General features: G+C 45.1%; 2 protein-coding genes across 2 annotated transcripts; one reads left to right on the top strand and one right to left on the bottom strand.

Moving 5' to 3' along the window:
- The first annotated feature begins 1,443 nt into the window (after positions 1-1,443).
- On the top strand, positions 1,444-9,110 carry LOC149275468 (DNA repair protein RAD52 homolog). The gene is made up of 11 exons (XM_089504686.1): positions 1,444-1,524; positions 4,031-4,195; positions 4,558-4,651; positions 4,728-4,795; positions 5,318-5,436; positions 6,152-6,227; positions 6,861-7,036; positions 7,372-7,502; positions 7,813-7,902; positions 8,465-8,692; positions 9,040-9,110. Exons 1-11 carry the CDS (start codon positions 1,444-1,446, stop codon positions 9,108-9,110), a joined length of 1,299 nt encoding a protein of 432 aa, XP_089360812.1.
- Positions 9,111-12,917: 3,807 nt separating this feature from the next.
- Positions 12,918-55,797, bottom strand: LOC149275467 (serine/threonine-protein kinase WNK1-like). Its single transcript, XM_089504685.1, has 30 exons — positions 55,526-55,797; positions 53,631-53,851; positions 51,916-52,073; positions 41,377-41,465; positions 40,699-40,918; positions 39,454-39,793; positions 39,142-39,326; positions 37,041-37,301; positions 35,026-36,138; positions 34,145-34,219; positions 33,343-33,486; positions 31,160-31,441; positions 29,850-30,098; positions 28,607-28,680; positions 28,157-28,319; positions 23,798-23,914; positions 23,086-23,259; positions 22,778-22,835; positions 22,302-22,430; positions 19,781-21,207; positions 19,200-19,265; positions 18,827-18,910; positions 18,629-18,695; positions 18,333-18,397; positions 17,657-18,243; positions 16,982-17,184; positions 16,485-16,667; positions 14,694-14,735; positions 13,759-13,934; positions 12,918-13,238 (listed from the first exon to the last, which is right to left on the bottom strand). The coding sequence occupies exons 1-30, from the start codon at positions 55,795-55,797 to the stop codon at positions 12,918-12,920; spliced, it is 7,545 nt and encodes a 2,514-aa protein (XP_089360811.1).
- Positions 55,798-60,948: the final 5,151 nt, after the last annotated feature.

Genomic DNA, 60,948 nt, shown 5'->3' with positions numbered 1-60,948 from the left:
TTTGAAGCCGGGAGCACAGAAGACCTTCCTCCCGGCATGCATCGCGCAGCTACCAGCTGATTGGCTAATGCTGGAGGCGGCAAGTACGGGAAGAACATAGGATCCGGCGTGACGTATTCCAGAGAACGCAGAACCGGCGGTGACAACGGGAGAGGCGAGGGTGGGGAACGCGTTATAAACCGAGACCGGAATATTACATATATTTAACGGCTATGAAACGCAATACATATAAATTAATAATATAGAATTCATACGCAACGTAATTCACTGTGTGATATAATATATGGCGCCGGGTAGCAGCACTTAACGTGTATACTTGCACCAGAATGCCTCATTTAATATATATATATATATATATATATATATATATATATATTTAATTGCAAGCACACGTGTGAATATTGTGTGAATATTTCACCACAAGTCCATTGCATTACACTAAAGTTTAAAAACAAATATATCCAAAGAGCCGTTCTGGTGCATAATGCTAAATATGGAGTGTTGGTGCTTTTTATACACATGGCCAGGAATCCTGGCGCTTTGTGTACATTTACATGTCTATTACATGTATGTTATGTGTGGAACGGTTTCCATAAAGCTTTACAAGAGGCGTCTGTGTGCAAATAGTTTTATTTGGAATGCTCCTGGCTTGTGTGTGTGTGTGTATATGTATATGTATGTATGTATGTATGTATGTATATATATATACACACACGCACATTTCCCTCACATACAGGCCTCTGACAGGTATATTAGTGCAGCAATGTATACTGGACCTGAAAAACCCTCCTTACTCTCTATGAACATAGGTAGGTGTGTGTATGTATGTATGTGTGTGTATATATATATACTAATGACAATGTATGTAAACCGACATTCCTTAAGTCCTAATACTGTCGCTAGACACACGGTAGGGTTTGCGGTGGTGTAACAGGGTCAAAACCTGCTAAAAGAAAAATAAAAACTGCATTTGCAGAAACGTAGCAACAATTTTGTGTCACAATTTTAAGGCCGTCACTTCAAAACTAGAGATATAAGCATTTATTTAGTAAGACTATGTTCACAACGTTCGCAATTCATTGTGTTGCTTGAGGCGTTTAAAGGGAAAGTATCACTAAAAAAGTAATAAACTTCCTTTTAACGGGAATGGATATATGCTTCAGCGACCAGAGCTGCCGAGTTCCCTGTTGTCACTGTTTAATGACGAGATATTTCCTCCCCAGGTGCGAGAGAATGTATCTTACCTGCAGCTGGTTCCATTTCTTAAAAGGACAACCCAACTTTACAATGAATCTCAAAATTTCCATTTACCAGTCTCAAATTATATTAATAATATTATATAATAATATAATAAATATATATATATATTATTGTAGCAGGGAGTTGGCTCACTAATTTATTTTCTTTCTATTGTATCATTTTTAGGATAAAAACAACGACACGATGTCTGTGAGTCGGGGGAAAGACCAGATCAAGTCTGTGCAGCCAAGTTCTGGCACGAATGGAGCTGTAACTTTTGGCCAGGTGAGCGAAAAAGATTGCAGTGAACACTTAATATATTTTGCTGTTTATTAGTACGCAGGACAGTGGTAGCACCAGGAAAGTTGGCGACGTCTTTTGACTGTTCAATGTAGCCGGTATGGGGAGTGTATATACCGTATTTGCTCGATTATAAGACGAGGTTTTCTTCATAGCAAATACTCTGAAAAATACCCCTCCTCTTATAATCGTGGTCGTCTTATAATCAGACCTCAAATAGGTCTGACTATGAGACTAAGATCCAGATCCCCCGCAGCGCTGCAGGGGACCTGGATCCTCCTGTCTCCCCGGTGCAGGGAGTTCTCACTGACAGCCGGGGAAGGTCTGCGCGATGGACGCAGACAACCCCCGCTGCAAACCGCACCTCCTTCCGGCTGCAGCGGAAGTTGTCTACATGAATAGCGTAGACGTCTTCCTACTGCCCGGACAACACACCGGGCGTCATAAGCAGCGGTAAGTTTGGGGGAGGGGTGTTAAATGGGGGGCATAAGGCATTTCTGTAGGCAGAGTGCTCTATGAAATGCCTTTTAACCCCCTTAATGCAAACCTGCCTCCAAAAATGTCCTTTAACCCTCTATACGCCACTCTGCCTCCTGAAATGCTTTCTGCCTCCATATATACCACTCTGCCCCATAATATGCCTTTTAACCCCCTAAATGCCAGAGTGGCATATAGGGGTATAAGGCATTTCTGGAGGCAGAGTGGCACATAGGGGGTCAAAAGGCATATAGAGGGTCAAAAGGCATATCATGGGGCACAGTGGCATTTAGAGGGTTAAAAGGCATATCATGGGGCACAGTGGCATATAAGGGGGTATAAGGCATTTCTGGGGCAGAGTGGCAAGCCTGGGGCAGATGTGCATAACTGGGGGGCAGGTTGGAAAACAGAATATTTTTCTCAATCATAGCTTTATTAAAAAAAAATTGTTTACATAGTTTACATGAATTAACATTTACTGGTAAAACTTTTTCCTATAGGGTCGTCTTATATTCAGGCTTTTTCTTCTTTTCCTGAATTAATATTCAGATTTTGGGGGGTCGTCTTATAATCAGGGTCATCTTATAATCGAGCAAATACGGTATTCAGCAATGATATCGGGCACTGAGATTGTCCCTGCGGTTCTTGAGCAGAGGTGATCGCAGAAGGATTGTAGTTAGGCTATAGCGTTGAGAACAAATACAAGTGTTAGGGATGTGATATACCATATTTGTTCGATTATAAGACACTTTTTTTTTTATAGAGCAAATGCTCAGGAAAAATACCCCTCGTCTTATATTCGATGTCGTCTTCTAATCAGACCTCAAATAGAGGGCTGACTACAAAACTAAGATCCAGATCCCCTGCAGCGCTGCAGGGGACCTGGATCCTTCTCTCCGGCAACCGGTGGAGGTCTGTGCGATAAGCACAGGCAACCTCTGCTGCTGCCGGCACTTCTCCCGGGGGTTCTATGACGGACCTCTGGCGTCCTATGACCTATGCTCATTCATAGAAGCCCTAGAAGCGCCAGCAGCAGCGGAGGTTGTCTGCGCGCATTGCGCAGACCTTCACCGGCTGCCACCACTACACACCAAGGAATCTGAAGCGTGGGGAGAAGTCTAGGGAAGCACTGGTTAGTCGGGGGAGGGTAAGAGTGGCGTATGGGGGGTTAAAAAGAATATCAAGGATGCAGAGTGGCATATAGGGGGATAAAAGGAATATCATGGAGGCAGAGTGGCATATAGGGGGTTAAAAAGGAATATCATGGAGGCAGAGTGGCATATAGGGGGTTAAAAGGAATATCAGGGAGGCAGAGTGGCATATAGGGGGTTAAAGGATTATCAGGGAGGCAGAGTGGCATATAGGGGGTTAAAAGGAATATCAGGGAGGTAGAGTGGCATATAGGGGGTTAAAAAGAATATCAGGGAGGAAGAGTGGCATATAGGGGGTTAAAATGAATATCAGGGAGGTAGTGGCATATAGGGGGTTAAAAGGAACATCAGGGAGGTAGTGTGTCATATAGGGGGTTAAAAGGAATATCAGGGAGGCAGAGTGGCATATAGGGGGTTAAAGGAACATCAGGGAGGCAGAGTGGCATATAAGGGGTTAAAAGGAATATCAGGGAGGCAGAGTGGCATATAGGGGGTTAAAAGGAATATCAGAGTGGCATATAGAGGTTAAAAGGATATCAGGGAGGCAGAATGGCATATAAGGGGTTAAAAGGAATATCAGGGAGGCAGGGCAGCATATAGGGGGTATAAGGCAAAACTGGGGGGCAGATGTGCTTAACTGGGGACAGGTTGGCAAATCAAAGGGGAAAAAAATGCATTCTTCTCAATCATAGTTTTTATTAAATAAAAAAAATAGCTTACATGAATTAATATTTACTGGTAAAACTTTTTTCTTATAGGGTTGTCTTATATTCAGGCTTTTTCTTTTTTTTCCTAAATTAATATTACACTTTTGGGGGGTCGTCTTATAATGAAGCAAGCATGGTTTTGGTTGTATGAACCAGCTTAGGGCTGCGGTCCACGTACTGGAGATGCTTCACGGTGATCCGCGTCTCTTCTCTTTGCAGCACCAGTACACTGCCGAGGAGTACCAAGCGGTGCAGAACGCTCTGCGGCAGAAGCTTGGTCCGGAGTACATCAGCAGCAGACAAGCCGGAGGAGGGCAGAAGGTAGGCCATTGAAACGTGTTTTCGTCAGGCAGTCTCGCTGAACAATTATTTAGTGATTCTTCTTGAAAATGACCGCTATGTGATAAAATACCGCGCACTCCCAGCCAGCGTCTGGAATATTTCTTTTTTTCTGTCCAGGAATAAAATGTCCTTTTAACTTAAGTCTTCCCCTATGTGTGTAGGCAGCCACGAGCAAGTAAGTAAATACATTCAAGAACATAATTAGTTTGATATGTAACCCTCGCTCATGTCTTTATTTTGAGACATCGTCTCCTTGTGCTGGTGGCTGGACCCTGGACTCATAGCGTTCGGGAAAGTCCTGCTGCCCGATCCAAGTGCTCATTTTCTCTCTTCTCTTGCAGGTTTGTTACATAGAAGGACACAGGGTCATCAGTCTGGCCAACGAAATGTTTGGATACAACGGCTGGTCCCATTCCGTCACTCAGCAGAATGTAGGTGAGTCTTGACACATAAAAGCTGAGAAGCACGAGATCATCGCCGGCTCATCATGATGTGCGTGACTTTCGTGCAGATTTCGTGGACCTGAGCAATGGGAAGTTCTACGTGGGGGTATGCGCGTTCGTCAAAGTCCAGCTGAAGGTGAGACTCGTTACCCCTTCTCTGTCTTCCAACGAGACATATAGTTGCTTCAGCTGCAACCAGAGTGACCACATGCCAGAGAACAGAAAATGTGTGATTATTAAGGCCTTTTGTGTTAAAATCACCATGAATCAACCCAGATTTCTTTTTTTATATATGATTTTATTTCACTTTTTACATATATGTGCCATGCGTAGAGAAACACATTAGAGGGGTGCTAGGCCCACCCGCTTTGCATGCATCGGCTCCATAGCTTGTCAACACTCTCAATCTAAAGGCATTTACCCCGGGACCATCTGCATGATGATACGGATCCAGGTCCAGGGGTAAATGCATTGAGTTCAAGAGCAAATATTATGAGTTTGGACTTTCTTTAATCCTTCTGTGTCTGAGCTTTTGGTAAAGATTAAAAGAGGGACATGAGGGACCTGGAACTAGGAGTGATGATTTATAAGACCTTTTAGTTTAATGTAACAAGCCACCACATGTCATCTTAATGCATTATCTACCCGTCCCATCTAGGACGGCTCATACCACGAGGACGTAGGTTATGGCGTCAGCGAAGGCCTGAAGTCTAAAGCGCTTTCCCTGGAGAAGGCTCGGAAGGAGGCAGTCACCGATGGCTTGAAGAGATCACTGAAGTAAGAGGACGAGGGTTTGAGTTAGTTGTGTGCGTTAGTGGAAGGTGCCCATGGGAGAGAGACATTTCCATACGAGATTAGTGGTACTGCAATTCCTATCAATCTTGGCCAGCGTTTTCTTCTAGAATACTAGCTGAGCAACATTGAGTGTAGTACCTCTATGGCAGGGGAGTCCAACCTGCGGGCCTGCAGCTGCTGCAGGACTACATCTCCCATACTCCTCAGCCAGCCCCTTAGCTGAAAGAGCATTATGGGAAATGTAGTCCTGTAGCAGCCGCAGGTTGGACACGTGTGCTCTATGGGCTTCCCACCCATCGACCATTGCCCTGTGTGTGTTGCAGCAAGCGTGACACAAAGAATGGGATTATTTACTACTTGATATGTACCCACAAGTTTGTTTTCTGCAGCTAAGGGGTGATGGTGCATGAGGGGACAGTCATTTCTGTCATGCTGCAAAGCCGAATTACCCTTTTTCTTGTGTTTAAGGTTTGTGTGCATCGTACTTATCAGTTATTGCTACATCAACTTATTTATCTCATGATGCATTAACTTTATTAGTTCAGGGTATCAGAGCTAAAGGAGAATACAACGTATTTGGAGATTTTAAAGGGACGAGGTTCAGGCAAAGTGTTTTCTTGTTGAGAAGGTTATATGTGCGTTTTACGTTGTCTGTTTCACAGAGGAGACGAACAGCGCATTTATTCTTTCTCTACAGGTGCTTTGGTAATGCTCTCGGGAACTGCATTTTGGATAAAGATTACCTTCGCGCCGTGAACAAACTCCCAAAACTTGTGAGTGACATTGTTAACCCTTTCACTGCCTGCAATGTACAGAATTAATCTCTTAACCCCTCCGGGATGCCTTCTGTTCTGTTGCGAAGGAGAGATCATGCGTTCTTGAAATCTACAACCAGTAAAAAAAAAAATATCCACGTAGTAAGCAGTCACTTTCCATACAGCAATGAAGGGTTTGTTATTTCTGTCCGTGTAGCGGGATCTGACGTGATGGTTGAGCTGTATTTCGGTATCATGTGAGCCATAGGTGCTTCCTGGAAGCCCATGATGTAAAAATACACGCGGCAGCTTCATTTAGAGCAGTTGTACGCTGTGTTCCCCAGAGATATGTTATGTAATAGTGTCCTTGTAGGTAGAGGAGGGTCTGTACTATACATTATTGATCTATACAGTTGATCTATACATTTTGCATAAATTTCATAAATGTCTTTTCTAAAAGAAAATGTTTTTATTTTATTTTTTTAAGAAAAGAAATGCGTTAAATTAAGATGGTAACTCGGCCGTCTCTCTCAAATTAATTTAACCTAATCCCTTTTGATTGTAAGCCACTGCACATCGCTACTGAATCTGTTGGTGCTATTTGAATAATCGTGTACTCTTTATTTCACTGAGCTATATGTTTCTCTTAAGGCGCAACCAGAGCTGGACCCGGCACAGACGAAACGGCAGGACTTTGATGCTTTGTTGGAAAAGGCCCGGTATAGCAGCTTCCAGAAAGACCAGAAAGCAGCCGACAGGCTCCCTCCAGAGTCATCGGAGAAGCGGCCGCCAGCTGCTGCCAAACAGCCCCAAGGGGACAGCTCCAGCCACAACATGGAGCACAACACAACAAGCACAAGGTATGATTGTATGAGGGATGTGGCATGACTATCGTTCCAGGGAGAACCCGCGTTAAAATGCTTATAATTCAGATTTATGAGTAATATAGAGAATGCCTGATTCAAATATTCAAGAAAGAGGCATTATTGCAACTCAAAGTGAACGTCTGTGGAGGTCTATTTCGCTCTCATGTCTGGAACATAATGTTTGGTTTGATCTGTTTGTGGTTTTTTTTTTGGTTTTTTTTTTGTTTTTAACACTTCTGACAATATATCACTAATGTTAGTACTAAACCTCCCTCCAGCTCTGGACCTGGGCCCGCAGCAACCTCTCTTCACTCTGAGGAAGATGCCACCTATCAACGCAAACTGCGCCAGAAACAGCTCCAGCAACAGTTCCGAGAGCAGATGGAGCGCAAGCAGCAGAGCGTCTCCCCCTGCGGAGACCACAGAGGTGACACGAGGGGCAGGGGGCTGGTGGGGACCCTCGCGGAGGCGGCGGTCTCTGTTTGCATGAACTTCCGGCCAATGTAAACCTAGAAAAGGATCTGAGGGAATCCTGCACGCCTTTGATCATCTTGTTGGGAGATGTAGTTTACAGCAGCTGCAGGCCACTAGTTTTGTGTTTGTTTCATTCTGCCCTGTGTTTTTGCTCTGTATTTGATCTTTTTACTTTAAAGTCCAGCAAATCGTGTTAAATAACTAGCCCCTTTTTTTTCCTCAATGTGTAATATTTTTTAATATCCTATGTCTGTCTCTCTCAGGAGCCACCTATGCTCAGAGGGTGCCTCCTCTCGGTCATAGCACCCCAGCTACTGCCCAAGCCGCACCTGCGCTGGAGGAGTTCCTGGCAGGTGAGACCTTACGTGGACCTCTTCCGGATCGAATCTGATCGCGTTCGAGATCCTTATCATATGATGCAGCTGTTTGCAAAATCTGTGAATCTGTGTGTTATCGGGGGGGGGGGGGGCAGCCAATTGGGGGTCTCTGTTCTCTACTTTTATTGAAGACTTTGGTTTTTAGGTTATTAAATGTTGCTGTTTGATTATACATTTTTAAGTCTTATGTGGTCTTTTAACCTGAAGAGGGACATTCTGTACTTTATGTTACACTGACACAGAGCTTTATTTATCATCGATAATTCTCTAGAGGTCAGAAATTGAGTGCAGGACACTTAACATTAAGATAACTTTATTTAATATTCAGTAAGGTTTACATAATTGTTACTGTAAAAGTTTGAATTAATTTTTTTTAAAAAGCTTCACTTGCCACTGCCGATCAGTCCGTGTCCCCGCACTCTCTCGTACCCTGTATCGGTATAGAGGGGCGCCGGCAGTGTACACAGCGCTCGATTGGATCCCCGCTGTGATATGGATGACATTTCTAAGGCTAAGAGAACATATATTGTGGTTCTAGATGATCCCGAGCTCTGGGACATCCCGTTAGACGTAGAAGTGGATCATTTCTCAAACGGCAACGTTCAAGCTGCTCCTAACTCTGTGATCGCCCCTGTTACCCCAGTCGGGCAGCACCAGATGCTGACACGAAGCAAGACCCCTCAGCGGGCAAATAACCCGCAGATTCCGCTCCGATCGGGCTCGTGGATCCAGAGCCACGGAAACACAGTCGGCCCTCAGAGAACAGGTAACTCTTTCGGTTCTGCTCCAGGTAATGTGTTATTAAACAGCGGAGGGAGAACTGAGGGCACATTGAGATCTCAGGAAAATACCCGTCATGCTGCCCGGTAATTAGTATCGTTAGACGTTTTGTTTCTAGCACTACGGCAGGATTGTTAGTTGAGGGGGCCACGCATCGGCCTGTCCCGTGGATGGACTGGAATTAAGTGTTTTTTCTCTTTTTCAAGTCACTGCAATGTAATTTTATAGCAAAATATTCATAACGTCTGTTGGATTCACATAATGAGATTTTTGGGGGGTTGGATGGAATTTATCCTTCTGTACATCGGACTCGCCATTGAAATATCTGTTTTCTTCCTCCAGATCGAAGTCCGTTTAGGCCAAACCAGGGGCAGATGAAGAAGAGGCGGCTGGAGCCTTCCTAACAGTGGACTCTGACGCAGTCCACTGCGCATGTACAAGATGGGAATGCAGTCCATGTGCGCTTCACTCGTCTGGAGATCGGGGGCTACGCAGTGCTTACTTTTTATGATAAGGCTTTCATAATTCTCTAATTCCTTAAGAATCTTTCAACGCAACTCAAGGATATAACACGTGAGTTTCCAGACACTATTCTTATGGTTTAGGTTAAATGGATGGTTCTGGATTACTAAGTGATGATTGGTTGGCAGAAACTTGTGTTTTACACCATAAAGCCTGTGTTGTTTAACCTCCTCCTTGCTGGATATAGGAGCCATACACTGATTTGTCCTCTTTGATGGACGGGGAAATGTTATTCCTATCATGTTCCGAACCAGCAGTGATTTTATAGGTTTTATGTTTGTCTTTTATATGAAATAAAATAGTCTATTTATACCAAAGTGGTTTGTAATTAGCAGCATTTTAATTTAATGACTATGCTTTAAGGATGGCTCTGGGTGATGGGGGTCTGCTCCTTAAATTAAAAGGGGAGAGCCTCTTGCTGAGCATCTGTGGCCTTCAGTGAGGATGTGAAGCTCAGGCTGGAGGAATCTCATGAGACCCCCATGCGATAAGCTTTCTTGTCCATGTCTGACATGGTGGGCTTAGCTCTGAAATGGGCCACAACCAAGGAGGTCTGGCTTATGTAGCCTTAGAAAAGTTTGTGATGGTACACATAGATTTTAAAATATCAGTGAATGCGAGGAGGACGCAGTAGAACGCTATATTCTTACACATTTTGGGGAGTGTTACCTCTATCTTTGATGTGATCGTTCTGGAACGAATGTCGCTGGAGTCGCTGCCGCTAATATTAATGGTAATGGCCTCGCCATGAGGCACCTACACAGTAGTGATTTCATTGAAGCAGAATTATTTCCCATATTTTTGGTGTTTTTGCAATTACCGTAGTTTGAATGTTGTAATTTGTTGCTTTTAGATGATTTTGAGCCCAGATTTGTCTTCAGCGGTGTAAGTCTGTAAATATCACGAGCTGCAGGCCTGTTCAGGGTACGATCATATGTCCTCTTGACTATATTGAAGGTGGTGGTCTGCTTAGGCAAAGCATTCATTTCTTTTTTTGTTTGCAAGTAAATTGTGTTTTTGTCATTATTCCTCTTTCAATCGCAACAACCAATCGGTACCTGCTTTTTTGTCACATGATATAAGCATAAGTCATTTAAGGAAAGGGCATTTGCAGATTTTCTTCCTCCTTTTTATTTTCTAGTTAGCCCAGTGACCCGTCGGTTATATCATGTATTGTAGTTTTGTATCAGGAGGCTGCTGGCGCTGCCCATATGCCCAGAAAGATTGCAGCCGGCACCTTTGGGAAGTCTGCCACCTAGTGGTGGGCTCACAGCCACACAGCGTTGGGGTAAACCGGTTTCCGCAGTCAAAGAAGCTTAACACCAGGATAAAATAAGGCTTCCTTTATTAGGTTTTTAATAGTCTACATAGGCGATAAAAAGAGAAAAGTGCAAATTTGTACAGAAAGATGCAGAACAGTGCAAACCGGAAATTCACAGCTCCAGGGAATCCCATATTCTTTTTTTATTTCAGGGTTTTTGTTTTATATATATATATATATATATATATATATATATATATATATATATATATATATATATATATAAAAAAAAAATCTTTAATACAGTGTTAAATATTACCGGGAAAACATTTAATAAAAATTCAGAATATTTAGGGAAAGACTAAGATATGCAAAAGTGTAATTATTTTATCAAACAGCTCAGTAGCATTTTTTTTTTTTTTTTTATTATCGTGTCCACAGGAAGAAAAAAAAATAAATCAGTGAAAAATAACAGGCACAGTTTAAATGAGGAAAAAAAATGTCAAAGTGAATAATTGTATAAAATAAGTATGCAAAATAAATATCCACTTCCGCCTCCCGTTAGATCTCCCCTTCTAAGTCATCCGATCCCAGACACCAGCGCTATTCTCACCCCCGCCAACCGTTACTCTTATACAGAGCGGGGTTAAGGTGCCGCCGGCCGCAGGGCGGTAACGGCGCAGCCGACAATCACGTATTCCTCGTCAGACGAGCGTTGGCGAGCTGCCCAGAACGTGAGCAAAAAAGTGACAATAACAGCCGTGAAAAAAATATATCAGTGTTGATTGTGTTACGTGCTCTCTGATGGATATATAGATATATAGATATATAACATTCTAGGGGGAATACACTAAATGGTTCATATCCGCAACTGCATTAAGGTATTAGCTAAGCGGGTTAAAGCGGGGGGGGGGGGGGCGCATTCATAATAAGAACAGAGTTATGCCCAAAAGATAAGGATTTGTGCCGCCTTTCAAGAGCCAAAGGATATTTGGGTGAAAAAAAGGTAAACAGATCGCTTTGCAGATATCTGTGCAATGTGCCAGCGTTAATACTGCCAGTGGGTTATCTGCAGTGACAGAAGTAGGGGACAGAAGATGCCCCCCCTGTGTCCTGCCACTAAAACATAAAAAGGTTTGTCAGAAATATCTCTAACAAACGGGGGGGGGGGGACTGCTCCTAGAACTTTCTGCAATGACCCCGTCTGCTTTTACCTCAATTTATCAACTTCACAGCTTCACTTTATTTAAACTTTAACATTAAAAAGAACTATCCAAAACAAATCCTTAAAGGAGCAGCAGCGCCTTCCTCTACACGTTTAACCCTTTCCTTTCCACATCCTGTCTGAACTTGTACATCTAATACACGTAAAGGCGGATTTCTTTCGCCGTTACGTCTGAAGATAACGGGAAATTTATCGGCCACCCCAACTACTGGTGTCCGCCTGCAGTGAATTTTTTTTTAGCACTTTCTATTGTCCCACGAATATCCGAGAGCAGACTAAAGACATAACAGTTAAATACCCATAAAACAGCCAGTTGCCTTCACCATGCGTCAGTGATGCCAGAGCAAAAAAAAGTAACAAAAAAAAAAAACACCCCAAAAAAGCTCACACTCACCGGCCGGTGTCCCGGCAGCGGAGGAGCAGAATGATTTTACCGTCAAGCGAGGCGCTTGCTATACGTTATACCGGGATGAGCCCCCGCTGGCTGCAAACGGTTAAAGTACTCGGGCTGTAGCTTTAAAGGCACTAAAATGCATATCAGGCATACAGGGGGAAGAGTCGCGTTCAAGTCCAGTTTACACAATCGTACATTCACATTTATCTAATAGGACAAAACAACATCTTTAAAGTGTCTGACGAGGAGATTAGAGCCTTGTGCTCGCTCAATTATAACCCTCTAACATTCTGCTATGGATTCATAATAACTACTGTTGCCCAACAACATATATATATATTTATATCACAGTGTATCCACATCATAACTGATGGCTGAGAAATGTCCTCACAGAACTTTAATTTTTTTTATATATTTATATATATTTATATATTTACTTTTTTAATTCATACAATTGCAATGCTGCAGTCAAAGCTGTTAATAATTCTTTATTTTAAAGCATTAATGACCTATACATTGGAGCAAAGATCCCTGGGTAGGTTTCCCTGCTGCCGGCTAAATTATGCGCCCTGAAAGTCTTACAGGGTCAGAAACTCTCTTGTTGCCCAACTGCCTACAACCCCAAAAGTACAGCAGATGATCGCACTGCTGGGGGGGAGGAGGGGAAACAGACGCTGTGCCTTTTCGTGTAAATCATTCCAAGACAGGAGTTTTGATTCTGGGGGGGGCTTGTGGTGCCATCACTTGCCCCACCACCTTGTGCACCCATCATTCACGCAGTATTCATCAGGGAGCCCACCACCCTGTCGCTAGGTAGTCCGTAAGTTGGATCCTTGTGGGTTACTGATGGACTTCTGAAGGGTGCCAATGCTAAAGTTCTGTAAGGAAGATGTCACTGTTGGGGGAAACGAAGGCAGCGGCTGTGATGATGGTGGACCTCCAGGGCCACTCCAGGCCGTTTGGAACGGGGCCCCGGCGAAGCCAAACTGCTGCGGTGGGCAGATACCTTTGGGGAAGTGGGCCAGAGAGGTAGCCGAGGCCGCTGGGAGAGAGCCTGGTACCCCAAGGGACGGAGTCATGGGAACACAAAGCTGTCCAGGAGCAGAAAACTTCCGAGCCATCCCGGGACCCTGTGGAAAGATACAAATGATCAGAGCCGCAGACTAACAGCAATACAAAGTTAATGGCTAGTGGCGCTGGAGCCAATATTGCAGCCATATAAACAGCCAGCAACACCCAACTCACTGACTGCACAATTTGGTGAGGGTGCAGTCCCATGATCGAGCAATTATAGGGCTCTGCGTAAGATTCCCCTGACTACTGTAAACGGAAAATCCACAGGGGGACCCCCCTGATTGTAGTGCTGGGGTATTGTAACAAGTAATGTCACCAGTGGCATCACAGGGGGGTAACCCTATGCTAAGAGATCCCTGGGGACATAAAAATTACCCAAAGCATCTCTATACATTGAGCAGTACTATTCTACACATTAATAAAACATTTGAAAATTGTGAATATACATTTAAAAAAAAAAAAAAAAAATCACATTGCTAAGATTTTGGGTCATTTTGTTGCGTCCCATTTTCTTTAAACTGGAATTTAAACGAACTTTTGGGTTTTCTATTTATTTTACAACCCTCGTTCTCTCACCTCATAGCTGGGATGCCCCGTTTTGCTCTTTTTCCCGGTCAGATCCCGCGCCCAGTTGTCTACCAGTTTATGGAGGTCATCAGTAAAGGTCCCCTTTCGGCTTGAGGACGCAGGGGCCACGCTGGACTGGGGGGCTGGAGCATTGGAAGGGGCAACTGTGTTCGTACTGCTGGTCCCTGAAACCAAAGAAAAAAAAAAAAATCAGGCAGAGTAAGATCCGAGGTGGATATTTCTCCTCTAACGGTAACAGACGCTCTGAAACACGACCGGTAACGTTATTGCCTCTTAATATTCCTAAGAAAAAAGGATTTTTTGGGAACCAACCGCTTGGAAAACAAAAACACAAAACAAAGAATGGGAAGCTCTGCGACCCGTCATTAAAAGCTATCGAGAAAAAATCCTGAAGCAGGGAGAGTCGACTGATTTCTACACTCCATTTAGAACTTTGCCCCAGAATAGATATTTATAAATACTCTGGAATTATAAAGGGAATTACAAACCCAAAAATACCCTTCTAACAGGATTTCTGGGAAGTAGTAGGATTTCCATCACTCTAGTGCATCCCGGCATGAATTTCACTTTTTTCACCATGTTTCTCATCATTTATTCGGCAGCAGTAAGAAGAAACATGGTGGGAAAAAAGTGAAGCTTCCAATGTACATTCCGTCACGTTCTATGAAGACCACCAGTGACGGTGGATCGAGGGCACAGAATACCCAGACGCTCAAAGAACCAAATAATTCCACATTGGTTTTACTCCTTTTACAGTCAACGCACGACTTCTCATTGACCTAACTGTGCCACCCTTGCCAGGTGTTCCCGCAGGATGCATAGTTAGGTCTCAGAGTGCTTGAATTTCTCCCCACTGCTTTAACTCGGTTACTCGGGACCATTTACATGCGCGGAAGACAAAGTGATATAGAAAAGATAGTTACTACAGAGCTGGTTGCAAGGGCAGACTTTTTTCACCATCTTCCCTGAGGCAGAGAGAGAGAGAAACGCGTTAGCACAGAGTCTGCTTTCACAGGACAGTCAGGGGACGGGAGGAGAAACCGAACATGGAAGTTGCAGGAAAGAAGCTGAAGTAGTTGTGAGATCCCCACTCAGCAGGGCAGCAAGTGCAAGCAGCTCTGTGAGTATTTGCTTAGGGTGCGTATGGATCAAATGAGTAATGGAAGCGGTGCTGCCCACGGCGTCCAGCCCAGCGCCATGCGCAGAGATCTACGGGGGCCGACGGGGAAGCGGAGGGAGGGGGGAAAAAAAGTGTTCACTATTACACCAGGAACACGACTCGCTATTTGGAACTAGGGGCATCTTAGCCAAATAAGTTGAAACACACGAATTTCACTTTTTTCACCATGTTTCTCATCTATTATTCGGCAGCAATAAGAAGAAGTTACCATCCGGAGAGTGACCCCACAAGGCGACTTCTGGTTATTCAGGAAGCTATTCGGGGAAATATTGCGATTCCTTAAGACTTTACCCTAAAAAAACATCTATAAGATGCCACGATAGCAACTGAATTCTCCAGCCCCCGACGGGCTCACCACATATACCCCCAAAGCACCGCCAACGCATGGACAGATACTCTCAACATTATTCCCTCCCAATTAAAGCAGATAAACGCAAGTTTGGCGATTAAATCCCACTATGACTGGAGTCCACGTAGCAAACGTAACGGCTGCAGGCAGGGACAGAAGAGGAAAGGACCTGAGACCACAGTGGCTTACACTCCGGGATCTGGGTATTACCAGGACCCGCTGGGTATCTACTGTAAAAATAATTCTCCTACTCTAATTTTATTTAAAATCAGGAGAGCTGGGTGTACAAATTGAAGCGTTTAGCCCGTTAACTTTTGCAGAGTTACACTCGAGTGAGGGGGGGGGCGGGAATTATACTGGACCATCGGAACCAGTAAAGGATTGGTTGTTCTGATTGGTATCGCGCTGGATCTTGGCACAGTTATTCCTCCCATACGACCATCGCAGCCCAGGGTTCCTTACGGTACCCGAGAGCCGAGAACCCGACACGCAATTAATATCAGAACTCCCAGGAAAAAAAATACCCGGCTCTTCAGATACTCGAGAAGCATAAAGCATGGACACGAAGGGTGAGGGAGCGTTACATGCAGGGAGAGAAAAGGAGAGACAGATGAGGAAGGAGAAAAGATTTACACACAAAGAGCCAAGCAGGGCGTACTCAGAAATCGGGTCCTCCTGCTGGTAACTTTGAAGGACACTCGCTCGGACGCGCAGCTAAACTTGGCCCAGCCTGTGGTGGAAACGGCAAAAACAGGACAGAGACAGACAAGGAAGAGACATCACAAACCACAAGACGCCATGTAGAGAGGATGCCCCTCCATAAACTACAAATATTAAAGAGCGCATGTGCAGCTCACTGCATACCGAAAAGCATGGATCTCGGCCCAAATCAATACATATAATAAAAAGATGGATATAGGAGTGGATTCTGATGAAGGGGAAAACAAAAGTACATTTTGGCTCATAGTTCTGGGACAGGTCGGCTGATCACAGAACCAAGGAACAGACAACCAAGAAGCCACAATGAGAACCAGATCCAGGGTCTAACTGCTATTGCTCGTTGCCTTGGTGGTTCTCCAGGTGGCGACGTGTTGGATACAGAGACGAGATGACCCCCGCATTCAGTACTCGAGCCACTGAACTATTATGAATATTCACAGACAGACTTTCTTCGGCAGCGCTTACCTTGCCCTTGCGCGGACAGGCTGGGTACGGAGAGGGCCGCGTCGCTGGTGAAGGCAGAGCAGAGGATGTCGCTGGAAGGCGAGGGTTTGAGAAGCGGCCCCGCGTCCGGAGCGCCGCTGGGCGGCTGGAGGAGGTTCTGCTGGGTGGGAACGACACACGGAGCGCTCTGCGCGGACAGGTCACCTGCGCAAGGAGGACATTGTTACATTGATATTGTTGTAATTGTATACCAGTATATAGATAACAATTTACGCAGCACTTTACAGTCCATACATTTAAAGGGTCTACCAAAACTAGAATTGACAAAAACGAACCTATACATTAGGTAGATAGGGCCCGGCTCACAAGTTTACAGTATAGCTTGTGGACTGTATACAGAGCAAGACCACCGATTACTCCCACCCTACACTGCATGTGTTTGTCAGTACTGCCGCAGAGCAGAATGCGTGGGGTGCGATCCGCCTGTCCGGTCTCGTCTCCGGGGTTTTGCCTCTTACCCGATAGCTGTGGGCTTCGGTTCCCATGAGAGCCGGCCCTGCTGGACTTGCTGCCTTTGCCCTTGGTCGGTCTCCTGCGCCGGTTTGAAAGCGGTGCCGCCGGGGGGATAATGACAGCCGGGGGTACCTTCCCCAGAGTGGTGTACAGCATCTCAATCTCCTGCTTCTGGCGGCCGTGCAGGTCCTGAATCTCCTTTAGATGCCTGGAGAGAGCAGAGAAAGTCAGCTGGTAACCTGCATTCATCAATAACGCTCTCTCGCACCTAAACATACGCCCCGCCACTCAACAACCCTGCGTGTTTTGTTGTATACCAGAATGCAATTTTTGTATGTAAGGACTACAGAAATTAAAGTACTTCAGGAAATTCCCGTTTACTGTCACATTGAATAAGAAAACTTTAGTTTGAAATAAAACATACAAAGTTAACATTAACATATACACATTCCTAGATTTTTTTCTGAGCTGGTGGGAACACAAGGAGTAGAACCTAAAACCCAGCCTTTGCCAAATCTCACACTACATCCATACACCGAATAATTTCAATTTGTATTTATGGATCCAGCGGTTGTATTATAATAGAGAGGGGAGAGAGCGGTCACTGGGGGGGGGGGGGGGTAATGGCGAATGCCGCTCACAGGCAGATCAGAAAGAGTATAATGAGATCAGGCACTCACTTGTCGCGTAGCCTTCTCAGTTCCTTCTTCAGGTCCTCGTCTTCAATGTCTGACTCGTTGTCGCTACTCATGTAGGACGAGTTGAATGAGTTGCTGAGGCTTTGTAAGCTGACCTTGGATCCGAGTTGATGAAGCGAAACGGGGCTCCCCAAACTGTCATCCTGGCCGGCTCTGGCAGGATCGCTCAAGGGGGCAGACGAGTCGGGTTGGGAGGAAGGTCCGTTGAGGTGCGGCTCTGTCTTTGGGGAAGAGGCCCGTTGAGGGCTTGCCTCCATCAATCCAGCAGACAGCTCGTCTTGTGCCCTGGACACAGAAAAGCGTCCTACTTTGTCCGTGGTAGATGGCGTCACCTGAAAACGTCCCACGGTTACAGACGGTTTAGGGTTGTGTGTAGGACCATGTGGGAGACCCGCACCATCTACTATATCTAAAGAGGCTGCACTAGAGCGTTTGACCAGCGTGCTCTCCGGACTGCTGCCCGACATGGAAGACGACGTGGTGGTAGATGAGGAGCTGGATGAAGTCTCTAACCGAGACAGCTTGGACTCCTCGTTCTGCTTTAAAACCTCCTCTTTCGCGACGGACACCTGTAGATGCAACGCAGCGCGATCAGAAAAGACTTCTAAGTCTAGATGGACAGTAGAAGCTCCTCGTGGAGAGAAGTTGTCTTACGTACCTGGAAGCGCCCCATCTTGAGGACACCAGCACCGCTTTCTGCACACGCTGTGGTCTTTGCAACCTCTGAAAAATAAACATTGGCGCATTTATTTGTGCCCTCAAGAAGTGCCTAAAACCAAAGTCTCCTTCCTGCGTAGGAAAACGTATTAAAAACCCGGATTTGGTCTTAAAACAACCGCTTCTTGGAAGGTTATACTCAGTTAACGCTGCTACAAATTTTCTAAAAATTGTTATAAAAAACAGGTATAATTTTAAAGTTTGTATGAATATATAATATAAAGTTCAGGGTCCTACCTTGCCCTGAAGGCTGTGCAGGACTCAACTGTTCACCCGCCGTCACAGCTTGGGGTCCTGGAGTGGGCTATAGGAAGAGTAAAGATACAGTAAAAATACTAACAAGTATAGCACAGCCTTTTACCTACTTCACGGACGCTTAAACACTTGCATGTAATAACCGTGTCGTTTCACAGAAATATCTAACATGCCACCTACTATCTGAGTGATGGGCGCAGAGACCGTGTCGGGGCTCAGGGTCCTTCTCAGTTGGAAATCCAGGTCTTCCAGGGGCTGCTGAGACTGAAATGAAAAGGTCCCCAAGTCAACCCCCAGCAGAGATAGTCTTACACGGCATGTCCTATGTTGGACTTGGGGGGGGGGGGGTGTCATATCAAACTCTCCTGGGAGTTGACTGGCTCTAGCATGTTGTCATGGTTACAGTTAGAAAAAGAGCATTCTTGTCAAACCCAGAACACGTTTGTTCCGAAAGGTAAGAACATTCAAGGAAAATGGCAGAAAGAGAAGACATGCACAAAAGGGTCATTCCTCAGGGGTTACGTGGAAGAGGAAGATGAGGTTCATGCTGCACCTGAGTTAGTGAAGGTCCTGGGAGAGGAGGGAGCTGTTCGCCAGTCTCTGAGCCAGCTGGGAGCACCTACGGACAGGGAGAGGCAGCGCCGTCAGACACCCGAACAATCTGTCAGCACCTCAAACACTCTACGGGTACACGGAACTCAATAAGCGCGCAAGATCTGTATCGTGGTTTGCTTCCTTTCAGCATTTCCGTATATCTAATCGTTATATTTATGCTGACAGGTCAGCTCAGAATCCCTATAAACCGTTTAGACTGTTGCTCATTATTGTATCAGTTAACCCACCTCGCTGACAGGCGACCCACCCCAAAGAAGGTTAGTAAAGAGGCCTTGTGGGCCGTAAGAAAGAAGACATTTACGTTGAACGTTAGTTCAATGAAACATACAAAGAATTGCGTTTTTCGATTAAGCGCTTGAAGGTGAGATTAGCCCAACATTAATAAAACTACTCTCATGGGAATAGCAGACATCGTATTTGCGTGAGTTTATGTATAAACACCAGAGAGCCCCCCGGTACTGCAGAAGGACGTTTGTGAGAATGTGTTTTTGTATTAGGTAGAACGGCGAGGTTTCTTACCGGTACCCTACTAAGCGGCGGCTTAGATGGTGGCGTCCCTGCTTTCCCAGCGGCTGCTCCACCGGCCGCTGCAGGCACGTAGGTTACTGGTGTAACAGCTTGTCCGGGAGTCAGGGTCTGGGTCATGATAGGCAACCCATTTGGGCCAAGGGGTAAGCTGGTTGGCGGTGCAGAGGTACTGGACGCGGTGGTAGTTGTGAGTGGCCCAGGCAGAGGAACGCCGTCCTGGCCTACAGAAGCTTCTGATGGGGTGAGTCCGTGAGGTGCACCCGTGCCGCTATGCTCGCTGAACAGAGACCTTAGCTTTTCCTCCAAGGTTTTGATATCATCTATGCCAGGTTTGGTTAGACTGTCTGTATCGCTGTCCACAGAATGAGAGTGAGGCAGGTTGGGGAGAGTGCTAGGTTGCGGCTGGCCGTGGGCCACCGTGTGCTGTACAGCAGGCTGGCTAGATACCGGTGGGCCGAGGGGGAGACCTCCAGGCAATGGGATGTGGGATAAGGGTGTAGATGCTGCTCCTACAACAGGAGTTGTTGCAAAACCCTGTGGAAGATGGGATGGATGAGCCAGAGGCTGGTTTCCGTTCACACCTATACCTGAGGCAGCCACCCCTGCGTAGGTAAGAGGGCCAACGACGGGCAGAGACATGCCACTCGTGCTGATGGCCAATGGCGCCTCTGCCGGCATTTTACCGACCTCCATTGGCGGGGTGCTTAGAGCAACATTCTCCACAAAGCCGGGAGCAGAACTGCTGCTGCTCAATGGTGCCTGACCCGCTGCCACGCTGCTTGAAATGAGGGGAACAGAGACAGACGTGTGCGGCACACTCGCCAACACTCCAGGGATGGGTTGCTGCATTGGAGGAGAAGCCGCAGTCTGGCTTCCAGCACTAGCGGCACTAGCAGAGGGCACTAACTGCTCAGGTGGAGAGGTCTGGGATCCAGCAACTGGAACGCCAGGTATCAAGGGCAACGTAGCAAGGGAAGTCCCAGGAAGCGATGCAGACGTAGAGACACCAGAAACTGCCCCTGCAGGCAGTTGATGAGTGGGCACAGTGGTGAGGGACAAGGGCACTGAACTTGGCACGCTGGCACTAGGAGCCACTCCTGTAAGGGGCCTTTCTGCTGCCTCACTTCTCAAGGTCTCCGCCAGCGTCTGAGGAACGTTAGAATGGATGCCGCTCAGAAGCGTTGTAGCACTCGGAGGAAAAGCTGCTGAAACTGTAGCCAAAGTTCCTGCTAGGCTCGTTACGGATGGTGGAAATGGCGGCCCAGTTTGGTTAAATATTGGGGGAGCCGTGCTGGGACCTTCTGCCATTTGGGACTGCCGTAATTCCGCAAAGGCCTGGTGCAAGCTCACCGAGGAAGCAGAATGTGAAAGATTCATACCAGGACCATGAGCGGAAGCTGGCGCATGGGTTATGGGAACTGAAAAGAAATGTAGAGGAGAGAGGAGTGAGTATAACAGGACAGCTCTTCAAACACGGTCTGCATCTGAAAGTAAAAACGTCCCTAGATCCTCTACGCAAAAGTGACTGTTTAGGTTTATAGCAGCATAAAACAATCTTACAGAAAGAATGATCTATAAGATACCAGCTGGGGATCTGGGAAGGAATGCCAAGGCAACGGGCCGCCATCTTTACTATGGCATGGCACAGTCACCATATGCTGCACCTTTCTCATGCCAAGTAAAGCAAGCTGAATCGTGCAGTAATGGCTATATGGCCCTGTTAATAAGTGATTGTAGGAGAAATACTACTCGGTTTTACTATATAGATGCCAGTGGGCATCTTGGTAAAAGTTAAAATTAAAGGCTAATGAAAGGACTGCATAACTCAGATATGAAAGGGCCTGTCCTACGGTGTGGGCCATGAAACAGCCGTGCGTCACACAGGTTGGTTGAGCGTCTCATATTTGTTTTGCATGATATTTTACCCTTTCGGGATCACGCCAAGTGGAAAGGTGGATCCAGGTGCGGACCTCCCTGCTCTCTTGTGCCTAGGGGGGATACCAACAGTGCCCCCCACTGATGAGGTCAATGAAGGCCAAATCTTACGTCTGGGGTTTGTTGGTTCCCTTGTACAGGGAAACCTGCCTCACATTCGGTTGTGGACTGCTATTTGGGCAGGATCGGACTGATGGGAGATTTTTCCCCTAATGGTACGAGAGAGCCAAGACTTGAGATGCTCCCAAGTGGGGACTCACCGCAGGACAGGCTATGAAGCGGCTGTCCCTACTTGGTTGAGCAGCTCATTTGTTTTGCATGTCTTTTGAAAGGTATATGAGTGGAATTAAATTAGTTTGTTGAGAATTGAGGATTAACTGAACACTGTATGCATAATTATTATTTTATAGTTTTATAAAGCATATTCCGCAGCGCTGTACTATAAAAAAAAAAACCTGCCTTTTCACATATTATACACAATATTATCCATTACCAAATCTATAAATCTTTTCAAATCTGGAAGTAAAGAAAGCCAAATAGTCAAACCAGAGATCAGAAGATGCTGGCGGGGTCTCACCGTTTAAAGGAGCTTCTTGAGAGGTGCTGAAGAACTTGGGCTCTCGAAGACGGCTTTCAGGGACCGGACTGACGATAAAGCGTCTCCCAGCAGAATGAACGACCTGAGTGTTGGAGTTGGGTGGGAGATCTGGGGCAGAGGCAGGCAAAGTTAAAAGACTAGAGGAATCTGCGGTGTTGCATAATGAAAAGTCCAACAAAGTTAACGGCTGAAACCGAACACCGAAAAGTAGACGAGGGGGAGGAATAAAGCAGAAACGGGTAAAGGCTTCAAAACTTGTACTCGAGAACTCCATCACTTAATCACATAACAAATGTAACGGCAATAAATCATATCACAATTGGAATATAAAAGTTTAAAGTCACCAATTCTTAGGACACGTTAAGAGTTTTCTGGAAGGTCTGTTCTTCAGATGAAGCTAAAAATCAGGCAACTCTACACAGTGTGCAATAAAAGCAAATAAACGGCATACATACATGTTCTCTGCGGCAAGTAGTACACAGGATCTGGCTGCCTGAATTCCCCCTCCAGTTTCTGCAAATGACATAAGACAGCAGTTAGGCCGTGAAAAGCATCTACATGCATCTCCATTCCCTGTTCTTTTTTGGGAGCCTAGCTGGCTGCAGTCGCTCTGCCCACCGGCTTGAGTGTCACTAACTTGTGCACACGGCCTTCACAATCCAGTTGAATCAACTGGGTCTTTATGACTAGCTGATATTAATTGGAGGCGCTAAACCCACCCTGTAGAGACAGGCAAAGTATCTCAGACTCATCCCGCCGGTACCTGGGACTCCGGATAATACGAGTCGTCCTTCATTTGCAAGTTATCTCCTCCTTGCTCGCCCTCCGGCTCCACGCTTACGTCTTCACTCAGCATCTCATCCGCCTTCTCAATGATGTCTCTCACTTGCTCGACAAAGGACTCTCTCTCGGTGGCCAAGATAAAAACATTTTGGACCTGAAGAAGTGTAGGATGCACAATTAAATACCAAACGCAATTGTCAAGACGGGGAGGGAATATACAAGTCCAGCTGCAAATGAGAACCAGCAGATACATAGATGCTACGTCTACTATTCCATATAAACGACAGCGTCGCAGTAACGTCACCCAAAAGGAAGCTTCCTTATGGCTGGGAACCAATACCTTCTCCAAACCCAAACACGGGCTTGAGGATACAATATTACAATATGAAACCTAATGATAGTGGAAAGATTAATGGAACAGACCATCGTGTAGTCAGTGGTACAGTAAATAAGCGATTTAAGACATCAAAAAAAGTCCAATAAAGGCTCTCTCGTAAAGCTTTTTGTTTTGTTGGAACCGTAAAAGTTAGCATTTAGGTTGTAAAAACATGTAACTACTCCCTCCATAAACATAAGCGCTCAGCAAAATATGCCCTTAGGAGCACCGAGCGCAGCATTAAACCGAATAAAATCTCTAACAAGCAGCACAAAGAGAAAAGGACGCGGTCCTCCATTTCACCCGACGCACACACCATTATTGTTGCAATTTCTTCCGGATTGTCTCCATCCAAGTCAAATTTGAAGGTGACCATTTTTCGGTTGTGTGTCTCCAGCTGGCACTCCACCACTCGGTCACCCTTGTTGGACACCTGCAAAAAAACAGAAGAGGTTTACACCTTTCACACAGGCGATGTGCTTGTTAATGCCGACATTTGGCAGACAGAGTAATGCCGAGAAGCAACTTTTTTTTTTTACTTTAAGGAAACTTAAATCAGAGTATAAAACCTCACACCAAAATCTAAGTTTCTCCGATCCAAGAAAGAACACAAATGCAAGTTGAAGAAACTTCTTGCAATTTATTCTTTAACCCCTTAAGGACCGGGCTCATTTTTCATTTTGTACCCTGTGGGACCGAGGCTGTTTTGACACTTTTGTGGTGCTTGTGTTCAGCTGTAATTTTCTCATCACCCATTTAGTGTACCCACATAAGTTATATATGGGCTTTCTTCAGATACCATTTTGATCGTATCATCTTATTTACTATAAAAAAAATAAAAAAAACATGGTGAAAAATTGAAAAAAAACACACATTTTATGACTTTTATTTGAAAAATCTTTTACTAACCTAAAAAAGCAAGTAAAAAAACTAGCTAAATAGATTCTACTACTTGTCCTGAGTTTAGAAATACCCAATGTTTTTATGTTTTTTTGCTGTTTTTTGTAAGTTATAGGGCAATAAGTACAAGCAGCGTTTTATGATTTCCAAATCTTTTTTAACAAATCTGGTCAGTCTGCCTCCATCTCCTCTTTGGAACATCTTTGAAGCCGGTTAACTCAATTTAACCCATTCAAACCATATATTTTTGAAAACTAGACACCCCAGGGTATTCCAAATGCTGTTATTTTAACCCTTTCCATGCACCAATTATAGAACTACACTTTGTCAAACTTTGTAATAGTAATTTTTTTTTTCACACAAATTGTACTTTAGTTATAGATATACAGGTCCTGGTATATGTCACTGTCAAACAACCCCCCAATGTGTGTTCAGGAACATCTCCTGAGTGCAGTGATACCCGACATGCATGGGTTTGTCGGGTTGTTTCAGATTTAAAATGCCACATTTGGGAAGTACGCTTTTTTTCTCCATTTTGGAAAGTCTGTACCTATGCCCTATCTTTGAGCTCGGCCACTCCAATTTACCCCATCAGCCATTTTTTTTATATATTAGACACCCCTTGGGTATTTGAAGTGCTTTTATTTTAACTCTTTGTTGAGATTTTTGCATAATAATTTTTAAATGTTAGCACATTTTTTTTTTATTTTTTTTTTTCCATTTTTTTTTTTTTTTATTTTTTTTTTGAATATTTTACTAATCACATAGTGATTAGAAAGCTGGATTCCATTGACTTGCTTGGTTGAATGCAGTACCTGTATTCAACCTGCAAGTGGAGCCAGAGTTCTCTAGAGGGTCAGGAGACCGTCTAGGGAACTCTTCTTTATTATTTTTTTTCCCGGGCCGCCGCCATCTTGTTGATGGCGAAGATCACCGGCAGCTGCGGCTGTGACCGCTCTCCGGAGCGGTCACAGCCCATCCAAAGGTAAGTGTTTGGTGTCGCTGGATGCCTCCTGATCGAGGCATTCCAGCGACACCATTTAAGTTTAGGAGGCGACCGTTGATCGCCTCCTAAACGCTTTTAAAACGGGCGTCCGCCGCCATACAATGTATGGCGGCTGTTGACGCCCCGGGGAGGGGCCAGACATGGCCCCCGATGCCGATCTCGGCGTTACTGAATGCCTCGACATCGAGGCATTACAGTAACGCCGTTTAAGCGAAGAAAGTGATCGTTGATCACTTTCTAAGCTTATTTAATTTTTTGACGGTTCAGGACCGTCAAAGGTCATTTAGTGACCTTCCTGTCATGACGGTCCTGAACCGGCAAAGGTCGCGAAGGGGTTAAAAAAGCAATAAAAGTGTGTGTGGGGGGGCTCACAAATAAAATTTCTTTTTGCTATTGACATGTTTACATAAAACGTCAATTTTAACCCCTTAATGACAATTGCCGGTCCTGGCACGGCACGGAAAAGCATGTGCTTTACGACAATTGACGTGCCAGGACCGGCACGTCTTTAAACGGGTGCAGAAAGCGATCTACTATCGCTTTCTGCACCCAAAAAGCGTTGCTGAATGCCTCGACCTCGAGGCATTCAGCAACGCCGCGATCGGCACGAAGGGGCCATCTCTGGCCCCTCCACGGGGCGTCAACATCCGCCATACTTTGTATGGCGGCGGACGCCCGTTTTAAAAGCGTTTAGGAGGCGATCGCCGATCGCCTCCTAAACTTAAATGGTGTCGCTGGAATGCCTCGATCAGGAGGCATCCAGCGACACCAAACACTAACCTTTTGATGGGCTGTGACCGCTCCGGAGAGCGGTCACAGCCGCAGCTGCCAGCAATCTTCGCCATCAAGGAAGATGGCCGCCGTCCTGTAACAGGAACCACAAATTTTAAAAGTTCGCTAGATAGTCCAGACCATCTAGAGAACTTTGGCTCCACTTGCAGGTTGAATACAGGTACTGCATTCACCATGCAAGTCAATGGAGCCCAGCTTTCTAATCACAGTGTGATTAGTAAAAATAAATTAAAAAATAAAATAAAATTAATAATAATTAGAAAAAAATAGTAAAAAAAACAGTAAAATGTAAAAATCATTTCCCACTGATGTCACTATCAGGGGAACCTCCAAGTTGAAAAAAAATGTTAAATTTTTTTTAAAAAAAAATAATAATATATATATATATATATATATATATATATATAAAAAATATATTTTTGTGAGCAAGTCCTAAAATTAGCATATTAGCTTAAAACAATTCTCGCATGGAAAGAGTTAAAATACTGGCATATTAAATGCCCGTGGGGTGTCTACTTTTAAAAAATGTATGATTTGATGGGGTAAATTGAATGGGCCAGGTTCAACAACGTCCCAATTAACACGGGGGGGAAGGATGGCCACACATCTAATTTCCAATTAGAAAAATGCACACGTACCAAATGCGGCCTTTTAGTTCCCCCAAAAAATGACACACCCATGCATGTGGGGTATCACTGCACTCAGGAGATGTTGCTGAACACATTATGGGGTGTCGTGTGACAGCGGCATATACCAGGAGCTGTAAATTCATACATAAAGTAGGTGTGTGTGGGAAAAATACACACACAAAAATATTACTGCAAACTTTGAAAAAATGCTGGTGGTAAAATATGTGCATGCAAAGAGTTAAAATACCAGCATTTAAAATACCCTGTGGTGTCTAGTTTTGAAAAATCTATGGTTTTGTTGGGCACACTGAAATGGCCCGGCTCAAAGATGTACCAAATAGGGCATGGGCAGTGGATCCCAAATGCCAAAGTTCAACATTGAAAAAAGCGCATGCCCCAAATGTGGCCCTTTTGCCCCAAAACAGCCAGGCAAAATCATTCATGTGGGGTATCGCTGCGCTCAGGAGATGTTGCTGAACACATATTGGGGTGTTTTGTGATAGTGACATAAACTAGAACATTTTAATTCATACCTGAAGTAAAATGTGTATGACAAAACAAATGCAAAAAAATGACTACCATAAAGTTTGACAAAGACTGGTGGTAGATATGGTGCATGGAAAGAGTTAAAATACTAGCATTTGGAATACCCTGGGCTGTCTAGTTTTCAAAAATATATGACTTGATGGGGTAAATTGCATTGGCCGGGTTCAAAGATACCCGAAATGGCACATGGGGGGAAGAATTACCAGATTTGGAAAAAATGGCTTTGAAATAGCAAAACGCTACCTGTACTTATTGCCCCATAATGGGTAGAAAAAAGCAAAAAAACATAAAAACATTGGGTATTTCTAAACTCAGGACAAATAGTAGAATCTATTTAGCAGGTTTTTTCATTACCTTTTATAGATGAGTAAAAGATTTTTCAACTAAAAGTTAGAAACAGTCATTTTTTTCTAAATTTTTCACCATATTTTATAATTTTTTTAATAGTAAATAATATGATACAATCAAAACAATGTCATCTAAAGAAAGCCCTTCTTGTCCTGAAAAAAACAATATCTAATGTGTGTGGGTTCAGTAAACGGGAAAGAAGAAAATTACAGCTAAACACAAGCAGCGCAGAAATTTTAAAAAGGCCATTGTCACAAAGGGTACAAAAAGTAAAATCAGCCTTTGTCTCGAAGGGGTTAAAAGGCTATTTTGGACAGTGTGCAGGTTACTGTACTGGATTTGCGTGACTTGCTGGCAGTGTCCACCCTGCGCACCCAGAATATTAGTTTTAAGCAGCCTACGCAAACATTACCATGTTTAGCTGTACTAAGAGGTGACGAGCGCCTGAACTCACATTAAGTATCCGAAGCTTGGGGCGAGCAGTCTTTTCGTGGCGAGAGCGGCTGCGCACAGATTTCCGATAGTGCCGTTTAGCGGTCCGTCCTTCGTGTATCCCACTGGAACCAGTAGCTCCCTCGTTTCCATCGCTCAGCCCTGACGCGACATCAGAGTGGGCACTGCTTAACCATAAAGAGCAAGTCTGTTAGTCTACAAAGTATACATCCCCAAAAACATGTGACCATGCCATTTCTTACGCTGGTCTAAGCCTTTTAGTGGCTTCCTATGTGTGGTACAGCTTAACATCCAGCAAAGAAATCTTGCAATAAATTATGTTAAATTAAGAGTGGAATTTGGAATGTCAAAAGCCTTCCTTTTCTTATTTACATCCAGCGTGCTGCCAGAACACTTCAGTTTATCATATTACTGCTCCTACCACGCGTCTAATAGGATCGCCGCCGCTTACCTGTCCATTGAAGAGACGGCCTGAGAAGCCGGCTGTGTCTCTGGAGGGGCAGCTTGGGCGCCGCTTTGGGCTGCCTGGAAAGAAAAAGGGACAATTAGGAAATTCGTCCATACTCCCCAGCGGCGAATATCACTAGAAGTGGCAGCATAAGGAAAGCGAATGACATCACTGCCAGGGCTCTACGCTTCCTAGCCGGAAACATGCAAGGCAGACGTGCCCCTTCGGACCTTGCCATGCAGTCTACGTCCGTGCCGCTGAAATGGAAGGCGAGGGTGGCAGTGAGCAGGAGAACACTCAGCGCTCTGCGTGTTAGTCTAAGTCACTGGCTCCTTGGGCACACGCTGCCCGTGCCATGCTGGTGGAGAGGCTGGCACCAAGAGGGCAGACTCACGTCCCAGCAGAAGAGCCAGTGGCAGCATGATCCCCAATCTAGAACGTTACAATGCTGCAAGAGAAAGTCACCGGTGAGCAAGGACCTCATTGCACTCCCATTATACAGCGATTCACTTCGTACAGCCCCACTAACGGGCATTTACTCGTCACCCCTAAATCGTCATTCTGTTTGCTACTCGTATATACAAAAGAACAAATCCATCCAGTCAGAGCAGCGAGAGAAAAGGAGCAATAACCCAAAAAGCTGCCCCTAAAGAAGAAACCTGCATTTACAGATCTATGCTTCCTATAGGTGAATGTTCCATAGAGCTGCCTTATTCGCATACAGAACCCTGCACAGTTTTTATGTCGCAGGTACCCATGTATCTGGGATTTATTTAGCCGGTCTGTACATGGAGAAAAAGGAAAGGTAAGTAATGCCAGGACTATAGGAGGTTCATACTTAACGCACATTAGCACCGCATTGCTTCGGTACGGTTAGTTATTGACTTATACACAGACTTCATTTAAATCTTTAATCTTCATGTATATTGTAAAGGTCACATTCTTTTCCACAAATAGCAAAGTTTAACTTTAACTCTCCTTTGACCAAAGTTAGGTGTTTAAGCGTTCAGACGTAAGGGCAGGGTGTACTTAGTAGAGATTTCCAAGGGGGGAAAAATATTCTTTAAACTATGAGATGGACCAATTCAACTTGCCAGTTATTAGAGGCTACCCCATGTATAAGGCATTAGAGAACCTCAAGAAGCCTCAGTGACTTCACCATGCATATGTGGCTAGTAGAACCCGTATCTTCACGTTTGGAATCAATTCTCGGTTTACGGTTCAGGCATTTAATCAGGCGACTCACCTCCAGGCCAGGCTGGGCATGCGCGGCTGACACAGGCTGGGGTAGAGGAGCTGCGGGCTGTGAAGCGGGCCCTCCCTGAGCAAGCAAACCGTTGCTGTCCACGTACGGCGGCGGCAGGCCAGAGTGGTATCCCGGCTGGGTCATGCTTTCCGTGCGCACAGGAGGGGGTCCGGCCGCTGTCGGGAGGACAGTAGACGGAGGTAGGACCGAGTCGCCGGGGAAGGGAGAGGAGTAAGGGGGTTGGAAGTTCTGCAGCGAAAGAGAGGAAACAATTATTACAGAGCAGAATGTGGGCACAAAGTTCCCCCAAGATGACCAGATATGACCTTCTGGTCTCCCTCTTCCTGAACAATCTAAAACCAGCTCGATCAGATATTCTAGGAGATTATCTGCAAGCAATCCAGAGCGAGAGCCGCGAGAAGATAAAAGGTCGAGCAATTCTGGTTATTTAAAAAAAAAAACAAAGAAAAACCCACAAGACCCGCAGTCTGGCAGAGAAATCGCCGTTTCATTTAATTTAAATTCAATTTACAGATGCCTGTGAATTAAAGCTATGGCGGCCTCCATGCCCGTACATGAAACACAACGCCAACCCCAACTAGAAGGTCGGAGGAGTGAGGAGGAAAAAGTACGTCAGACTAGACGGGCCAAACAAGTCTTAACTGCCATCAGATTCTAGGTTTATTTTCTTAGGAGAGATGCGTTCAGAAGCTGTAGTCGTTAAAATAAGCGGTAATGGATAGCTGGATATGTCATGTTTTGCCGACGTCATAAACTTTGTTTACCAACAGCTCCAAAAACCTAAGATAAGACACAACGGGCGAGGACACAACGGGCGAGGACATTCTAACGCTGGAACAATGCGGTTTCACTTATGTGTATTTCTGCATAAGATCATATAACTCGCATAGTCTCAAGTCATTGAGGTTTACGCATTAAAGGTGACTCCGGCGTAACGTTTGGTTACACTTTTTGTATGTAACCATCAAATGACTGCATTCACACTTTGAGATAAGTAAAAATCACCTAATCTGGGTAAGGCCAGAGGGTACGGGTGCCACCGGTAAACGCCGTCGGGCCCTGCACTAATCCTAGATTGGTTTTATATGAAACATCTGAGCACCGGGTTACTAGCCTATTGAAAAATGTTTATGCATCCCTCGGGGCTGTCATGGACCCTTTGCCCATTACTGGGGTCAGAAACACAATTAGCCTTTTCGTGTACAGTACGGAGGGCCCGTGTCTCACCGAGGAGCAGCGATGGGGGTGCGGGGGGTATGTTTCCAGCAGGACCGGGGGGCTGGAAGTACCTGGTATGTTGGGTCTCCTGGAGGAAGCTGGGGTTCAGCAGCGTTGCCGAGGATGGCCGGTAATCCAACAAGTTGGGTCGTTGGGAACAGTGGCTGTGGGGGGGCCTGGGCTAGTGGATGGAGAGCAACGGCAGGAACGTGGCCGGGGAGTATCACTGCTGGCCCCGGTGGGAGAAACGCGGGCCCTAAAGAGCGGGGTATGACTGGCACAGCCTGCCCAAAGCCAGGGGATAATGGCGCAGGAACGGTAGGGAAGGCTGTCTGCACCAGGGCCGGAGGGAGCTGCGGGGCGGCAAACGGGGGAATCAGGGGAACTGCCAATGGAAGGAACTGAGGGGGCAAAGAGGATGGCACTGTGGGGGCAACCGAAGGCATGGGGACTGAAGCTGCCGGAACAGGAATCTGAGCCTCTCCTTGGACAGCTGGCAAAGGCTGAGAGACTGGGAGCTGGCAATGTGAGAATGGGTAAAAGAAAAGTACAGGTGATTTTAGCAAGCAAGATTTGTAAATTGTTAAATAAAAATTTATATAAAACAAAAGTCAGCTGATTTATAAGACATGCAATATTCAAGCAATGAACGAGAATGCGGCCCACGAGAACGCCATACGGTATTCTATACCAAGCGCCACACAGACGTTTGCCACGCATACCCAGCGCTTAAACAGGATAGAAGAAGGATCTGTACATTATGAATGAAAGAATGTGTCGGAATGCAGTGTTTATAAATAAATACAAATTTAAAAAAGGAGGTTCTATAATTCTTTGCCTCACCCCTGAGGTGCCACCACATACCATCTGGCACAGAGGATGGGCAAACCACTAAAACAGCTCTATCCATTATAGGTCTGTATCTATTAAAACCTGCGGCGATGAACTACCCGGGCATCTAATATTGAAATGTGCCAATGGTACAGCACCAGGTAACGCGCTGACATTTATAACTAGTATGTTATGAGATAATCCTTACATTATCTTATACCACGGCTGCACATTTCGGGTGTTCGGGGGCATACGCCGGCCAGGAACTCTGTAATAACGAATATATGTAGTGTTTTTTAATACTAGGACCAGATCGCCCTCTCTAACTTGGACCGCTAACAAAGTATTCAGACCAGCAGTGGTTTTAATTCATTCCCCGCTGTATATAAGTTCAGAAAACTGACCCAAGTTAAAAAACCATACTGTCCAGCAACACAAACAAACACTCACACTCTCTGAATACCACTTCACATCGTTCAGCAAAAGCATTAATCGCGTCAGGCGTATATAAACGATGTTTAAAGGTAAGACATGAAACAGGAGAGACATCCATGCAACTTGATATTTCGCAAGGCTCAGGGGCGGAAGGAATGCATTGCAAATAAAAAGCAAGACAGGGTGGAAGTATTGCGCAGATTATTATTGGGTATACAGGCTTTTCCAGATCTTTAGTCGGTTACTGGTAGTCGGATTAACGGAGTCGGAAGCAGTGCACGGGACAACCGTGGGGGTCTGTGTCATCTATGCAGTGCACAGGGCAAAACCGTTGTGTGGAGGGGCTGTTGTCTGACGGGGGGTCAGCAGTAGTGTGAAGGACAATTGTGGGAGTCCGGGTCTCTGCCCGTGCGATCGAGCAGATAAAGCACTTGTGGGGGCTTCTGCCCGCATGTGAGCAACAGAAGTTGGGTGAAAGCAGACGTTGTGGTTAAGCGATCATCCTGCTGAAGCGCACCATGTTTCGGCACACGTCTCGGGTCACTTTTTTCCTTGTGCTGGGCATTTATTACTACAAAAACATTTACAGTAACCCTCATATACATGCATTACTACCGTATTACCCAACTATAGATCTATAAGTCACACCGGTGTGTTATCGGGGTCAAACCCATTCTGAGCCAACAAATTCACTCTATTTGGCATTGTTTTGGAATCTTTTGGCTAATAATTTGAAGATGTACATTTAACCCTTTCGGTGAGATAGAAAACGCTTTCTAATTGGCTGGTCATCCTTCACAAAAAAGGGTTAATGCCTCCTGTGACATGACCCATAATGTTACGCTTTTACTATATACCGAAGCAGAAAATGCTAAAATATACGCACGGGTAAGATGAAATTCTAATATAGAATAAAGACAATTTAAATAAATAGGGCTAGGTTCCAAAATCTGTTTAATGTCCCCCAACATGAAAAAAAGTGTCGTACCTGGGGGCCTTGCGGAGCCGCTTGGGTCTGGGAGGTGACTGGCTGCGGCGGGGCGGCCATGCCAGAGACGGTGGTCGGCAGTGGCTGCGGTACCTGGTACCGGGTTCCCTGGGGAAGGGGGGAAGGCTGATGCTGTTGTGATGTCTAGAAGAAGAAGGCGACAAAGAATGGAAAGAGATTAGCTGCAAGAATCACACATTCATTCCGCAGATTTTTGAGATTACAGGAAGGGGTGGACCTCTTCCCCCCGTCTATTACCGATTCTACACTAATAGCGAGGGGTCTCAGATTGCCACGTCTGTCCTCGAGGATAGGACAGGGCTGTTTTCTCAGAAATTAAAAGACTTGTGGCTTTTGCATACTGTAGAATATTACAAGCACAGCCAGGTATTCTACCGATTCTATCGTGGGAGGAAACGTTTCCAGGAGAGGTGGATTCCACCGAAGCAGCACTGGCCTTCCATCATCGCCCTTTAACACGTGCTAACTACCGCCGAATCCCCAGATGTGTCTATGTTGTACGTTTCAATAAAGCTGCACAACTCTTTGTAGGAACCTTTAAATCAAACCGTGCCAGAATCTGTAAACACGGGTCTAAACGTATCCACCAAAAACACCTGCGTTCAAGATCTCTTCAACCGGAGTATACGGCTTAACCAGCATCTGACTTTCAGAGCCACCTTGTGCTTACGTGGAGACATTAACCTGAATAACCTGCGCTCCTGACAAACCTCGAGTACCAGAGGATGATCGTTTTGGTTTAAATTCTCTTAAAGTCCCCTTTTGAAGGTTACGATCTTACCTGCGTATGTTGAGCAGGCTGAGTGTTGACACCCACGGGGACAGCGGCGCCACCTGTCGGTCCTGAAATTGGGACCTGAAGAAAAACAAGAGCGCCAAGTTACCCCAGTATAATAAATCACTGACTACACGATTAAATGTTACCAAAGATATTTTAGTTGTCGCTTGATATAATTATACGCCCGTAACTTTGGCTTTACTATGAATTACAGAATAGGGAATATTACACAAAAAAAGTTTACAGTAATTCCAAAGTGCCAGGCTTCTTGATATTCAGAAACTGTATTGAAGACAAAAATTAGATTAAAAAAAAATATTGCTGAATAATAACCGTATTCTGTGTATCAAACTACAGAATGTTTTAAAAGAAATTGTATATTTTACACATTGAAGTAAATCTGTGTGTTCTTGGGTCTTTTTTTTGCCCTAAGGGCAGATGAAGGTAGGCCAAACTAAGGACGGATTCAGAAAGGTCATTAGGTTCAGCTCTCGAGCGGTTTACTGCTAAACCTAAGAAAGACTTCAAAAGAGCATAAGGTTAGGGAACGATCTGCTAAGTACATAGGAAATCTAGTTAACGAAATAAAAAACGTGCACTAAATATTAGCCTTCGGAGTACTTACTCGATCAAGCAAGAACGCCTAGAAGGGAAATACTCGAGGATAATAATACTTTCCAGTGGTTACGATTCAATGTTATATCATTAAACTAAAAGGGGAGGATTTCATTTGTAACTAAAGGCTGCAAACATGGAATCTTTCACCCGACAGAACTTGAAAAGTGAAATCAGTACCCCTGCACATGATTAGGGGTAATAACCCGCGATCGAACCCAAACGACCACGCAGCCGGCATAACATAGAAAGCGTTCCTCTTTAATAACCTGCTGGTTGTACGCAGCATGCGGTGCAGTGAAAGCTACTGCTCCGGTTTGCGGGAAGCAAAAGAACAGGTGAGGATCCGGAAATATATTCTGCGTGTACGGCAACGGCGTGTCTGGGCCAACAGCACCGGCAGGAGGGGACATGTAATCTCCCGGGTCTGACGAATTCCTCTGTGACGAGTCGCTGGAATACTCCGGACTACTTTCCGGCTTGCTGCACCTGAAGACCCCCAACAGCGGAGTCACGGGCTCCGGGCAAACGTGATTGCACTGCTCCTCGGTGACTGTCTGGAGACGGCCCTGCAGCAGGGACCCATGAGCCGGCTCCTCCGAGCTGAGGTCCATAGAGCCACAGCGTGCGCGGTAGACACGATGGGGTAAGTAGACGGCGCCATCGCCAGAAGCAGGGTGCACGTGAAACTCAAAGACACAACTCGTGTGGCCTTCACCGCCCTGGGTGAGCACCGGAGGAGCAGACTGTGGAACGAACAGCTGATGCACCCTTATGTGGGAGTCGGACGCAGCGGGGGCCGAGATGCTGCCCATCGGAGAAGGTTGCTTTACACTGGTTTCCAGCCTTAAGCCCTGGACGGGGTGGGCGATATACGTTTGCCCGGACGGATACTCATAAGATGAGCCAATCTGTGCCACCTTCTGCTCGTTGATGTTCCCCGTCCCTGCGAAGCTGCTGAAAGTTTCTGGCTGGGAGCCGTAAGGAAGGCTGGTTAAATAAATGGCCTCTAGAGGCCTTAAGTGGCTTTCGTTAAGCGTTGCCATGCCTAACCTCCCGTCGGAAAACACCGGACTCTCGTGGTTTAGGCCTCTATGACCAGTCTCCGCAGATGCCCGTGCCGACGCTTTACCCAACGCGGGCTCTGGCTTCCAGTTTTGGGTTTCGCCAGAAGGCACCAGGGGACTTGGCGTCGCCGTCCTCATCTGGGACTGCCTGTGGCGGCCCTGGGACTCCAGGAAAGAGGTGCTCTTGCGACGTTGTGTGGCGGGAGCCTTTGGGGATGAAGAAGCAGGTGGTGGAGAGAAGGACATGGGGCGTTCATGAATGGTTTGGAAAAAATGCGCAGCGTCTGGGAGCGTTGGATGAACCGCAGAATAAGGCTGTATTAATGTGGGCGAGATAAGGAAGCGACACGTTTAGACAGCAGGAAAACAGACGCACATTTCTACACAATGAGTTACAGAATGTGTGTGGGGGTTCATGGGGGGGGGACAAATTGTCATTAAACACACGCTTTCAAGGCATAAAGAGGTTGCATTGATGGAGGCATCGTTTTCAAGTGAAACCTGGATTTTTGTTTTCTCCCCAGTGACTTCCGGAACCTTTTACAGGACAACAAATCCTAACACCGCAAACAGTTTGTTTCCCGACAATATTCTTCTAATCTGCAAGATGCCAACAGCACAAGGCTGACAGAAGGAAACCATAATGCAACCTCTCGCTGTAACACAAAATAATCCAGCCCGGGTTGGAAGGAAGCCGATACACAACGGACCTACTCGCCTACCCATGACTTTGGAGAGCAACCGGCCACAATAATGTCGGAGTTCATGATAGACGGGGGGGGGGGGGGGGACCTGGTTATAATATTTATATATATATATTTATTTAAGTACCCGTGCACTTACTTTCTAGAAGCACTCTTTTGGGCTGCATCAACCTCCGATCTGCGCTGTTCCGACTGATAAAACGCTCACATTTAAGCAGATTCCGCAAAGGTTATATTCATGGACTCCTAGGTAAACGGGTAAACTAAAATACAGAGGGACATGGCCGCCAAGGGTCTGTGTATTAGCTAAAGTCACTTACTATGTGGATATCATGATCACTAATTGTTTAATAATGTCTGGCAATATTACAATCTGTTTTCGTATCTGTCTCTTCTATGGACGTAAGTCGGCTTCCTCCAAACCCAGCGGTTTTCCCCGGCAGTTTAGGCATGCCCTGAAGCGCATGTATTTAATGGTAACTTATCTGACCGGCCACGAGGTGTAACACATACAGGGCTGGTATAGAGAGTGGGCAGGCTGCAGCGGCGATGGTGCTTGCGAGGGCTGGCGGCGTGCATTGGAAGGACGCTTTCCAGAGCCTTGGAAAGCTTTTCGGCAAAAGACTCCTCGGGGGTGGTCCGGAGAGGGGAGGCGGGGGGAGACCAAATCGGGGGAGGGGTGCAAGGAGCACTGGGTACGACAGAGGCTGGAAATGGGGTAGCATACGAGGATATGATGGGAACACAGACTGACATGCTACGACCTCTGCGAGGCTAAAGGAGAGAAATAAAACAAACAAAAGACATAACTGAGCACGTAAGAAAAAAAAAAAAAGAAAAAGAAAAGTCAGATGTAACCTGCAATAACCGTACGGACAGAATCCTGGGGTTGTGGGAAACCAACTGATGAAAGATCAGAGTGTTGACAGCCGGGAAGTGGCTGGGGTGGAGATGTGCCGTTTGGTAAATTTCTGCACAATACAGGTTTTAGTCGATGTTAGGATAATGCGGTTAATTTAAACAGTGAAAGGAAAGAGAAACCTACTGGGAAGCGTGGATGTCATCTGCAACGGGCCTATAGGCTCTTTTAGCCAAGAAAGGGTTTTTTTAAGCTCCGTCCACGCAGAGCAAACTCAGCATGATCCTATAGGCTCTACTGCCCTGCAAGCCAGGGGCATCTTCACCAAGACGGGGCACATTCAGCTTAGAGAAACGTCTCCTGCAATCTGGATTCTAGAATGGATTTTGGACAAACTATACATCAAGATCCTCTCAGCAGAACGTGGGGCCATATCTCCGCTGCAGGTTACTGCATAACATCATAGGTATTTTTTAAATGTATCCATTTTGTAATAAAACATCACAGAAGGGTAACATAGTAACCTATTTCCAGGACAAGACGGGGAAAATCAGACAAATTAAACTGGGTTTGTTGACTGACCCTGAGAAAGATCAGTGGTTGAAAGGTCATCAGTATTAGGTAGAGTGAGTTTTAGTTTAGTTACTATCACACACTTGATCCCAGAAATAAATAAAAATAAATAAAAAAACAAAAAGTGAACGGAGTCTATCTAGATCATGGCACCCAACCGCGCATGTTTTATATAAACTCCTGTGTGTCCAGGTGGCTGTGCTTTTTGTCTTCTACAGATTCACCTTTGCTAAAAAAAAAAAAATCAAAAAAAAAATCGAGTTGTGCTCATATGAAAAGATCATGATCCCACAATCTTGTACATGTATTTTATGGCACAAAGGCACTTTAACATTCTTCTAGATTAATCAAAGTATCCATATTGGGCCAGGACTAAAAAGAAAATTAATTGCTAACCTACAGACCCGGCCATGACGGAGTCTAAAATCTTTTAGATCGTAAGCTCAGGGCAGGTTCCTTCTGTATGTGTAAATTACACGACTGGAGTGTGTTGGGAAGTCGTATCCATTGACTTTATTAAAGTCCATTTACCTACTGATTGTCGAGAACTAAAGAAGTGTTATAAAAGCACAAACATTTGTAAAAATATAGACCAAGAATAGAGATTAATATTTTCACGCAGGGCTGAAGATCGCCCTTGTTAGTGAAACGCAGTTCTCCACCCCTGTTTTTTTTCTATTACAACAAAAACAGAAAACAAAAAAAAAATTGTCCCATGAGGACCAAAAAATTTACAAAAAAAATCAACGTAAATAAAAGGGTACATTGTAAGGATGCAAGGCATACAGGCCACCAACAGTAACACGTATACATGATATAGGCTCAGGATAGAGAGGCATCGCCACAATAACCATGCATCATTCTGTAACAAGATTTCACCATATAAATCCACGGTACATTCAAGTCACATTATTCTACTCCTGCTTTCTCTCATCCCGTTTGTGAAACGCTGAATTTTTCCTACCCTGACTGGCACACATTATTTCTAGACTTTGGTGCTGCAGTTTATACAGACTATGGATTTTTATATATATTTTTTTTATACGGAAGCTTCTCGACTGCTGGGTTACCATTACCTCTAACCCAGTTCTGTGCCAACTCATGCATAGCTACAAATAAAGCTGTGGCCCCCCTAGCGTGGTTAAACGGTGAGCTCGGAAGCCCTGATGAGGGTTTTCTTACCCCAATGGTAGCAGGGACTCCACCAAGCTGGGTAGAAGGCTGGGCATTCGGAGTGCTGTACCCCGATAACATGCTGGGGGTAAGGCTGGCGTCTTGCTGGGAGCTGTAAGAAGTCGTCTGTTGGTTCGCTGCATGAGAATCCGAGTACACTGAGGACCCCTGACCGCTGTCAACGGTGCCGTCAGCTGAGAAGGAGACAGGAAAATGACAGTGAGAACAAGAAGTCGGACAGGTGAAAAGGGAGAGACGTCCAACAAAAAAAGAACAAATCAGATACCGAAGTTAGGAATCCCTGGTGCCCGATTTACTCACATGTGACGGATACGCTTGGCTGCTGGTACTGCAGATGCTGATCAGCCTCCGGCTCCTCTGGCTCCACTTGGGCGGCAGATCCAGATGGCATGGCTGCAGCTGCCGGAGATGGTCCAGCGCTACCTTGGGCAACGGTGGGCTTTCCTGCGGCCTGCGGGGGGCTGTGGGGCTGATTGTCGCCCTGCTGCAGGTTCTGGCTGCTCTCCTCCTGCTTCCTTTTCTCCTGCTCCTCCCGCACCTGCTGGCGCTGCTCGCGCTTCCGTTTGATCAGCGACACTCTGTCTTTGATCGCCTTGGCCATGGTTTTGTGGTCTCCCTCACAGACGTAGCCGGATTCCACCTGTTCAGTGAACACCGCAAAATAAGAATTCATTTTCAGATAGTTTTGAAGTCGCCTAATCATTCCAAGCATCTGATTTTTATCTGAATTCTCAAAGTTAAAAAGGATTACAGTTTTCAAGCTTTGTGAGCAAGATCTATTATAAATCAAATTATACAGTTTGTATCCAAAAGATCAGCATGGGATCTCTTATATAAAATGACCAAACTAATTTAAAAAAAAAATTAAAAAAAAAAAAAAAAAGAAGAAGAAGGGCATAACAGTGAGAAAACTTTCCCAATAAAGAGTCTGTCTAAACCCTCGTATTTACTCCCAATTCTAACAATTGTCTGCTTCTATGCCAGTGAAACCAGGAGTGCCGGATTAGGCAACATTGTATCTCCTGTAGCTGCTAAATCTCCACTTTTAATATCCGCGTAGAAACAGTAAAACCATTCAGACCCGAGTCACGTGACCAGCTGCACAAAAACGAAACTTTTTCAAGCCACGTAGAGCATATCCCGTTACAAAGTGCCAACAAATCCAACGCTGTGGCCATCACACCTTTTAGCATACCCCAATTCATTAATTCAAACTACCTATAGTTTGTGCTCCTTTGTCAACAGAACTAGGGGGATTATAAACCCTATCGGGGTGGCAATCTGAGAAGTGTTGCATTAATCTAATCAATTACCCTAAAATGAACTTCCTTCTCCACCCAAAACCATTTTAAAAGGTTGCTTGGACCAATCAACAACCAGAAACTCAAGGAAGATAACTCTATGGTGAAAAATAATCATATAGAAACATAATTGTAAAAAAACAACATGTTCTGAAGTTGAGGTTTGGCCCAGACAGAGCGGGGCGTAGGTGCGGTGGCCCTGGATATGCCGAGCCCGTCATGGAACCGCGCCAAGTCCACTCACCATTTCCAGCGCCACGTCGTCAGGAACATCCCTCTCGAGATCAAAGGAGAACTCGATGGCTTCATTGTCCTTGTATTTGCCTTTAAGCTTCTTGATGTCCTCAATACGTAGCCACAGCTTGATGGCAATCTTCTCCCCGTCATCTTCTTCCGCCAGCTCCACACGCACCCCTGTCTCCTCTTGAAAGAAGGCATGGTTCAGCAGGTCCTTGATGGCATATCTATCAACATGAGAGAACACATTAGCCTGGTCAGGCCATACACAGATGAATCCTAAAAGTATCCAGTTCTCTTTAAAAAAAATTTTTTTTTTGCCAAAAACAAAAACGTCAATAACTGAATAACTGGCTACGACTTTGCTACATTAGTGATGACTCTGTGTGTCCAATTACAGATTGCTGACCCAGGGATAGAACAATTTAAAGGCATGGTGCAGAAAGTCATTCAGAATATAAATGAGTACATCTGCCAGGTAGTAATCCGGCGCATGCTAGCAAACACAAGAAATTAGTAGAAAATGTTAATGTTTCCTAATATTGAATATTTCTTTCATATGAATGAATTGTTCTGTTTTGTAGATGAATGCTCCTCTAGTCACACAACTCAAAACAAAAAAAATATATCTATAATATTTTTTTCTCAATTTTTTATTTTTTATTTTTTTTAATGTAAGCATCACCTTTCATCCTTGTTCTGGCGAATACAACCCTCGATAATCTCTTTCACTTCCGGAATGGCAACTTTATCAAAACTGGCTGGCTTCACGCCCTGCAAAAGAACGAAACAAATTTCAATCAGGACCAAGCGCTAGAAGAAAACAAGCGTTCATTCACAGCAGTAAAAATGTATTAAATAAATAAATAAATAAATAAAAATAAAAAAAATCACTGATTGGACCTCGTGCACTCCGACGAAGCGGCTCCTCGGGCAAACGCATTACACGGGAGAGGGTGTCATTTCTGTCGCGTTTCATGTACGCGCAGCACAAGGACAATCTCAAAGACAAGCCGAGAAAGTCCAGAGAAGATAATTAACCAGACGACATTCCAGAGTTAGCTACGGTAACAATCGGAACACATTAGTTACGTGACGGTATGTTTACACGCTTATATTACATACAAAGCCATTCTCTACCCAGCTGTCTCACGTTCTAGATGCAAAAACAGAAATGTGATCTGTGATTGGCTACCAAATTTTTTGTCAATAGCCAAACTTTAGTACAGCTCTGTTATACAGGCTGCCCCCCACCTTTCATCAAACCGAAACAAAGCTCTTCTTTTCTCCAATCTGAACAATTTTAGTGCAATTATACAAGTTAATGTCATCAAGATCAATATAATCTAACGATGCAGCGCTATAAAAATAAAGGCAGCGATGGTCAATACACCAGGACCCCACACTGAGCACTGAAAGACCACCTTAGACGGACCGGATATTATACGTCTGCTGGAAAGGTCACCGAGGGATGACTTTGTGACCCGATTCAGTGAGGTGTAAACTTTCATAGACTGCCATAAACGTATCCATAAACCCATAATCACCATTACCGGTGAAAAACATCTCTGTAAATATATATGTATATATAGATATATAAAAGTTTTGCCCTTGGCGTGATGTGGAATTACCCTCCGTTCAATTATTTACCGAAGAGGAGACTTTACGGCGATACAGGCTGCGCCCTTGAAAAAGCACAAAAAAAGTGGATTAAAAACAAGATTTAAGAACAGTGTTTATGCTGAGATGAACTCCACATTGGGGTTTTTTTTGTTTTTTTTTAGATTTTAAAGGAAAATGCCTCTGGATCTTCTGCCAAAGCTGACCTCTTTGTGGTAGATCCTAGAAGATAAGGATCTTACGGCGCAGTTTACGTGGCAGCCGCTGAACGGAGCAGGAAAGTAGCGTTTCTCAGCGAAACGTATCTCCTGGTATTTTTGATATTCCGAAGAAAATTCCATCCACATTGTGCAGCGATGATCGAGTAACCTATACATCGAGTAACCTATACATCGAGTAACCGATACATCGAGTAACCTATACATCGAGTAACCGATACATCGAGTAACCGATACATCGAGTAACCGATACATGGCATGGATTTCTCCTCTCTCACTGGGTTTAAGAGCTGACCCGTTCTCCCGCTTCTCTGTAACCCCATGACTGACGACATCACTATTTTGCTTTGCTTTTCTTCGCCGTGTTCTTGCCTAACATGTAAATTATTTCACGCGCCGGGCTTTCCACTGCCTCCTTGAAACGTTTCGTGAATCCGTATCGCTGGAAAGCGCGCTTCTGATCCATGATATTTATGGCTCGATGTTCTGGGTTAACGGGAAAGATTCATTCCTCTCTTCCTTCGTCCAAAGATATTGATAGAGAAGCTTTGCTTGTAGCCCCAATTTGTAAAAAAAGGAAAGGAAAGGCAACAACTAGTTTGTGGCCAAACAATGAGACGCTCAGAGGGACACAAAGCCAGAGAGATAACCGGGTTGTGTTATTGTCGGGATAATCAGATTCGCGAGCAGATAGGGATTCAGAGATCGCCAAAAAAATAAAGGCTGCAAATGCAGACAACCGCGCCATATAATAAGAGATTGTTTTAAGATTACATGAGATTGGGAAAATTACTATTTAAAAAAAAATAAAAAAAAAATTCACACAACTGATATGAAGCGGTCCGGTGCTCGAGACGGGACCCCGGTCTTTGTGATAAAGAGCTTATATATTTCTGTTCACATTGAGCTCTTCAGTAATATACTTCAAAGGCCAAGTCAAAATGTATGTCTCCAATGAGAGGGTAGTGGATAAGTGGAAGTGCCTTCCAGCAGCAAAGGGTAGAGCAGTGCAGGGAGCTTATCATACATAGTCAAGGCTTGAGAAGTTCTTATTCATTTTATTCGGGCACGCGTGAAATCTGCGAACAGTATCGTTCCAGGAGGGGAAAACTTCCTAGAGCTGCCCTTCCATAACCCGCAGCGACTCAAATGTCTCAAACGCTAACCTAAATCTGACTTCACGGAGATAAAGTGGAATTAGGGGAATAACCCTCAAGAGTCGCACGCGTCCAAAAGCTTTAAGTATAAGGTCAACAACGAGAATACAATCAGACAGATAACATTCTTTCAACATAGATAATGCCACCTCTCTGGGGTGTCATTTAGTAACTACGTCTAAGTATAGTGTCTGTCCCCTTAAATCCTGCCCCCCCCATACCTCACTAATCAAATATATATCCAATCACTAATCCCAAAATCCAGCAGAATACGGTAACCTCCATATTATCAGTTATTGGGGGGGAATCATCGGAGGCTCATTGTTTGGATACAATGTAAACCTGGGTATTGTGTCGGCCCGGGGAGATAAGAGCCCTCAGCCCATTGAAAAGGTTAACGTCGGGTGCGACACAAACATGCCCTAAAATGAGACAAAGAACCCCAGAACAGGCAAGTCTACAATTCCGGTTTGATACTTTACAAGATTTTAACGATAAGTTATCACACGCGCTGGCAGAAACAGCATATGCGATAAATACCTCTGAGGTTACCGAATACAACAGCTACACTAGCCTTATAGGGTTAATAAGTGGTCTATAAAAAAAAAATATATATATATTAATAATAAATAAAAAAAACATTTATCAAGGGGACCAACATGATTTTCTGACCTGGTGTCAAGAAGAGACAAATAATCAACCCAGTGCCAAGTCTCCTATAGGATTTTTGGAAAGGTCCTATATAAATACACATCCAAAGCGCAAGCCACAGCAGGCTCTTTAAAGCCAATGCAAACCAACACATATAGTTAACATTCCGCATTATGATAGAGTATCCTTACACTACCAACAGGTACCGGTAACAGCCTCCACGATCCCGAATCACACCTATTAATCTGAGCAAAAGCGATACCGCGAAACCAGAAAACCAAGCCGTGTTCACACAACACGGGCCGAGCGTTTCACGTGTACCCGGGAGGAGGTTATAGATTCATGTTACCCACCGTCGGGCTGGGAGCATCATACCTGGGAGCAGTCGCGGGAGCAGCAGCAGCAGTGGGAATTGACTATGATCACCACCGGGCAGAAATCATTCCAGGGGTAATCCATCGGGACGGCGGAGCGCGGGAAGCGGCCGGAGAGACGCGCAGGACTTGTGGGTCAGCGCACCGCAGAGGGCAGACGGCGGCCACAAAAAGGGGATGACATTTTTCGCAATGGGAAGAGAGGACGAATGCCCCAGGAGAAGCCTTCCGTGTCTCAAGTCCAATGAAACTAAGAGGCTGCGCAGGTAACCTTCACCGGACTCCTCCTAGCCCATCATACCAATCACTTCCAGAAAGCCGGCCTCCGCACACACGCTTAACCCTTTCCCGTAAGACGAGTCTGAAGGCATCACACGGCGCCTCCTACTGGGCTGTTAAATGCAGAGCCGCCTCTGCCCAGCACCACCTGCCTTACTACCCCACAGACGAAGAGAACACGTCTATAATTATAATAATAATAAGTATAAGATTACTAACTACAGGTAAACAGACCTGGGGCACCAACACCATGCGCCTTACAAACCAGCCGCAAAATGTACATCGCCCTTATTACACAGCTGTGTATTCATTTAATACCAAGGAGTTTATTATACAATTTTTGTGGATATCTGTATAAATTGGAGTCTTTGCCATGCATTTAATAAATAAATATATATATATAAAAATATATAAGATTACGGACTGCCAGCAATTCCCACAGCGGTAATCACTGGAGTTACATTGTTTCCGCCGTGAACAAATATCAGTAAATTTACAAATATGATTTTTTATGCAGATACATCACATTCCCCGAAACCTACATTCGGTACACTTAGTGTGTATATATATATATATATATATATATATTAAAATAAGTGATATATTAGAACCCTTCCTAATGTCTGCTATAGATAAGACATTTTAACGTTCTTTTACTAGGATCCGAGTTATTCCTCTTCACCGATTTCGCTCTCCTTTATCGTTAAGCTGCTGATTGGTGGTTCAGGCAGTCCCGTGAACTTCAGGACAAGACGGAGGTACGATTATGCTAGTTGAGCCACATTTAGACAGATGCCCATTTCTTTAAAAGTTAACTTTTAAACTGAAGTAAATCGAGAACCATTACACCGAGACAGCGCACGCCATAGACGTTACATAAAGGATCCTAAATTAAAAACAAGGTGTATTATTGTCACGGCGCAGGGTCAGCCGTCTCTCTCAGTAAAACATTTCCTTGGCCGGGGAAATTCTTAGATCGCGAGACGGATAAGAACCGGTTTCCTTATTAAAGCAGCCCATCGGAAACTTTGTCCTTATGTCGCTTGCTGCTGATTAACAAAAGTGCCGTGAGTGCCCGCAAAAAATATCCCGGACCCCCTCAGGCTTATTTTAACCCAACGAATGCTAGAGCTGGCGGCAGAGGACGGCAAGCACTTTACGATACACATGTTTTAAAACAAGAAAACACGGAGAACACTTATTTCTGCGACGGTCACCGTGTCGGAAGTGCCCAGATTTTAGACTATCAGAAGAATATCAAACGGTCCTCCTGATGCGTGCGCTCAGATCCACACAAAGTTTGCCAATTTCTGAATTCGTACAAATTTCCGACACAGAGGCGAGATCCCCGATGGAAGAAATTCTTGCTTTGTCTCGTTACTTGCTTCTTCTGCGTTGGTTCGCTTCTCCCCGTTAACTTTACCCTCAGCGCACGCAGCCTTTCCTGCGTTCCCTGTCGGAACCGATATGGGAGGCCGGGATAGAACAGCTGATGGCTGGGAGTAGCAGACAGAAGCGGCAGAACAAGAAGGGGCAACAAAAGGAGATGGGGACACGGAAGCGGTTGGCGGAGAAGGTAGAGAGGCATTGAGAGAGCAAAAGAGCGATCGGGTGAGATTGAGAGCGAAACTTTGTTTACCAACGGAAAAAGCCCTCGGAACTCCCTCCAAACCAGAAAAAGCAGGAAATTAAATTTATTGTCCAAAAATTAAACCAAAAACTATTAAAATGTGTTCAAATCACTTAGTCCAACAGCTGTTTGTGGCACATCTTTCCCCCCCTAAACTTCATCACCCAGATTTAGCCCCCTAGATATCATATTGACCTGATCTCTTCCATTCTCGCCGTATAAAAGGTTACTCTAAAGCATTCTTCCACGTACCTGCGCGGAATATACTCACCGCAAACCAGCTTCAGGGCTGTCTGTATCACATCAACTCACCTACATGTCATTGATTAGTGAATAAAGCCCACTTGCGGTTGTCAAACACGTCGGTGAACGTAGAACATGTTTGACGCCGCTTAATTATAGCGAAATCGTCCTGCGCTCCTCTAATTGGGAGATCATGTGAAACGCTTCTCCCACGGGAAAGTAATCGCTGAAAATGTTATTTCAACGCAGCAGCTTAAGAATATCTCTAACATGTCACTAATCCGAGATGAGAGAAGAAGTGGAGATAATGACAGACGTGTGACTCCACGGGGGCCGACTTACTGCGGGTGGGCTCCCGCCGCCTACCAAAGATGGCGTGTTAAAAGTGGCTAGAAACACATAATTCACCTTTTTATTATCTAGACTAATAATAATACGTTATTGCGTAAGCGATAAACCATTTCGGCACCGCAAGTGTTTTGTCGACAATACCAATGATTCTCTCTGCTTTCCGCATGAAAGTCTCCAGAGGTCGGTCGTTAAGAATCCCCAAAAGTTGGGGAACCCCGGTGATTCTTCAGTAGGGAGGCGGCGGGTCGATGAATTAGATCTTTGGAGAGGATATGTTCTAAAGGAGATATCCTACAACGCTAAGGATAGTCGACAAGATACTCTGTGCTCCTCATGCTTAACACAGGCTAAAGGAAACATTACATTTGTAGTTTTTCCAACAAATCTGAGGCTTAATGAGAATGGTAAAGCATATACGGCTTCTGCAAAGAGATGTTCTTTCGCTAATCCGTCTCGTGCTCTTTGCTTTGCCAACGTGATTAGGATGTTCTGAACTTGAATCTAATAGTCAGTTTTTTTAAGCGTAGACATTTTATTTATTTATTTAATTATTTTTTAAACACTTTCGTGCTCCTAAAGTCTCTTAAATTAACAGTCGAGGCTTCAAAACGTTAAAATTTACTCCGGGGGGGAGGGGGTGTTAAACATTATCCAGAATATGAATTTAGGATTCAAACTTTGCCAATTGTCCTTGAAATCCAATGGAAAGTAACAGTCTTGTGTTTTTGATACAAAATGGATAAAAAAAACCAAACAAAAAAAACACAACGGACAGCTTGTCCCGGGACCTCAAACCTCCCACTTTATGGTTTGCGAGTCCCGGTACAGATTATGCTTACAGCTGTTCACAGGTAACATTCCCAGTTATTCCGCAGGGTATAAAAACAATATCAAACATTAGCTTAACGCAGCAGCGATTATACGCGGCTTGTGCATGGTAACCGAATGTTACTCTACGATTCAGCCCAAACGACAGAAGCACGGCACGCATGAAACGTTTTACATCGCCAATTCCCCAAATCGTAACGCTACTCCCGTGAGTTGTAAAAGGGGTGTAAATAGGTCATGGAGTCCTGAGTACGCGGAGATAAGAATCGGCAAAACAACCAAAGTTACATTGAATTGTTTACAAAACCCGGGTAATAAACTGCAAATTTAGGTCACACAATGGGTACCGATACACAGAGGCTCACGGGGGAGAGCTGGCAAGGGGGCAGCGGGGCAATTCTCCCTTGGCTGCTCTGATTTAATGATCTGCCTGAAGCGTTGTGCTTTTACATAGACAGCCACCAAGAGCTCTAGGATAAAAAGGGCTCCAGGAAGAGATATATATTATATATATATATATATATATATATATATATATATATATATATATATATATATATATATATATATATATATATATATATAATATTCCCTTTCTGATAAAGCTTTCCACACAAGGGTTTCAAAAGACCCCCCCCGTCCACAGCGTTCCCTGATCCTGCTGACTTGATGTTATGCAACAGGCCAGCTTTTTGCAAGTAGCGGACATCAGGGAAGTTTAGATCTGTGGCAAAAGGTGGCAGAACTTGCATTAGCCAATCCCTGTCATCAAGTTTTCTGCCTTCTCTTGTATCAACCTTACGAAGTCTGCTTGAACAAGCCGCAAACTGATAAAGGACACAGAATTACGTGGGTGTTGAGAACAGAAGTAAATATAGTTGTTCCCATGGAATAAAAAAAGTTTCCAATAAAGATTATATGTTTATTTTGGATACTTAACAGTAAAATGTAGGATTTGGGAAAGTAGCAGATTGGCTTTAACCCTATAACCGCTATATACAGCCCGTTGTGACCCACGTTGCCACTGATGATGCGCACGGGAGACGCAGGGCGGCTGCCGACTACAGAGCAGGTTGTTGTATGACTAACAAGGTCGCCGTGCCCTTCGCCGTCTGACCCTCGGGGCGTTCAGCCAGCCGGCAGCAGCATTCCACTCCGAGCAGAGCCGCTGCCCAACCGCACGGGGTCCGGTATAACCGACACAAACAGGGCCGGCTTCGCTGAGCACTTTAATGTTAAAAATGAATCCCAATATCGAGTGAAAACACGCATGTATTCTCAACGGTTGCTCGGGAACACACATGATCTCAAAATACATACAGCTCCCTCGCTTATTCAACTTCCGCGAAGAAATAAAACTGGGGGGGGGGGAACTTGGCAGCAAAACATTAAAATTACAAACATTGATTGAAGCATCAAACATGATTGATCAAAGTCCCGTGTACTTATGTAGATGTTTGTAATTTTATGCCGCACAGGTACCAAGTAATTTTATTTTTATTATTTCTGCATAACCTACATGCAAAAATATAGGTTAAAGGCAGTATAGAAAGCTCACAGCGACCGGGGACAGACAAGCTCTACGTGGAATACAGTTCCAGGTAAACGGACCGCGCATGAGAAGGGAATATAAGTGGAACTAAAACTCCGTGGGGCAGACTCAGCCGATCCCAGAATATCTGTTGCCAAATATATCAATGAGCTCAGAGAGATGCCAAAAACCAAGCGGAGAACAGAGGGTTCTGTTCCGTGATGGAACGCAAGCCTGGTAACTGTGTAACAGAACGGAGACATTACCAGAGCTTTATGGTTAGTAGATTGCCGGAGGGCGACCGAGTGAACCCTCCTCGCTGGAGCATGAGTCCACGTGAGCCACACTCATCCGCTTTAACGAGCGATGTTTATGGAACAGGTTACCAACACTCAGCGGCAGAAAACAAAAAAGGTACAGCGTATATCTATAAAGCGCTCCGACGTCTACGCGGAAGGCATTTTTATGTGTCTGGCAGGCATACTTAGATCTGTCAACACTTTCGGTCAAACGCCACCACGCTTTAAAGGGTTACAGGTTTTTGGGGGGTTTTTTTTCTATAGGAGAGAAAAGAAGGTTACTCTGAAAAATGTAAAAGGATAAGATTAGGCATCAATCAGATTTCTTGGAAAGAACATTCCGTTGGTTGCTTTGATCATAGATCACACAATGAATCCAGCTGTAACCGATCTAAGCGATTTTGCGGAAAATCCATTTTTAAAGCCGACACCAGAACCGTGCGGTACCAGCCGGCAGAAAGCGGTACACGCCGCCGGGCGAAGGCACTTAATGCACAGATCTAATCACCGCGACTGGTAGATCGCTGGTGCTACAGATCTATAAAGCCTTCATGGTGTTAAATACAACCACATATTGTTTGGCATCGGCTTCCAATGCCACAGATTAACTCTTGGGCTACTAAGTGATGCTTAGTGTTACTATGTGTCATATTACTATTATAATACATGCACTTAACCTGCACAAAACCAGACGTAACCTGGCCGATGCACTCTGATCCCTCTTATCGCTGCCAAATTTATCGCAGTCCTACAGTACGACCCCCAAAACAGAGCATGGCATGGCGCGGCTGCTTGTTCCAAGTACTGGTTTTGGGCATCCAGTTCAGCGACCTTACGGTCTTGGGGTCTCCTCCCCCCGGGATAGCAGACCCCTGATGTTAGCCGCTCCTAGTCCGGCTTGCGCTTTGTACTGCCACTGACCCATATATAATACTGGGACGGCCATGGAGTAAACGAGGCAAGACAGCGCCCTCTGTAGACAAACCTGGGAATAACTGCTCATTATTTGGGTCTCATTTGAGTCCAACTCAACTATAAAAAAAGACTAAATTGCCACGGGTGTGGATCTCAGATTTAAAACGTTACGGTAATTCTACCACTGTAATGTTTAGAAAGATGTATTTTGCTCTATATACCAGCTTTGTGTTATAATGACTGACAGTCGGTTTGATCATGATGGATAACGCGTGCAAGGTCACTCAGGAGTTAATGTAATGTCTGATTTGGCAGGTGGCAGACCACCTAAATTCTAGTTCTAAATCAAGCTACAGTCATGGCGTTGGCCCAGACGTTCACAGATTAGTGAGAATTTACTCCGCTCAATCCTAGTTTAAACTGTATCAGAATTGTGTGGACAGAATGTTCCCCCCCCCCCAAAAAAAAAGTTTATAAAAACAGGCTCCATAAAATTTACCCCGAAGTATCAGAATTCTGGTGTCAGAATTTTGTGTTGAGTAACATTAAAGTCTTCAAAATAGTTCTATGAAAAATGGGGCACTAGCTTACTTGTATTAGAAAATCCATTGCAATACGGAGCAGCTGCAGGGCTGCAGCTTCTACACCCATCACACCTTGTTTTTGAAGAATGTTACTTAGATGTATATGATACGCAGAACTGATATAGCAGCCCCTGGGTCACCACACCACCTATTTCAGATATCACTAAAGCCTATCTACAAACTTTTCATACACGTGTTAGTTGGGGATTACCCATGTTGTTGAAATAACATCACGATGCCCGTATCTGTTACTGAATAGGGAGAGAACGCCCCACCGTGTATAAGGGCCAACTCATTTCACCTTTTCTTCTGCTGGAGTAAACATACAGGTCAAGTTAAGGTGTTGGGATCAGACTCCATCTACATGGCGTGGCACACGAAGACCGTTCTTGTTTTGAAGACTATGCAATGATCACATAGTATCTGGTATAGTATAACCTATACAAGTTATTTCTATACATCCCTCGATCAAGCACGTAGGTAGAGGTTAAAGGCCTCCCCTCTGCCAGGCTGGGAGCGATGTGGGAAGCGAGGAGACACTTACGCTGGTGACCCGGCGGTAGATCTGCGCGGCATTTTGGCACTCGGAGTAAGGGTATTCAGACGTGGCCATCTCAAGCATGCACATCCCAAAAGCATACACGTCTACGGACTCATCGTATTTCTCCTCATACATCTCTGGGGCCATGAACTCAGGGGTACCTTAAATTAAAAGAACGTTTCAGATTCTAAGTTTTCTCAAAGCCAGCAGGATCTGGGAGTCGCTACTCACCGCGGTCGGAACCGGGGCAGGAGACCTGCGAGACAGAGTGGGGGGCAAAGAAAGAAAAAGAGGAGGAAAACTTCTTAGTTAATCTGTAAAGAGGATAAAAATTACACATCTTCCATTGCAAGGCCTCTGTGTGAGGGACGTGGGAAGGACACAAAACCTGTATGGGGTAAAATGCTGGACAAAACACAGAAAAAAAAAAGGTCGTACCGAAGCGTACAATACATTAAGATTCTATCAAATGAGCGAAGAGGAACCCCCCTTCCAAATATTTAAAATTTGTATGCAATTACTGCGTATAATTCCACAGTAGCACTAAAATGCCTAGTAAATGGAGAGATGCAATGCGGCTCCTACCGGCACCAACACAGAACGAGTTCTCCTACCCGCACCTACCTTAAAGACGTCTCCGCTTGCTGTCGGAATGAAAAAGGCTGTTAGTAAAGCGAGCTCGGCGTACAACTCTCCATTCACCCGGCTACGCTGCGGGAACTGGAGACCTTGCAATGGAAAAGTGCCAGCTACGAATCCACGTATAACAGCAGGGCATGAAAACGTCAGGTCTGGTTGTGCGAAGGCCACTCGCCGGAGACCTTACCTTCACATACTTACGGAGAAGCTGCAGTACACCCTAAAAGCCTACTGCAGCGTATAATGGCGAGCCATAGCCTACAGGCAGAAAGACACTCAAATACAGAAAAGAGGTGAGCGCGAGTTTCATTACCAGGGGACCAGAGCCGCCATGGGCCACACAACAATTTTTGGGGGGCATGGGGGGTATTACCTAGGAATTTCTGCCAAAATAAAAAGCCTTTGCTGTTTAAAAAAGGGAGGGGGGGGGAGGAAGGAAAGAGAAGGTTAAACGCTGCAAGCTTTTCTAGACGCCAAATCATCTTCAAGTAAACGCGATGGTAGTAAAAAGAATAATCAATACTTTATATATTTAGAAAATACGCATATTCATTTTTTTTTTATTTTAACAGAGAGATCAAATCACGGTGCTAAAGACCGAACTAAGTAAATCCACCTTTAGCACAGGACGCCTGTGGGAACGAGCATGGATCTGTCAAACCTCTAGGATCGTTTGTTAGAAAGAACGCAGTCAGCAGCACTGGCAAATGTGTGAAATTTACGGGATCTCAAGCAAACAATACCGAGGTTCTCAAGAATTAGGAACCTCATCCCTCCACGGCTGGTGTAACAGGATCTATCGGTTTAGAATCCACGTTCTCTGGATTAACTTGTGCGATCCAAGAGTGATCGATTTTGGCTTCATTCCCACTGTGGCTTTTAGCTAAAAGGGGGTTATTACCAGCCCTGCCTTTCACCAAATGAAGTAATCTCAGCAAAGAGACTCAGGGAACCGACAGATACATAATACCTATTTTCTAGCAGGATTATTGTGATTATGATCTCAGCCGGGCTGCGATCAGATAAACGATAGGTTCCGAGAGAACGGGGGAATCGGAAGATGCGTGCGGTGAACTTACCTATGACACTCTTGGCAAAAGAAGCTCGTTTTAAGGTTGCCAGACCCAAGTCCCCGATCTTCACCGAGCCTGTAGGGCCGGTGATGAAGATGTTGTCGCATTTCAGGTCCCTGTGGATAATAGGAGGGGTGCGAGTATGAAGGAACTGCAACCCTTTCAGGATTTGACGACACCAGCTCCTTAAGACTTTGAGCTTCATCACTTTAAACCTCTTCAGATATCTGGGGAGGAAAAAAAAAAAGAAAAAAAAGAAAAGATGGAGACACATTGAATGAATACTCACAAGGTTAACGAGACTCATCTGCTTATATTCGGCCTCTGAGGAGGTGTACGCTATACGGCAAAACAATGTATAGCAAACACCCAGCTGGCAATGCCAACAGCGCCAGGGCCTTGGGTGCACCACGGAGATTTGTCAACGAATAGTAAATGATGAATAAAACGATGAATAAAATGTCTATAGCATATTTTTACATGAAAGGGACATTCCAACCATTATATGCACTTTAGTGCATATGACAGCCGATAGGAAACCGTTTCCCTTAATACCACGTTCTGGTGATTTTACTTCGCCGTTACCGTGCCCTTTCTTTTGTGGTGTATTAAATTGGCCGCGCAAGTGGCGTCGCCCGCACATCATCAGCTGCCACCCAATTCTTCTGCATTACAATACGTCTGGAAGGATGAAATCATCCGGCTCCGTACCAAAGCATCACGCTCATTAATCCCTATTAACGCGGCATCGTGGGTTTAAAGCCGCGGCTGGGAATCAGATCGTGTTGTGCGTTAATTCTTTTGAAAAGTTGCAGCTTCGAAGCTGGCTGGATGTAAAACCACAGAGGAGAAACCGGATACGGTGCTCGCAGCTGCCGAGAACGGGTTAGCGAGGATTTCAAAGCCATGCAGTCGTGACAGCGGTAAGAAAATCGGTGTTAACGGATACATAATATCCACCCGACTAGCTTTATGCCCCACGGGTAACAATGGGGATAATTCGGGCACATCCTTTATTTTATGGTCTGCCATATATGAATGAGGACCCTGAAATATTATGAAAATGGGTTTCATTGTGCTTTGCAGTAAGAACATGCAGCTATTACGTTGAGAAGTGCGTTTACCACCAGCAGGGGGCAGCGCCGTCTTTCTTGCAGGGACTGTGGGCCGTTGGGGCCTATCGATAAATGACCTGACAGAAGAGACGTTAGCGCTTCACATTCCCGGCATTCTTTTGCTAAAAACAGACTCCGAATGCACAGAACAAAGCCTGAAACGCGCCCGTTTCCTTGAAAACTTCCTCCGGCCCAGCCAGACGCCCATCAAAGAGAGAGTGAATGAATGAACGCGCCCCGGATAATGCAGCGTCTTCACATTTGCGTAACGTATAAAAAGTCAAAGATTTCCAAGAACAATGTAGAGTCAGATAAATCTCTTCCCATCCATAAGTACTTAAGGAATGGATTTGTTTTAATGGAACCCCCTGCATGCAAGCATCCGTTAAAGTTATTTTCAATTGCGTATATTGTCAATTTTAATGTTTTTGTTCTATTGTAATAGTGCTACAGAATCTGACAGGGATATAAAAATGTTTAAAGGGCAACTACTAGCGTTTCTTTTTATTGGTAGGATATAAAAGACGACCTCCAGGTCTGCAGATAAAGCGAGTTTATTGGAACAAAATGAGATAAATCAGGGTCACTGCATTCTGTGCTCAAGGAAATAGATATTTTTCCTAAGGAAGTTTAATTTATGCAATTTAATGCAATTACGTAATTATGCTCCTAAAGATGCCTATATTGGAGAAAAAAAAAAAGTAATAAGGAATGGGATTATGCGTACAATCCCCAAAGAGGCGAACGACCCCCAATATTGTGGTCCGGCTCAGAGTTCTTACTCACGTTTTTAGGGTCCCTGAAGTCATCAGCTCGGTCACCAGAACAATACATTTCTTTCCTTTAAGCGTGGACTCCCAGGAATCGTAGAATCGGACGATGTTAGGGTGCTGAAGGCCCTTTAACATCCCAGCCTCCTCTTTAAACCTCTGGCGTTCAGACTTTGACAGCTTGCGGTCCTTTAAAGATATAAACACAGCAACGTCAGTGGAGAGCGAAGACGTAAGCAAAAGGAAAAACTCGCAGGCAGACGGTGAGCAGCGGCACATCCTGAACATCGCCGTGCCAATCGCGACATGAAGCATTATCCAAGGGCATCAGGACATCAAGCAATCTCCAAAAGCACTCCGAATAAACAAAGAGCTGGGTCTATACGGCTAGGAAGACCAAGACCCCGGCGTATGGACCGGTACAGAAGCTCTTATACACATAATATAACATTCACATAATGCAACATTCTCCATAAACATTCAACGTCTCCTCTACTGCGGCGTTACGAGCCAAATGATCCAATTCCACCATGTTCATTATAAAGCATAGATACGCGACACTGACCTATATTTACGCACTCGGTCCTTACATACGTGGAAACTACACACTTGGCTCTATATCCACGCTGCTCACTTTGCTGCTCACTTTGCTGCTCACTTTGCTGCTCACTTTCTAAACAACTCCAAGGTTTAGATCCAACATAGCAGAACTTCTTACTGGGCTGTTTTCTCAATATTTCTTACAGAAACTTTATTAGATTAAAAACAAACACTCAGGGCTTGTAGAGAAGCACAACGATCACTTATTTAAAAATCTATTCAGACCCCTTCCCCGTGACGTTCCGGTATGTGGACGTCGCAATGAGTTAGTGGATCCAGCCCTCTGAAGAGCCAAACGCCATCTCCGAGCCACACGCTTAACACAGGAGGAAGGGAACTATGAAGTGTAATTTACACTGAAATAAACCAAAAATAATTCCCAACCTCCCCGGGTCTGCCATGTAACCAGCATCATTAACCTCAACCCAAACACTGCAACTGGATGGCCATATACACAGCGCGGCGATTTACACTTCGTGCTAAAGCAACGCCACAAACGGAGCCCCTCGGACCCTCCGAGCCCCACCAGTCCTTGCTTCCCAACACAAGCCGTCCCTAGAAAGACTCGCGGCATCCCGCGGAGCAGTCACACAAGCGATGCCGCCATCATCCCCTGGAGACTTTTGTTTTTTTCTCTTTTCTAGGAACTCGCTGGAGTAAAGTTCTTGAGAACGGCATAAGTTTGTTTGACGCGGGCTGCGTATATGCAAGTAAATAGGACGCTCTCTGGGAAACCTTCCCGTGCTCATCTACTGGAGAGCGCCACACCAAACAGACTGCGATCAAACCCGGCGATCGGGAACCCGGAGTGGAGACATCCCTGTTAAAAGGGAGAATTTAAGCTTCACGACCCCTTTACATTTTTATTTTCCCAACTAAATGGCGTGCAGGAGATGCATTTGGCTGAAGACTTCCCAATCCTTTCAATGACTGTGCGATCTCCATTAAACAGGGACATTAGGCATCGGCAGCTAAACGGCATATTAAACTCGAAGCATTAAAACATTAACCCGAAAGAGCATCTCTGCAACCTGAGCCGCCGGGTCACGGATAAGGTTTTATTTCGGCCAGACCTGAATTAAACCTTTGGCGGTGCCATAAATCAGAGCGCAGCGCATTACAGGCCAGCCAGGCTTTTTATTCCAGGGATTTGTATTAATGGAACAGCAAAGAGGTTTTGCTCGTCAGTCTTATCTCCCCGGACAAGTCCTCAATTATCCGGGATAGAGAACGGTGCCCCCCCCCCCCCCGCCATCGTGATAATAAATACTGCCGGGACCCTCGGTTGAAGGGGTGAGATACCGTGGTGTGGAATCTCTTGGCAGAGGCCGAAACCGTTAACCCCGTAAAATCCTCCATTCCCTCGACTTCCGGGTTTCAGGAAACGGCGGAGACGCACAGTCATTTAAGGAGCATGGGGGGGGGGGGTTAATGCAGCAAAGGAATTCCAGTATGCCTAGGATGCTAAGAGCATCCCAGAAAAATATATATATATAAAAAAAAACCCGGCAGCTCGGATGGGTTGACGGTTCTTATCTGCCATCACATTCTGCGTTTCTATGAGATAAGAAATCTGCAGACGTGATACGTAATCAGAACATGACTGGTGCTGTCATGTTAAGAAAATAAGGACTAAAATCTTACAAAAAGTAACTTCCTTCTCTAACCCCCCCCCCCCCGCTTCAGCACCTGGGGGCCAAACACATTACCAGCCCATGCACTATAGTCATTGCCAGCCAGCTCCAAGGGGTCTAATGCTATTTTCTTCATGCAGAAAGTCCCCCGCCGTTTCAACTAAAATGTCACAGAACCGACTGCAGAGGGTAATGCACTGTAGCTCTGGAGCCGCAGCTTCCCCTATGTATCTACTTCCTTTAAAGGGCACTTTAATATGCACGTTCTGTTGATAAGGCTGCCTTAGACACTAGAGGTCCTTAGGGATCAACACCAGGGTGAGGAAGATACATCGGGCCCAACGAACCACCGTATCCAAAATGTCAGCCCATTAACAGCAGCAAAAACAATTCTGGTTGGAAACTCCCTGAAAAATAAACACAGAGGACAGAGTTACTTAAATTCTTGGGTGCATCAGTTCAGCGCTGCCTTTCCTTGTTAACACAGAGGTCGGATATTTAAAGAGGCGCCGTGCGTGCAACAGATCCCATGACTGGAAAATAAAAGGACAGAGAATAAAACATGGAAGCTCGGCAACAGACACCGGCAAGGCGGAAAGGAACGCACGGCCCTCCTCTGAACGTTACACCAAGACCAACTCTATGGAAGAGGGCCAAGAGGGAACGAAAGAAAAAAATCCGGCTCCCTACTTCCCGCCAGCTACACAAACCGCCGGCAAGCAGGAAGCAGAGACAGAGCAACGAAACGCGCTCGATAAATCACACGGAGAGAGCGGCTTTAACCCTGCCAGTGCCGAGACGGGTGCGGAGTAAAGCATCGCCGGGCGTTTAAACAATAGGCAACACCCACTAAATGCCGGGCCGTTCTAACTCGCGTCATGTCTTTCAAGGCATGAACATTCAGAGGCAATAAAGACAAAGTATAAAATATAGACATTTAAATATCAAATATCCTCACAGAAAATAAAGTGTTAAATAGTTCAATTCCTTCCTCTTTAACAAGGTCCTTGGCTCCTGTAGCAGAGGGTTGCTCCTTCTGTGTGCGGAACATAATTAGATTACACATCGTACAGTTAAAGGGACGAACCAGAGCTCCGCCGGCTATGGGGTCCCTTTAAATTTCCGTGGTGTGCCCCCTAGCCAAACGCACGGGGTGATTGCCCCATCTCCATGGCCGTTTCCATTGCACATGCGTTTGGCTCCCGGCACACGATACAAAAGGGGCTCCCATTGAAGTTAAAGCTTTCTGACTGGGATACTTCGAGCTTTGATATTCTTTGACGTTAAGAAGAGGGCATTGTAAAGAAGAATGCATACTTTGATAGGGAAATTAAACTGCTCTTTACATGCCGAATACACTGAGCCAAACAGCCGATTAGCTGACGGTAACGTATAGGAAGCCCTAAAAAAAAATCTCGGCAGCAAAATCCCGAATAATAGAAAGCCGTAGAAAGGCCGTCGCCCGACTGTGCAGTTTCTCTGCTCGGAGGGAGACAATCAGGTGTTTACAGCAGAGCCATACAGAGAAAAATCGCCAGCACCGGACCAGGCAGAGAAAGCAATGGGGAAAATTCCAGGTCCCGCAGAGAATATCGGGGCAGATAAACATCAACACACCGTACGGTCAACAATTCGCTTCATACAATAAAAAAAAAAAAAAAAAGGCGCTTAAAGCGCATTTAGAACGGAGCGCCGGCCTATAAACAAAGGGACAAACGGTTTTGGGCAGACAAGACAGACATAGGCGCCAGACCTTTTCTTAAAAAATATAGAAATGGCTCACTTTTAGTGCAAAAATATTCAAATATAAACAAGAAAAAAAAGCATTAATTTAAAGATAAAACTAAAAGCTCATCTTGGCTAATAAGCCAAACGGCTGAACATTTCACAGGCCGTCCCAAGTTGCGTTCTAATCCGTTTCGGCGGGGATGGAACAGAACGGTCACCCAGAGGTAAGAAGCTCCGAGTATTCTGCAGAGAAGCTGAAGAGGGTCTTGTACGAACGTGAAGTCCACCTCTTGAGGCAAAAGCACGGGGCAGATCACGCCATTTAGTGAACAGGTCCCTGGGTGATTTATAGCCCCGACTGCTCAACCCCCTTCCAATACAACTGCACCAAAGCCTCCTTCTTTGGATATTTTACAATTAAAACCGATTGGGTTCCCAGAAATCCACTGTTCACGAAAGATAATGTTGTGGTTGTAACACCGTCACTTCACTACACATGATAAAGGTTTGTAACACCTCTTATGTAGAGCCGGTCAAGATGCTCCTGCAGAAATGTATAATTTAATTGCTTTAAAGCCTCCTCTTCCGTCGGGTTATGCTCAGACCTTCTTCCTGAAGAAACTTTTCTAGCGCTGAGCCTTCTTAATGGACTCGTGAAGCGAGGGAGCTGAAATCGATACTCTCTTGGCTGCGCTCCCCTTAGCGGACGGATCCCCTTTTCTATAGGAATAAATCGGAACGCCGACACTCGCAAGGCAACGCGTTCCAACGGTCATCATGGAGCCGTTCTGCGGCAACAAGCTCCGCCATGATTTTAGGCTTGGCAGTGCCCCGCGTGTCCTCATCGGTAACGGCGGCAGCTGCTGATCGGTTTGTATGCAAATGTATTATATTCTATAATGCAAAGTTGTTTTAAAACAACTTAAATATTTGAAACTGACCCCAAAAACACGTCTCACCTCCGACCAAAGCAAATCCCGGTCAGGGTACTCTTTTGGGAGTAAGAGGCACCAAGACCGCACGACGGGCTGAAAAGGTTATATGCGGCCACGCGGTTTACCAACGTCTCGCTGCGGGCGACTGTCACGCATCAGACATTAGAGGCAAGAGGAGACAAGTTTCATCAGTCCCAAAAATCTGCTTTTAAAGTTTATTATTCTCCATGAGGTCGGCTGCGTTTAGCACCAGGGGGGGGGGGGGGGGGGGGGGAAAGGTCAATCGCAATCGAGTTACGGTTATGTGGGAGACGGGCGGGATGAATGGGTGTTAAATTACATTAGTAACAAAATAAAACATCTTGTGACCAAGTGAGTGATTCGGAATCAGATTCCGCCAGCCAGAATTTGTTTTTCTACTTTATTTAATAGGTCATGGGCTTTAAGGTCACCAATCTCTCGCCAAACCCGATGGCCACCCTTACATTAAACTGGCTCACTACACACAGATTGTGAAACAAGTTTTCCGACCAGCTTACCCC

The sequence above is a fragment of the Sceloporus occidentalis genome, unplaced genomic scaffold (assembly GCF_023333645.1).
Source record: "Sceloporus occidentalis isolate IW3139 unplaced genomic scaffold, rSceOcc1.0.p SCAF_284, whole genome shotgun sequence".
NCBI lineage: Eukaryota > Metazoa > Chordata > Lepidosauria > Squamata > Phrynosomatidae > Sceloporus > Sceloporus occidentalis.
The sequence above is the reverse complement of the archived record's forward strand: the minus strand, read 5'-3'. Positions and strand labels throughout refer to the sequence as shown.

What these genes read in the sequence shown, in the direction of transcription:
- LOC149275467 (XM_089504685.1), bottom strand. Translation starts at nt 55,797, where the DNA reads ATGTTCAGGATGTGCCGCTGCTCACCGTCTGCCTGCGAGTTTTTCCTT. An exon ending in ATGCCCAGCCTGGCCTGGAG is followed by an intron (nt 28,681 to 29,849) that starts GTGAGTCGCCTG and finishes TTTTCTTTCCAG; the next exon opens with GCAGCCCAAAGCGGCGCCCA. An exon ending in CTGAGAAGGCTACGCGACAA is followed by an intron (nt 17,185 to 17,656) that starts GTGAGTGCCTGA and finishes TGCTCTCTCCAG; the next exon opens with GCATCTAAAGGAGATTCAGG.
- LOC149275468 (XM_089504686.1), top strand. Translation starts at nt 1,444, where the DNA reads ATGTCTGTGAGTCGGGGGAAAGACCAGATCAAGTCTGTGCAGCCAAGT. An exon ending in AAGCCGGAGGAGGGCAGAAG is followed by an intron (nt 4,196 to 4,557) that starts GTAGGCCATTGA and finishes CTTCTCTTGCAG; the next exon opens with GTTTGTTACATAGAAGGACA. An exon ending in GGCTTGAAGAGATCACTGAA is followed by an intron (nt 5,437 to 6,151) that starts GTAAGAGGACGA and finishes CTTTCTCTACAG; the next exon opens with GTGCTTTGGTAATGCTCTCG.